Source organism: Bidens hawaiensis, unplaced genomic scaffold (assembly GCF_021521415.1).
Source record: "Bidens hawaiensis isolate Kalapana, Puna unplaced genomic scaffold, B.hawaiensis_p1.1 tig00005587_1, whole genome shotgun sequence".
NCBI lineage: Eukaryota > Viridiplantae > Streptophyta > Magnoliopsida > Asterales > Asteraceae > Bidens > Bidens hawaiensis.
Genome location: NW_027491361.1, coordinates 922,266 through 994,354, shown reverse-complemented (window position 1 = coordinate 994,354; position 72,089 = coordinate 922,266). Strand labels below are relative to the sequence as shown.

The following is a 72,089-nucleotide window of genomic DNA, read 5'->3' as shown; positions in this document are numbered from 1 at the left end:
CAACCTTTGGAAGGGTTGTGTCACAAGCCAGCATTGATATATTTGACTCTATGGGAAGCGGACTGGAATGACGTTAGGTGAGACGTCGAGTGTTAAAGAAGAGAAATGATAAAGGTATAGTGCAAGATAGGCTTTTGAATAAGTAGGTATGTCCTACAACCCAGAATTATACTAAGACTAGTTCTGGTGTGAAAACATGAACCGCATGAAGGGTCCTTCCCTAAATGTGGAAAATATGGTTATCGGCAGGAAGAAGAATGTCGAGTGATAGTAGGCCACATGTGTGGTAAAGATGGACTTAATGCCCCAATTGTAGAACCAATTGAAGCCATGTTAACCGGCAACCTCAACCCATTCGTGTACAACCACTCCGAACCCAACAGCTTCAATAACAATCCATCCAAAGAAATCAAATTATGCCAAACAGTTGTACTTGCTATGAATGTGGCAGTACAGAACGTTTCAAGAGAAATTGCCCAAAGTTGAACCAAGGTGTCGTTGGAAGACGAACCTCATGACAAGCATCAACCTCTGACCAAGAAAGGAGCCGTGCTTTTGTGAGTAATTCGAATAAAGCACGTCATGATCCAAAGGTGGTATTAAGTATGTTGTAGTTTTAAATCAATAGGCTTCAGTGATATTTTTACGATCGTCGATAGAAGTTAGTTCCTGTTAACCTCCTATCATTTGGAAAGATACCGATTAGTGAAACTATAGAACCCTATACTGTAGAATCGCTAACGGTAAACCCCTAATGGTTAACTAAATTGTTCGGAATTGTCCTATTATTCTGAACGATTAACCTTTCCTTATTGACCTACGACCAGTAAAGTTAAGAAGTTTTGACGTAATAGTTAACATGGATTGGCTAACTCGACATGAAGCTGAAATCGAATATGAAAAGAAGATGATTAGAAGCTCTCTTTCGGACGATGAAGCGATTAGATACAGAGAAAAGTGTACGGTATTATGTTACCACTCTAATCTCATCTTGAGATGTTATAATATTTACGTCAAGAAGACGTGGTGTATTTAACAAACGTGATTGCCACAGATTTAAAAGAAAACATATAGAAGATGTTCCGGTGATACGTAAATATCCAGAAGTTTTTCCCAAGTTGAAATTCGTATCGATCTAATACCAGGAGCATATCCTATTGGCAAAGTATATTACCGACTTGCACCAACTGAAATGCAAGAATTATTGGATAAGGTTTTATACGACCTAGTTAGTCACCATGGGGTGCACCAGTGTTATTTGGGAAATGAAGGACGGAAGTGTTAGGATATGTATTGATTAGGGAGAATTGAATAAAGTGACGATCAAGAATAGGTATTCACTTCTTCGAAGTAAATGATCTGTTTAACCAACTGCAAGGGGCGATTTATTTTTAGAAAATTGATCTTAGATATAGTTATCACCAAATGAAAGATCCAAGAGGAGGACGTTGCAACAACCGCATTCCGGACTCGATACGGCCATTATGAATTCTTATTTATGCCGTTCGGGCTAACAAATGCGCAGGCAGTGTTCATGGAACTCATGAGCCGAGTCTGTAAACTTTATTTTGACAAACTTGTCATAGCATTCATTGATGATATTTTGATATATTTGCAACGTAAAGAAGAGCACGAACGACGGTTAAGGAAAATTATGGAAGTGTTAAAGCAAGAGGAGTTGTACGCGAAGTTTTCAAAATGTGATTTTGAATACAGAAAGCATAATCCCTTGGTCATGTTGTAAAGCAACAAGGATTTCACATAGATCCAAATAAAATAGAAACCATTAAAATTGGCAGTCACCCAAGGCGCCAAAGGAAATGCGCCAATTTTTAGGACTAGCCGGAGACTATCAGCGGTTTATTGAAGAATTTTTTAGCATTACCCAACTCATAATCCTTTGTACGACGCAAATGTACAAATTTTATAGATGATAAGAGACCGCAGGCTCATATTCAACGAAGATGGGTCGAGTTGTTAAGCGATTATGACTGTGACATCCGTTATCACCCCGGCAAGGCTAACGTCGTAGCCGATGCCTTGAGTAGGAAGATCGGGTTAAGCCATTGCGAGTGCGAGCGCTGGGGATGATAGTCCAGTCGAACCTTTCGGACCTGATTCGAGTCGCTCAACGTGAGGCGTTGAAAGAGGAACAATTGGAAAAGGAGGGACTTTACGGCAATGAGAAGAATTTTGAACAGCGCGTGGACGAAATTCTCTACTTCAAAAATCGGGTTTGGATCCCGACCCTCCATGACCTTCGTGAATTAATCATGGACGAAGCGCATAGATCGAAATATTCCATACATCCGGGATCGGATTAGACTATTGATGATACGAATATCTGAAAGGATTTTATTAATGGACGAGTTTGGAGAAAGATATGGTTACGTATGTTGGTGAATATTTAAGTTATGCAAGAGATAAGGCTGCACACCGAAAACCCTAGGGAACGCCACAACGACAGAAAATTCGCCAATGATAGTGGGAATAAATTACAATGGATTTCGGGACGCAAATTCCCAAGATATATCAAAGGCATGATGTAAATTGGGTAATCGCGGATCGATTAACCAATCCTCGCATTTCATCCCAATCCATGACGATTACCACAATGAATTCTCGCCCAAATTCATGATGGTGAACTGGTATTTCGTCGTGGAGTACCATTTTCAATCATCTCAGATCGAAATAGTCATCCTACTTCCATTATCGGAAGGCGGGGAATGAAGCATCGAGAGCTTGAAGCTTTCTATGGGTGAAGTAATTATCACCAATTTGTTAAATTGAAAATGGGCGTCAATCAAGCCATAGGATTTGAATCGATTCGAGAAACAACCAATCGGATTTATAATATTTAAGATAAGTTGAAAGCAGCGCGAGATTGGCAAAGGATTTATGCCAACATTCAAAGGAAACCATTGTCACCGGAAAGAAGTGACAAGGCCTTTTTAAGGCATCACCTTCGAGAGGTGATATAAGGTTTGGCAAAACCGAAAATAGCTCCTTAATATATTGGACCTTACGAGACTATCTCCATGATTGGTCATTTAGTTTATCGATTAAAGTACTCCAGCGGCTAAGTACTATACATGATGTTTTGCCATGAATACGGATTGAAAAGTACCTAAGCGATGAGGCAACGAAAGTACTAGTAATGGAAATACTCATAGAAGACATACTTGATATCATAAATAATCCCGTAGAGATAGTAGACGGGAAAACTAAACAGTTTGGACATACCAAACTTTATTATTTAAGACTAAGTGGAATTCACAGCGAGGACCAGATTATACCTGGTAACGCGATGGTGAATTCTGAAGGAAAAACCCCCACTTTCACTCGGAAGGGGATAGCGGGCGTGTAAAATTTCGAGGACGAAATTTTTTAACGGGGGGAGAATGTAACGATTCCGACGAAACCAGGTATACCCTAACCGGTAGACAATAGTTACGTTATATTTAATGTCGGGTACATGAATTACTATAGTAATTATACGAGAATACATGGTTCACTGTATTGAGTGTACGTGAATATATAACTCATCGTATTGAATATGCGATTAATCGATAGATAGTTATTGAAACCCGAACGAATCGAGGGTTCAATTATAGACGATATCTATAATATTTAGAGATTTTACGAAGCATTAATGCTTCGGGATAAGTAAAGTACGGCACAGAAAAAGAATTTCGATTTAATGGTACGTCGGTGCGTTAAACGAAACCTTTAATACCAAACCGAGCAAGAGACGATCGATCAAGCCGAAAAAGATGCGCAATTATTAATAATATGATGTTTTAAGTTAATAAATGTCGTGCTTTAAGTTTTTAAAGTTTTTAAATCGGTTTTAAATAAATTTCTTTTTTTTAGCCGAAAACGACCATTTTAGCCTCGTTTTAAGCTAAATTCAACATTTAACCGAAAAACGAACTGAACCAGATTATCCAAAACATTATCCGGATTTCAGAAATCTAAACATGTGGCTAGAAATGGAAAGGTGGGCCCCACCCCACCCCTCCCTCTATTCCGATCGGACCCAAAAGGGGTTTACCCCATTCATTTGTTATTTTTTTTAACACAAACATATCAACATTCTTCATCTCCTCTCCATTTTATGATCCAAAATCCAGAAATTTAGCAAGAAAACCGAGGTAAAAACCGAGTTATTTACGTGTTCATCTTCGTTTCTTGAGTTTATTTGCAAGAATATGAGGTTTCAAGTGATAAAGGGTGAAAACCCGATATGAAAACCGATTCTTGCATGATCAAGTGATGTATACGGGTTATACAAGGGATCTTGGTCCAAAAAAGGAGTTAAACGAACCAAAAACGAATTTTTACGGTTTAAACTTTAGTTTTGAAACAATAACCGAAACTATAGTGTAAGAGGCTTGATCGTGAGTGTAACTTGCTTGGTATTGTGGTATGTTGGTTGTAGGTTCTGTATTTAGTGGTAGATAAGGCGGAAAGACGAGTTTGTAGCTTGTAGTGGCGGAAAACAAAAGGTATATTCGGTTTATGTTCGGTTATGGATTTTTGGACAGATTGTGGATGGTTTAGATTTAGGTCATGAAATTTTACAGAGGTGTTAAATACATGAAAATATGAGTTCTGTGAAAATTTGGTAATTTTTGGATAAAGGATGAATATTTGGTGAATTTAATGCTCGGTTTTGGCTAAAAATGGTGAAAAATACTTAAATATCATGAAAAATTCTAAAAAATTCCAGATAAACTTTTTATAACATTTAAAAGTCACACACAAAATTTTAGGTCAGTTGGAGAAGTCTAAGTAGGCTTTTCGGTTAAACGAGTTTTAGGGTTTTCTAGCTCGGTTTTAGTGAAAATGTCATGTAAAAAGAGATTCTGGTTCTGGAAAAATTACAGGGGACTATGGGGATGGCAGGGGTCATCCAGGAAAAAATTGGGATTTTTGTAAGGTCGTTTGGTATTTACGACATATTTAGTGTTTAAATGGTGTTTAAAAATAGATAAATAAATTTTAAATATAAAAATTAATTCTGGAAATATTTTTATAAAATTCCCCACTGTCAAAAAGTGATTTGTACAAAATTTCAAGATCCGAGATTAAACGGATAATTATTTGTGCAAAAACAAACTTTAAGGTTTAAAACGCGTAAACCGGTAAAGTTCGCCTAAACGAGCTGACCGGTGTATAAAAACCCTAAAAATGAACTATTTTCATATAACTGAGTTAAACAAGTAAAAATAAATCATCCAAAAATAATTCGGATGATTTGGGTAATTTTATCCGATAAAACAGTTTCCGGTGCACCAAAGACGGAAACGGGTCACGCGGCCAATCGGGGCGTCTAAACCGAGCTCTAATTTCACAACTTTAATTAAATTATCAGTCAACAACTATTTTCGGGTCGTGTGTGACCAAACTCATTTTTTTGAAATGTAAAAACGGATAACCGTGCTAGGCACGCAAAACGGGGAAAACGAATTAATAGTAATTTTAACTATTGAACTCTAAACGATATCACAATCTGAGTCCGGAGAAGTGTTTCTGGGTTAACATTGCCCCCGGAATGGGTATAGTACTGGGTTAACAGTGCCCCCAGATGTCCCTAGAAGTGTTTCTGGGTTAACATTGCCCCCGGAATGGGTACAGTACTGGGTTAACACTGTCCCCAGATGTCCCTAGAAGTGTTCCTGGGTTAACATTGCCCCCGGAACGGGTACAGTACTGGGTTAACAGTGTCCCCAGATATACCGGTTAACACAGTTAAAGTTATATTAATAGTGATTGTATAGTAACGATCGTAGGGATCATATTACAGATTGAACGTGTTAACTGATAATGACTGTTGTTACCTGCTTGCATGTGCTAAGGTGAGTTTCACGAGCCCCTTTTTCTGAATTGTTTTTAAATATTTTCCCGGGGCGGAAGCATGTTACTACTGAAATGTTTAAGTACATACTGAACGCATGGATTTGCGTGTATTTATATATATTTTATTGTACGGGAATCGTACGGAAATGTACTAAGATGGTAATTGTCTGAGTTGCTAACATTGTAAGGCCCCGCAACCCGAGTGATTAACTGAAAGCCGGTAGAGTGTGAATAGTACTATTGGTCTGACAAACCCAACTGGTCCGACATGGATTTGCTGATGTTTCCCAGCCAGTTGCACATGTCTATTTTGTTGTTATATATATTTTGCTATGTAATGTTAGGCATAGCGGTTTGGGGCAGGTCCGTGGGCGGAGTATGCCACGGGGTTGTGTGTGGATAGTCAGAGGTTTCACTTGTGGGCTCAGCATAATTACATCGATAATATTATATTTTGATATTGATTTATCATGGTTTACTCGAATTGTGAAACTCACCAACTATTCGTAGTTGACCCGTTTTCTCACATGCTTTTCAGGTACGATTAAGATGAAGTGATTGCTTACATGCTAAGTGCTTGTTGTGTGTAAGATTGCGTGCGGGATGTTATGATACATTATATTAGATAGAATTATGTATCGTATTGTATGATGTGTGTATCACCTAGACGGTAATGAAATATGAAATAATGTAATTTGAAGTATAATAATGTACTCAGTTTTCTTTATAAACAATGTGGTTGATATCAGAGGTGTCTGTGGCGCCCCGGTTACGTTTCCGCTGCGGTTACGGGGTGTTACAACCCCAAACCAAAGACATTATACATCAAGGGCATCCACTGTAAGTGTCCTTATTCCAAGCAACAGGTCAAGGCTGCAGAGAGAACAAAGCCTACCTTAAAATCTGGAACTACCAAAGAACCTATATTTTGATTCAAGGACAAAAACTCTCAAAGTTATTATGTCTAGTGGTGAATAAAGATAATTGTGTTCAAAGATGATTTTCAAAACTACAACAGAGAACAACTGGAGGAGTTCGATAGACTTCACTTGTATGATTACCAGGAGAGAAACAGACTTGCAGGACAACAAAGGAATGAACTTTCTAAGTTCTTGAAAGAACAATCTAGGAAGAGATTTCCTTTACTTAACAAGAAAAGGAAGTTGGAATACACAGAAGCTGAAAGAACAAAACGGCAGAGGAGGATGAGTGGCATGTGGATGATTGAATTATCCTACAAACAATCAAGAAAAACCTCTAATCCTCTGGCCACAATGAAGGAGTGTATCAGCATGAAGTAACAAGTGATAAGGCCAATATGTGATGTTCAGAAGAATGGAAGAATTTCTAAGATAATTTATGAACAACAGACTCAATCGTTTATCTTGAGTAATTCAGAAAAACTGGCCTTAGGGATTATTGAACGCGATACTGATCTCGAGTATCTCCATGTGGAAGACCTCAATGACATTATAAGATGGAATCTTTCATCTCAACATTATCACCATAGGGAGATCTCATTATTTCAACAGAAGGCAGCTGCAATCAAATTTGATAGAAGACATGAAGCTGGAAGCTCAAGAAGATAAAAGCTTTTTATTTTCATTTTTGTTTGAATTTGATATGTAATGCCCATGTGACAGCCTTTTGGATATGTAAAGTTTCTTTAAGTAATGCAATTTATTGCTTTTAGAATTTGATGTGTAATTCTGTTAATTGTATGTAACCTACAGGTGTTTTGGTGCATCTGAGTTTGTTCCAATCTAGGGGAGATTGTTGGGATCAAGATTTGACAAGGAAAGATTGGAATTTTCTCAACCTCCTCAAAAAAATGTCTAAGTATGGAAATCAAGTAAACTTGACACTTCGAGCAAGCCTAGAACTTATTCAAGCAAGGTATTTTACTTTCGAGCAAAGTTATCTTCTAGAATTCTTCTAAGTGTAATTTCGAGAAAACTACACTTCATTAAGCAAGGTTGTTCTTCAAGTTGAGCAAGGTTTGTTTCAGAGCAAACCCTTGACTTAACCAAGATGAAAACCAAGTACTTTGGTGGAACGAGCAAGGTTTAATAATAAACAGTGGTCCAAGTACACTTGAAGAAATTATTCTAAGGACTTCCAACGAGCAAGGTTCAACCCCGACCAAGCTGCAGTGTCACCAACACACTTAACTTGTTCAAATAAGTTTAAGACAAAAGGTTGAAGGGATCAATGAAGAACAAGTTTGCTCGTAGGATTTTATCAAGGAAAGTTTGATATTATCATTAAGATTGAAGTCTGCTTGAAAAATATTTTCTTAGGAAAATATTCTAATTAAAGCTTGCTCGGAGAACTATTCCAAGCATACTAATGGTTACTAGGTCTGCTCGGGCAAAGATGAAAGCTTACTCCAAGACTTCTTTACACTTGTAATATTATTGAATACGTTTGAATATATGTTTTGTAACAATCTTTAGGGTTTCTAGAAGATGTCAGGTGTGCCTATTTAAGGAAAGTTTAGGGCACATTTATGACAATGGACACTGAGTGAATATTGAGTGATTTGATGGTTGATAGCTTTCTCGTAAAAGTAATATTTCGTACGGAAAGTTGCCGTACACTAAACATTCCACCTAGAAACCCTAATAGATCTTCATTTTATTCTTGATAATATTAATGGAAATCTTTTGATTTACTTGAGTGTGTTTCTTTTATTTATGTTCGTCTAGCAATATTTTGAATATCATTGATTCCACATTTGATGTTCATTGGATCTTCACAGGAGCAGACCTCGTAACCGTCTTGTCAACACATTGTTGGTTACGAGACTGATTTTGTGGTTGTTAGATCGGTTATGACAAATGGAAATCCGGGTAGACCTATTATATGATGCGTTGATAGTTTTTCAAAAGCTCAAGTTTCGTAAGTAGTTTTCCAATCTCGAGCTCGACTTTGGCTTGGCTCGTTAATGATTTGTTAACAATTATTATTATTATTTTACTATTTGTTAACATAGTATATAACGTTATAATATTAATTAACAATTATTATAATTTTTATTAAGTTGAATGGGAAAGGGATAAAATGGGTAATTCAACAGAATTATGAATTGACAAAAAAAACAAGAAAGAAAATAATATTGAGAATCAAGTCTCTAAGAAAAGAAAATAAAGAATCATCCGAGTCCATTGAATTTTGAAACACCTTTAGAATTCGAGATAGCAAATGATAAGAGGAATATAACGAAAGAAAATATATTGCTTCTCAACCATAAAATAAGTAGCTGAATTGGAAGTCGTGTAAAAAACTAAAAAGTTCCAATCCCAATCTGAAGTTTTCACAACAATACTATGTGAAAAATCCGAGCGTTGGAGAGGAAGTGTGTAAAACGGTGATAGACGAGCTCAAATCTAGGATTGAAGAAACACTAATCGACCCCGGGCAGATTACGGATAATCTGGGGGTTAAATAGATGTTTCCCACGAGGGGTTAGACCCGGCAAAGATGGTTCTTCTGATAACCTGCAAAACAGATACCGTGAGCTCGTCACTGAGAAGAGGGGGGTACCTCCTTGTGACCACCCTCCGGCGTGAGAATCAGACTAGATTGCTCTTGAATATAAGTGTATATTAAGAGATTGCTAGAGCAGATATCAGGTATAAGATGTAAGATACCAGATAAGATGAGATGATCATACCATTTGGGGTATTTATAGCCGAAGGTAGGTTTCCAAGAAGGTATAGCCGGCTGAATAGTATTCCTGTTCTACCAACTGTGGCCTACGCATGTGCCATGCTGGTAGTTGGTGGGTAGGCAGCGGCTGACAGTGACCAGGCCTGCTGTGTACTATTCCTTTTCCACCAACTGCCGGCTATGCACGTGGTATGACAGGAGTTGGTGAGTAGGCAGCGGCTAATAGTGACATACAGTACAAGAGTATGCTGCTCGCCATACTGTTGTCAAAGAGCTGTCGTATCTCTGGTCAGATCTTTTGCCCATACCTCGTCAGGTACAGTACAAAAGATCCTCCAGTATCGTACGGACTGGCTTATTTGGGCGGGAGTATTCCCCCTCCCGCCTTTGTGCGGGATTGTTCCCGGCTTTGCTCATTCCTTCAGGTGACTACTGAATTATTGAGAGCTAAGTGCCTTGTGCGTGTAGCCTTGCTGCGCGGGTGGCCTTCCTTGATGGCTTGTATCCGCAGCTGCGGGAACAGGCAGAGTACTTTACCAATGGGAGGCATTTCCTGCGGGAACAGCTTGCGTACTGCGCGTAAGGACGTCACGTCTCTGAGCATGGTGGGTCCTGCGGATCCAGTTGGTTTCTGCGCAGACGTCTCTCTTCAAGGTGAGTCCTGCGGGTCCAACTGGGCTCTGCTGGGACCTACCTCTTCAAGTCCCCCCAGTCCAATGTTCTTCTCATGAATGTTTAATAAAGTGAGGTGAACTTTTGGACTTAAGCAAAGGGTTTTGAAAAGGGTTTAGTTTTAAGGTTTTCCATGGGGATTCTTCCCGCGGAAGTCCTAATGTCACTTGCAGAAATTCCCGACTTTCCTGCTTGATCTTTGGGTATGATGCGGGTAGGTCTGTAACCTCCTCGCAAGTCAGGAGCGTTGAGTCCCACTTGTGTGGATTCTCCATGAGGTTTTGGTAGTTTTGAACATAGTGATCAATTATGTTAAAACCACCAATTCCATCTTGGAGCTTCAAACAATGTAGTTCTCGACGTTCCCGCTATGCGGGGATGTTATTCCCGTTTCCGCAAGCATTGCCCAGAAGATCCTTCTTGGTTTCAATTCCCTGCGGAGCGCTTGGTATGTGAAGGGTTTTGCCTTAACACTGTACCCGCACTCGTCTTTCGGTTACTTTACTTCCAAGGTATTCCTGGCGTCAATTCCCTGCGGGTGCTAAGTATGTGAAGGGTTTTGCCTTGACACTGTACCCGCACCCGTCTTACAGTTACTTGGTCGCCGAGGTATTCTTGGCTTCAATTCCCTGCAGGTGCTAAGTATGTGAAGGGTTTTGCCTTAACACTGTACTCGCACCTGTCTTACAGTTACTTGGTTGCCAAGGTAAGGGGTATTTTCCCGCTTACTTTTGAATCTTTTTGAAATTTTGAAATTCGAAGAGTTGGTGAAAGGATAAGAACAGTCCAAACTGTTGAAACGTCGTCCGACGGTTTCTTCTGACTGTGTCAGGACGTGCAGGAAGTTATGGTGACGTGACAGTACATGGTCATTCCAGACGCTTTTTCAGGCGCGTGGGCGTGATTTTTCGGGCGCGTGGCCGCGAAATTAATGGCACGCGTCCTTTCAACAGCTGTTGCCAGCTTGCTTTTTGCCACGTGTCATAGTTTCATTGCACCTGCGATTTCTCTCTCTTCCGCATTAAATTCATCGCATTGATTGCGATTAGTATATAAAGGGGGAGAGGGTCCTTTGTAATCCACACTTTCACTTTTCTCTTCATCTTCAAAACGATTTCCGGCGAATACTCACCTTTTCAGTCGAGCATTCTCTTGAAATCGTTCTCTTCTTTCATACCTGCAAGATGTCTTCTGCTCACGATCTTGAGGCTACAGATAATAGGTTGAAGTTTTGCTTCCTCCTTCGTGATTGTGCGGGTAGGACCGTCACTTGCACTTATTAGGATGGCTAAACTTTACCTATATCTGACCTGCGTGGAGGTTTTCCTCATCTTTTTAGAAATTTCTAAGTGTTTAGAATAAGTTAACCTTTGAACGTGGTAGATAATAGGTTGAAGTTTTGCTTCCTCTTTCGTGATTGTGCGGGTAGGACTGTCACTTGCACTTAGTAGGATGGCTAAACTTTACCTACATCTAACCTGCGTGGAGGTTTTCCTCATCCTTCTGTTAGAAATTTTCTAAAGTATTTTGAATAAGTTAAACGTTCGACGCGCGGTTGTCAATAGGTTCGGTTTCCTCTCATGATTTGTGCGGTTAGGACCGGCACTTTCATTTAGTTGGATGACCAAAGTTTATCTATGACTGACCTGCGTGAAGGTTTGCCGTTTTTTGGGTTTATGCGGGTTTTGCCGCCTTCCCCATGCAACGACTTTCCACGTAATTATGCGGTGAAAACCGGCATATCAGTGTTGAATAAATTAACCGTTCGACGCGCGGTTGTTAATAGGTTAGTGTTCAGTTTCCTCTATCATGATTTGTGCGGATAGACCGGCACTTTCATTTAGTGGGATGACTGAACTTTACCCTTAACTGACCTGCGTGAAGGTTTCCGTTTTTTGGGTTTATGCGGGTTTTGCCGCCTTTTCCAACTCAATGACTTTCCACGTAATTATGCGGTGAAAACCGGCATAACAGTGTTGAATAAATTAACCGTTCGACGCGCGGTTGTTAATAGGTTAGTGTTCAGTTTCCTCTATCATGATTTGTGCGGATAGACCGGCACTTTCATTTAGTGGGATGACTGAACTTTACCCTTAACTGACCTGCGTGAAGGTTTCCGTTTTTTGGGTTTATGCGGGTTTTGCCGCCTTCCCCACGCACGACTTCTTTGACACTTATGTATGCGGTGAAGACCGGCATATCCGTGTGGAAAGTTCATAAAGTATAAATGTAAAATCATCAGCGTTGATGTTCTAAGGAGAATCATTTCCATTAGAAGTGGCTCTGGGCCTTTTCTTTACAAATTTGGAATTGATCTACATGCAAACTGTGTAATTGAGCTCCCTTCCATGTTGTTGGGATGGGAGTGCCATCGAGCCGATATGCACCTGGTTCGGGATCTCGTTGTTTACGCAGTATGTAGTCTCCGGCATTGAAGCTGCAATTTTATTCGTGTTTTCCCCAACTGGGGTTCTACACGCATCAGCCTGCTCAGCGTTCATTGCGCCACGAGGTGCGCGAGCGTCCCATCTCTGACAAATGCTTCGACCATGTCCTTTACGTCTGTGCATTCTTCAGTGTTATGGCCTTTTGTCCTGTGAAAGTCACAGTATTTGCTCCGATCAGCATTGTGACGATGTCGGATTATTGGAGCCTTTGGCCATGGGAGCTCCTCAGTGGCGAATATCTCGGTGACGCTTTTGGTGAGTGGCGTCCATCTGGAGTTCTGGTTCGACTGTACGTTATCCCTTCCGCTTAACCGATGTTGCAAGCCGGATGAGGTGTCAAAGTTTACCCTTGACTGCCAAATGCCTAGCTTCCGCTTTTTGTTTAGTCGGGCGGTAAGGACGTTGTCTTCTTTTGTTTTCTGGGTGTAGAGGTTTGTGCTCTGGGGGAGATCTCTACCCAGTTGCTTCTCCGTTTCCGCAAAGCGTTTAGCTGCTGTCATGATGGCATCCCATGTGGATGGCATGCCATCTTTACCCGTTAAGGTGCGGATGAGCTCTGGGTCGTTCGCGCCCTGGATAAAGGCAGCGCGAACAAGATCTTCGCTGATATTACCCAGACTTAGCTTCTTTGAGTTGAAGCGAGTGATGAAGTCTGGCAAAGATTCATCTTTTTCTCGAATGCAATTGAGGATTGTCCATTGCTCCTCGGTATACTTTCTTTGTTGGCTGAAGTGTTGGCTAAACTTCTGCTGGAAGTCTGCCCAGTCGTAGATGTGGTTGACCGGTAGACGATCGAACCACGCTCTAGCTGGCCCAACAAGCGTCATTTGGAACATGTAACACCACGTAGGTTCCGTCCAACTACTGACGGTTGCCCCCGCTATGAACCTGTTCAAATGATCGTCTGGATCAGATATACCATCGTAAGTGCCGATGTTGGACATCTGTTTGGCACTTTTCGGGACGATTGCTTCCGCAATGTCCCTTGCAAATTTGGACGTTCCCGCCTTTGCAGCAGTTGGTGTAAATGTTTTGGAGAAGTCACGTGGGTTTCCACCCGCGTTTTTTGGTTTGAAGGTTTCTCCAAAATGCCTTCTCGGTTGGGAGTCCGTTTCCTTACGCTTCCCTTTCGCCCTATGACGAGGGTTTGCGTCACTATCGGATTCCTCCGAATCATCGTCAAAGTATACGAATTCATCAGCCTGTTGGAGTAAACGTAAGCGTTCATCCAACTCAGCTTGGAATTCTTTTTGACGTGCTTCCGCCCACGCTTTAACTTCATCGAGTGTTTGGCGGGGGAGCCTCGTTCGTTGTCTCTCTAACTGGGTATCGGTGAATCCCAGTGAGCGATTATTTACTGCACTTGCCCCAGCTTGGGTAACTGGGGTAGTGTTCGTAAAATTTACTGCACTTGCCCCGGCCTGGGTAACCGGGGTAGTGTTCGTAAAAACTGTGTAGTCGCCGGTATTCCCCCCAGTAGCTGGGGTTGTGGTTACCGGAGTTTCTTTAACCATCTTTCCAAAAGTTTGAAAAAACTGAAAAGAAATGAAGTTCTAGCTTTTATGCACGGATGGCGCCAATGAAGAAACACTAATCGACCCCGGGCAGATTACGGATAATCTGGGGGTTAAATAGATGTTTCCCACGAGGGGTTAGACCCGGCAAAGATGGTTCTTCTGATAACCTGCAAAACAGATACCGTGAGCTCGTCACTGAGAAGGGGGGGTACCTCCTTGTGACCACCCTCCGGCGTGAGAATCAGACTAGATTGCTCTTGAATATAAGTGTATATTAAGAGATTGCTAGAGCAGATATCAGGTATAAGATGTAAGATACCAGATAAGATGAGATGATCATACCATTTGGGGTATTTATAGCCGAAGGTAGGTTTCCAAGAAGGTATAGCCGGCTGAATAGTATTCCTGTTCTACCAACTGTGGCCTACGCATGTGCCATGCTGGTAGTTGGTGGGTAGGCAGCGGCTGACAGTGACCAGGCCTGCTGTGTACTATTCCTTTTCCACCAACTGCCGGCTATGCACGTGGTATGACAGGAGTTGGTGAGTAGGCAGCGGCTAATAGTGACATACAGTACAAGAGCATGCTGCTCGCCATACTGTTGTCAAAGAGCTGTCGTATCTCTGGTCAGATCTTTTGCCCATACCTCGTCAGGTACAGTACAAAAGATCCTCCAGTATCGTACGGACTGGCTTATTTGGGCGGGAGTATTCCCCCTCCCGCCTTTGTGCGGGATTATTCCCGGCTTTACTCATTCCTTCAGGTGACTACTGAATTATTGAGAGCTAAGTGCCTTGTGCGTGTAGCCTTGCTGCGCGGGTGGCCTTCCCTGATGGCTTGTATCCGCAGCTGCGGGAACAGGCAGAGTACTTTACCATTGGGAGGCATTTCCTGCGGGAACAGCTTGCGTACTGCGCGTAAGGACGTCACGTCTCTGAGCATGGTGGGTCCTGCGGATCCAGTTGGTTTCTGCGCAGACGTCTCTCTTCAAGGTGAGTCCTGCGGGTCCAACTGGGCTCTGCTGGGACCTACCTCTTCAAGGATCGATTTACATTTATTCACTCTTAAAAGATATAGACGAATGTGGAAAGTTTGATTCAATCACATTTAATAATAGGATGAACACTTGCAATTGAAACACAAGATAAATCATGATGTAGTAGTATAATTCATAACCGAATGACACACACACAGACACACACACGTTTAAGCATGCCACCCCGGGACACACATATCTCACACACATAAACTAATACAAATGACCTTACCATCTATTTATACTAGGTTCTGATTCGCACCTAGGCGCTGAATAATCGGCCGCATAGACCCAGTTTTCAACATTGTCATTAATGTAAAAACTTAAAAAAACTAAAAGATGTCAATGTATAAATTATGCCAGACACTAAATCGTACGTATTTATATTTATATTTATATTAACATAAATTATGTCATTATATAAATTTATTATCTATAATAAGTAGTATAATGATGGGTATAATATAAAAAGAAATTACATAAATATGGAAGATTCTTCAAAACGGGCTTCAAAACCAGTTGATGTTTATGCTTGAACACATTTGTTATAACATCCTAAGCCTGTTAAAATAGATTAAATCAAGGGAATTCTGATTAGTTGACAGAGTCAGTCAATGAACTAGATGAGTTCACGACACGTTTATTAATAAAATAATATAGAAAGTTATGTGTATTTTATTTTTAGCACATTATTTTGATCCGACATGTTTGAGCTAAAACACAACCTGACCCAAATCATATCATTCATAAATAAATTGGTTAAAATTACACCTTGAATAAATAGGAATACCTTTTGAAGAAATTGGTATTCGAAGAAATTTAAACCTTATACTCTTCGACATGAATCCATTTTGTAGATGACCATTTGTTTCCCTTAATAACAAGACAACCACCTTTAAATCAAGAACAAATATTATTATCACTCTAAGTCTATAACAATATACCTTTTGGAATCATATTTAACACATCAATATATACAAAAAGATTCAAAAATTTGTTTTCTGGTCAACCAACAATTTATGCTTCAATCTAAGCCGTGTTTGACTCGTTACCTAGCCTGTCTATTTTTTAAGTTCTTTAAATTACTATAATAATTATAATTTTTTAAAATCACATTTAACACATCAATATTAAGAAAAAGATTTAAATATAAAATGAATCAGAAAAGTGTTTTCTTTTCCTTTTTTTTCAGACAGACTTTGTCAAACACTTAAAAGTTATCATTTTTTATCCGTTACCCAAACTGCGAGACTTGTCTATTCATTACAATATTTAAACTATTAACATTATAATGATAAACTTTTTTAATCATATTTAATGCATCAATTTGTAACAAAAGACCCCAAAAAATGTTTTTAGTTAACCAGCACTTATAGTTACCGTGTCAACCAAACCATTTTTACCCGTTACTCAATCTCCGAGACTTGTCTATTTATTAAAATATTTAGATTACTACCGTTGTGATCATACACTTTTTTTGTAATCATATTTAAAGCGTTAATTATTTATAAAAAGATTCAAAATTGTATTTGGTCAACCCGTTTCTTTCAAACAACACAAAAAATTAGCATTTCAACTTAAGTCATTTTTGACCCGTTACCCAACCAATCGTATCTATTAATTAGAAAAAAAAAAGAAAATTTACTTACTATCATTAAAAAATTTGTTGGGATCAAGAATTGATTCAGGATAATTGGAATCTTCTCAATCTTCTCAAGAAAATGGCTAAGTATGGAAAACGAGTAAACTAGACACTTCGAGCAAGACTAATACTTGTTCAAGCATGATATCTTACATCCAGCATGGTTAACTTCTAGAATTCTTCTAAGTGTTTAGTTTGAGCAAACTACACTTCATCAAGCAAGGTTGTTCTTCAGTCGAGCTAGGTTTGTTCCAGAGCAAACCCTCGACTTAACCTGCCTTAAACCAAGTAATTTGTTGGGTCGAGCAAGGTTACAATAAGAGTGATCTAAAGCACACTTGTAGGAAGTTGATGGAATTATACTAAGGGCTTCTACGAGCAAGGTTCAATCTCACCGCCAGCACACTTAGTTTATGAATAACTTTAAGACAAAAGGTTGAAGAGATTAAGAAGAACAAGTTTGCTCGTAGCATATTATCGGCCAAAGTTTGATATTATCATAAAGATTGATATCTGCTTGAAGAATATTTTCTAAGGAAACTATTCTAAGTAAAAGCTTGCTCGGGAAACTATTCCAGTACACTAATGGATTACCAGGTTTGCTCGACAAAGAAAAAAACTTCCACGAAGACCTGTTTACACTTGTAATAATTTTAAATACGCTTGAATATGTTTTCCAATGATTAGGGTTTCTAGAAGGTGTCAGGTGTGCCTATTTAAGGAAAGTTTAGGTCAGATTTACGGTGTGTGCATGAACGATGATTATGGCTGATTAGATTTCATAGCCAACAGAATATCCATGTACGCCTCACCTGACATTCCACTCTAGAAACCCTAAAGATTTTTCCTTGGCATTAAAGATTAATATCAATAGAAATCTTTTGAGTGTCTTGTGTGTTTGTCATGTTTATGTTATTTGAGCAACATCTTGATTAATATTGATTTCGCCGTTAGTATTCATAGGGTTTTTACATTAGCATATTCGTAACCGTTTGCCAACATTAAGTTGTTGGTTACGAGGTTGATATTGTGAACAATCGATCCTGACAAGTGGTATCAAAGCTTCGTTTTGCTCTTGTGAAGACCTATGTGTTGCTGTGTAGATTGATTGTGAAGCTTTTACTGAATATTATTTGATTTTGAAGAAGAAACTGATGATGTCAGCTGAGCACTGTTTCATTGAGTTGTGACGTCAGCTATTATGTTCTTCATTTTTCATATCTACAATCATTTAAGGCTTAAAAGTTTTCTAGTCTAAGATTCACTTTAGTTGTTATCTGTTTTGAGTCCAGGGTTTGGTTGAATCCGTCTGTTTTCATCAGATACAAGGTTTTTATCCTTAGATCTAAGTATTTTTCAAAGTCTGTTAAAAAAATTTTGAAGTAATTTTTGTTTCAAAAAGCTTATTCAAAATACCAAAAATATTTTCCAACAAATAGATGACCAAGAAGTGTCTACTATGTTAGGTCAAGAAAATTATATCAAGTGAACAGTTTTGTTTTAGGCTGTTGTTTGCTACAATGACACTGAAATGCGGAACTCCATCAAGAATAATCCTTATGTTCCAACTGAACGTGCAAACAACAACCAAGCTGTTGAAAGAAAAAAAAATGAAGAAAAAGGATGAAAAGACCATTTCTATGTTAAAACTGGGTCTATCATGGTAAATATTGACAAGTGTGAATCATCACACTTCTGCAAAAACTATGTATGATGTTGTGGTTGAAATGTTTTAAGGAAACACTGAACTAAAGGACATCAAGAAAGACATGCTGAAGCAGCAACTTGACAGATTCAATTTTAAAGAAGGAGAAAGACTGAAATCAGTTTTGCAAAGATTTGTGGCAATTATCAATGAAATCAGAACAACTGCTTTCTTCCTAATCTGGTGAATGGTACACAACTAGCCAGTTTTATCAAAAAGAAGGAAAACTTTCCAAATTGCAAGCATGATGATGTGATATGTTTTCTGCAAGCAGCTGAGCATGAAATGATTGAGAATCATATGATCAGAGAAGAAAAGCCAAGTTTTCAGGATGCAAATGCTTTAATAGCTCTAATGGTAAATTTGTCAACCAAGAATCAACAACAAATTCCTATTATTGAAGAGCCTAGTGATTTCAATTTTGAGACTCCAAGATTTTATGTGGCAAGCCAATCTGGGCAGCATAGATTTAATGTCCAAATGATAGATGATGGTGATACATCTTCTACAGCAAGTGGTCATGCTCCATATATTCCTAGTAACACAAGCCAAGGAAATGAATATTAGTCTTTGTTTTAATGTTTACTGAATCTTATAATGCCTTTGTGGCCAAAAACCTGATTCATACAAGTGTGGTACAAGAGGATCTTGAAAATACGGATGCAGATGATCTGGAAGATATGGATCTGGGCAAGCTGCAGTGTTAGCTGTTAGAAGTAAAAGATTGTATAACAGGACTGGAAGGTCTACATTCTCTGGTCAAAATGACAGACTTGGATTTGATAAATCCAAGGAAATTTTCTACAATTATCAACAACCTGGTCACTTTGCTAAAGAATGCAGCCAACCAAGACAATTCCAGAATGGCAATAATAATCTTCAAAGAAATCATTTTTAGGGTCAGAATCAAGGTCAAAGTCAACAATAAAGACAATTCTATAACAAAAACTTTCAGCAACAAAATCAATAGAAAATTATTCCTCAACAACAGTCTCTTCACAGAAATCAACAAATCCCTCCTCAAGGTCCTATAAATCAGAATAGAAACAATGCAACTCAGCCAAGAAATCAAGGAAATGTTGTTGTAGCCCAACAACCACAAAATGGTTTGTTTGACTGGAGTAACCATGCAAAAGAGATTGAGAAGGCAAGTATTGCTTTCATGGCTAAAATCAATGATCAAGCCGAATCTACAACATCTCAGGTACATTCAAATCTTTCAACCTCAGAATTAGTTAATATGAATGATTTATTGAGAAAATAGGTGGGTCATTTAAAAGTTGAGTTTTTCAAGAAGGAGATCATAATTAATGTGTATGAAATGAGTGAAATCACTTATGGAAATCAAATCAAAGGTCAAGAGCAAGACAGTATGGACAGTTATGAAATACAATCAATACATACCACTGAAGTAGAAGGACTGAAAAAGATGTATTTGGAATAAAAGATAAAGAATACCCAACTTCAAGTTGAGGTTGAATTTTTGAAGAATCTTGTCTCAACTGGTAACATTTGTGGGAAACTGAAAAAGATTAAAGAAGAAGAGAAGTATAAAGTTGTTCCACCACCATTTGATGACAATTATTCATTAAAAGTTGACAAGGAGAAAAGAGAGGCATACCTTGAACAGTTAAAAAACGTTTTTGAAGAAAAAGAAGAATTTGTTGAAAACTATAAGATGGTTGGTGTTGATGAAAAAGGAGAGTTTGTGTTAAAGAATGATAAAACAAAAGAAAAGGAAATTAGAAAATCTGTTGAAGTTAAAGTTTCTATGAAAGATCAAGAGTCAAGTGAGTCATATGAAGATAACTCAAGTATGTCAAGTGTTATATGCTCAAGTTGTGGAAGTATAAAGGGTAAAGACAAGAAAAGAGTAAATTCAGAGAAAAAGTTTCCAAGACTACCCAAAATTACACCAAAAATGAAAAAGGTCTATGAACAAATGAGAAGAAATCACAAGCCTTTTGACATTTGTGGATGGACTGAAGGTAAGAAAAACAAAAATGACCTTCAGACAAGCAAAGGTTCTTCTAAGAAATCTAGTATCAAAGCAAGAAGAATGATGAAGTCTTCAAAAGTAATTATCATTTTCTACCAGTCTATCCAGTGTTCTCCAATCATAAATTGTTTGACATTGGATATGTAGAAACATGGAAGATTATGCTAGGAGATAGTCATGACCAAGGAAAGAAGTTAATTTGAGTGAAAGTTCAATAAAATTGGAAAAGTTAAACTTTGTGAAGAGTTTAGTAGAAAGAAGAGATGAAAGTATTGAACAATTCTTACCATTCTCAATTAACTTTGATGGTCAAATTACTCATCAAAAGACCACTAGAATTGATCCCCAATACCAAGTGAAAGATTTAAAAGGGGAAACTCAAGTTCAAGTTACAAAGGACATGTATGCTGTAAAATATGTGATGTGTATGGTCATCACACTGATTCTTGTCAAGAAAGGTTCTCTCATGAACCATTTCATGTTCCAAATTGTACCATGTTTGGACAAGATTTTGCACTCTACAAGAAGAAATGCATTGAGTGCTTGAATAAGGGAAAGAAGAAGGTTAATGATGAAGCACAAAATTTTGAAGCAATTGAGAAGAAATAGAGTGTGACTACCAAGAAACTTAAAAAGTCCATCTATTAAGTCTCAAAAATCTGAGTGAAGAATTAGTAACCAGTGAAAGGAAAAGTAAGTTGAAGAAGAAAATCTTCAAAAGAAAGCAAGGAAAAGAACTTACTGGTGATGAAAAATTCCTTATGAAACATGGTTATGAACCACAAGGGTTATTGTGGAAGCCAAAAGATGAAGCTCCAAAGATAATTATCAAAAGGGAGACTATAATTGAAAAATGCATAATCATAATTCCCCACTTTGGAAACTCATTTGAAACTTGTTATGAGACTGATGAGTCTTGTGAATTGGTTTATGAAGACCCAAAACCAAATGCAACTACTGTGATAGCTTGTGATTCATCACTTAACTAATTATTTTCTTTTTCAATTGTGCGGGAACAATCCACGGAAGTCAATGATGTATGGTATATAGATAGTAGATGTTCCATACACATGACCTGTGATAAGAGATCACATGTAAACTATGACGAAAAGTTTAAAGGCCCAGTTGCTTTTGGTAGTGACGAAAATGGAGGGAAAATTGTGGGCAAAAGCATTCTCGCAAATGGGAAAGTTTCTTTTGATAATGTTTTTCATGTTGAAGGTCTCAATATAACCTTTTAAGCATTTCACCAATGTGTGATAAAGGTTATAAACTTGGATTTGATGAATCTCACTGTTTCATTTTGAAACCTAAGTTTCTGATTCCACCTTATATGATAAAGATTATGGCACCTAGAAATGGAAATTTATATGAACTGAGAATGAAAGATGCCATTTTTAAAGGTGGAACATGCTTTATCTCTAAAGCATCTGAAAATGAATCCAAACAATGACATAAAAAGTTATGTCATGTAAATCTAAAGAACATGAACAAACTTGTTAGAGGTGAACATGTTATTGGTTTGTTTATCAACAAGAGAGTTCAAGCTGGATGACAAATGTGTGTCATGCCAAAAGGGAAAACAACATAAATCATCTCACAAAACAAAACTTATAAACTCCATTGAACAACTGCTTGAAATGCTTCATATGGATCTCTTTGGTCCTGTAAGTGTTCCAAGTATTGGTAAAAAGAGGTATTGTTTGGTGATAATAGATGATTACTCAAGATTCACATGGGTATATTTTCTAGCTTCAAAAGATGAAGCTGCAAAACTTATCAAAAGCTGTGTAATGAAGGTTGAAAATCAACTGGATGCAAGGGTTAAGGTAATGAGAAGTGACAATGGTTCTGAGTTCAAGAATGGGACCATGACTGAATTTTGTCAAGCAAATGGAATATTTCAGCAATTCAGTGCCCCCAGAACTCCTAAACAAAATGGTGTTGCAGAAAGAAGATATATAACATTAATAGAGGTTGCAAGGACAATGCTTGCAGATGCCTATTTGTCTGTAACATTTTGGGCAAATACAATCAACACTGCATGTTATGTTCAAAACAGAGTCCTTCTCAACAAAAGACAAAACAAAACTCCTTATGAGATTTTGTACAAAAGAAAGCCCTACATCAAGTTTCTCAATCCCTTTGGATGCAAATGCTCTCTTTTAAACACCAACTACTTGAACAAGTTTCAATCAAATTCATTAGACTGGTTCTATGTTGGATATACTTCACACTCAAAGGCATATAGAGTATATGTAAAAGATCTTCTGAGTGTGATTGAATCACCTGATATCATTTTAAATGATAATAAGTTCAAAACTGTTGATGGAGCAACTTGGTTGTTTGATCTAAAGAAGTTGGTCAAGTCCTTCAAAATCTATCCTGAAGATATTTATGAAGATTTTTATTGAACAAGTATTCTTGAACCAACTTCTAAAAAAATTGACTTAGATGTCTACAAGAAGAAGGAATTGACTTTGAAGAAGTATTTGCTCCTGTAGAACGGCTAGAAGCAATTAGAAGCTTCTTCGCCTATGCTGCATCTAAGAATATAAGAGTGTTTCAGTTGGATGTTAAATCTGCTTTATTGAATCAAAAAATAGAAGAGGAGGTGTATGTAACTCAACCTCCAGGTTTTGAGGATCCTGATATTCCAAATAGAGTATACAGACTGAACAAGGCTCGATATGGATTACATCAAGCTCCAATAGCTTAGTATGATGAGTTATCTAAACATCTGCTTGCAAATGGTATTCAAAGGGGAGCCATTTACAAGACCCCGTTCTATAATAAAAGAGGAAGAAATTTACTCCTTTTTCAAGTCTATGTTGATGATATCATCTTTGGATAAAAAAATGAACATATATGTTTAGAGTTTGAAGAGGTCATGAAGTCCAAATACATTGTGTTCTATGGGAGAGATGAATTTCTTATTTAGATTGCAAGTACAACACAAAATGATGGAATATTCATTTGTCAATCCAAGTATGTAAAAGACATCTTACCCAAGTTCAAATTCCAAGATTTGAAGACTGCTTCCACTCCAATGGTCACACATGAAAATATTGCAAGTACAACGGAAAATAGAAGTAATATTCATTTGTCAATCCAAGTATGTAAAATACATATTACCCAAGTTCAAATGCCAATATTTGAAGACTTCTTCCACTCCAACGGACACACATGAAAAGATGATAGCTGATGAAAAGGGGGAGCATGTAGATCAACATGAATACAGAGCTAAGATTGGATCACTCATGTATCTGACTGCTTCAAGACCAGATATCATGTTTGTTGTTTGCGTATGTGCAAGATTCCAAGCAAATCCTAAAGTCTCACAAATGATGGATGTCAAGAGAATCTTCATATACTTAAAAGAAAAGCCAGACTTGGGAATTTGGTATCCAAAGAACAATGCGTTGATCTTCTTGCCTACACTGACAGTGACTATAATGGATGCAATATGAGCAGGAAGTTAACATATGGTGGTTGTCAATTCTTAGGAGATAGGCTAGTCTCATGGCAATGCAAGAAGCAAACAACTGTGTCAATTTCAACTGCTGAAGATGAATACATTGTTGCATCTGCTTGGTGTGCTCAAGTCCTCTGGATTCAAAATCAGCTGCTTGATTATAGTCTGAATTTCTTAAACACTCCAATTTTAATTGATAATAATGCTGCTTTATTCATAGTGAAAGATCCAGTTCAACATTCAAAGGCCAAGAATATTAAAATCAGACACCATTTCATCAGATATTGTAACGAGAAATGACTCATAAAAATGGAAATAGTTAACACTAATAACAACTTGGCTGCTTTTTTCACCAAGCCACTTGATATAGACTAGATTCAAATTTCTATTAAAAGCTTTAGGCATGATCAACTCTGATGAAGTCTACTTAATGATATATGCTTGAATGTTCTAACTGATTATCTAATTCAAGGTCTTGAATGTGTTACAAACGATTTAACTGTAACCATGTGCGCTTTTGTGATATTTGTTGTAATCAAATTGTGATAAAATGAATATGCATGACTTAGGTATCTATGATGCTTAAGTATGAATTTGATTATGTTTCATGATAATTTGATGAGTATGATTGAATCTGACTTGAAATTTCTTATCTGCATACTTATCTGAAACTTTGTCATGATTACTGTTTTGAAGTGACTATGCATTATGTGATGAGGACAAGTTAGACTATGCATGTTTTATCTTGATTAAAACTTCATGTCAACATACTTGTGTTTATGCGTGTTTTGATGATTATGTGAACTGTTTGTCTTTGTTAAAATCACTTTTTGCTGAAACTTATGTGATTGAATGAATTATCAATAAAGTTTTTCAAAAGTTAAATGTTTTTGATAGAAGAGTAAACTAATGGTGTGAGACATGATAAGATTATCCAGTTCAAACTTTAAAGAAGCTTAAAGTGTTTTTCAATGGACATTGATCCAACCTTATGGGATATAATAGAAGATTGATTATTAACACTAATCTTATGGATTTAATAGGCTAAAAAAAACTATTGGTGCAGTCATTGATAAGTATGGTATCTTTCCATGAAGTGGAAAAACTGAGGTGATATAAACTAAATGAATATGTTAAACTTATTGTTGAGATACATTGTTTAAATACGCATGTTTCAAGATAAATCTCTCCAAATGATAGGCAGAAAAGTTACTACCCAGACATACACAAGCCTGTTGGTATTTGGTCACTCAAAATGAATCATTTTACATATGATAAAGAACAAAACTAATCAAAAAGGATTATACATCAACCAAAAGTTGATAAAATAACAAACATGAGGGTTTAAACTAGAAGTACAGAGGTTGGCCATCATTATAATACCTAAACACCTTGAATGTAAGGCATGTAAGTCCGTATTACATGGCATATAAATCCAGCGTTCAACCTCAAAGTTTGAAAAGTTTTGAAAAGATAAATTTGTTTAATAAAGTTTATACATGTTCTGTCATAAAAGAAATTTTGACCAAATATCAGGGGGTTGAAGTCAATCTGGGGCGATCTGGAGAAAGCCAAGTAAGCCTTGAGAAGAGATATGAGACATCATAGAGCAACAAGTATTATCCATTTTTGTAATATGCAACAAATTGAATCTTAATCATATCACCGAAGTAATGAAATTCACGGTAAGTAAATACCTGCCTAATGTGTCATGAAAATGCTTAGAATGAAGTATTGAAAGGTGACTTAATCAATATGATCCCATGTTGAGATCTTTCATAAAAGAGAAAAGTATTTGAAATGGTATACTGAAATTTTATCTCAAAATGCACCATTTGCTCTTAAACTTTCAACAAAAAGGAAATATTGTTTAAAGTCAGGTTTAAGTCAAAAAGTGTTGCATTTTTTTACAATGAATATGTGCTTTCGAGTACACTTTAATGATTATGTACTTTCGAGTACACTTGAATGATTATGTACTTTCGAGTAAACTAAATTGTTTACATGGAATTTAACTCATTCTAGCATACTTGATAAATGTTTAATATGAATATGTGTTCTCAAGTATACTTAAATATTTATTTGAAGTTTAACTCTTTCGAGTAAAATTGGAGTATTTCGAGTAAAGTTGATGAATTGTTGATATAATTATGTTTTGAATTTGTCTAATTACTTTGTTCTACAGTACAAGTGTTTTCGGATAAACTTTGTATATCGAGCACAGTTTATGCTTCAATCACACTTTTATATTAAAAATTTAATACTTCAAGTGTCTTCAAGCATACCTGCAATTTTCAAGTGTTTTTCGAGTATACTTCATTTCTCGAGCTCACTTTATGCTTCTAGCATACTTCTATGTTAATCTTTAACATTACAAGTGTCCTCCAGCATGCTTTAACTTTTTGAAGTATTTTCGAGTAAACTTCGTTCCTCGAGCATACTTGATAGTTTATATGTGAACAAATTTTACTCTTTGCTTGATTAAGTTCCTTCGAGTAACCTTTTTCTTGTTAGGTTATTTGAGTAAGGTTTGACATTTAGGATTATTTCTAAGTTAATCAGTTGAGATCTTAATTGATTTCGAGCAAAGTTGTCTATTTGAACAAATATACTTAATTATTTGGCTTGTGATTAATTTCTCGAGCAATCCTGTATATTCGAGTAAACTTCTTTCATTTTCTTACTTAGAGTATTTCTATTAACATAAAAAATCAAGCAAACTTTATGTTCGAGCAAGCTTTATTGGCCAAGCAAGCTTTGTGCTTATAAATTTGAAAATGAGATTTTTGGCAGTATTCTGAAACTAAACGACAAAAATCATTTAAAACCCACTTTCAAATGCACAATGGTATAGTATAAAAGAGAGACTTAGAAAAATTTTCATTTCATCTTTTTCCATCTCTCTCTCTCTCTCTCTCTCTCTCTCTTCTATTATACCATGTGTCCTTGCAACCTAAGTAATCGATCTGTTGCTCACTAAATCTCTTTAAAAATTATCATACATCCTAATTTGACTTGGTAAGCTTTAATTAAATGATTTTCAACACTCATTATCTGGGTTTAGGTCTTTAATTTTTAGTTTTACTAACATCTCTGTTTATATTGTCGAAGAACACGTTCATTAAGATTATCCTTTTATACTTTCTTCTTCATTATATATACATGCATGTTCAATTGATATTCAGATTGACCAACTTATGCTTTGAATGTGTATTTTATTTGTGTTTGTGCATATATAACTTATAAATTTGAGCAAAAGAACAACATGTGCGTGTTTATCCAAATTACATACGAGAATCGACCCTTGGAGCTGATGATTAAAGGCTAATACACTCCAACTTGCCGTTTGCTTTGACCGAGAACCCCATTATCTATAGAAATCATCATTTGGATTTTTGGAGAATTGCATAATATATTGATGATATAAATGGGAGAAGAATAGAAGCCATTGTACTTGGAAGGGAGGTCGAAGTCACTGAACAACTTATACGCGCATGCCTCCAATTGAATGATAATTTTGAAGTACAATTATCCTACTCCCAGTAGATGCTGTTAAAATTTTTCAAGAGACATTGTGATATCAAGGCAACATCAATGAGGGACAATTTCAGAAGGGGATGTTTCCTTTGATCTATCGGTTCCTAATACATCACATAATTCAGAGCATGCCACCAAGAAGAAGAACATGGACTATAATGAGTAGAGTAATTGCTACCGCCACTGTAGCTGTCCTCTTTGATCAACCATTCAATTTTTTCAGGATGATATTTGAAGGGATGGTTACAAATACAAGGAAGAGGGAGGAAGACAAGTTCTTGATGTATCCAAGATTTCTCCAAATCATCTTTAACAGGCTGTATCCTGACTTACCAACTGTCGGGACAACACATGTATTACAAGATCCAAATGTTTACAGGAGGATCAGCGGGTTGGGGGCAACCAGTCAGTTTGATCCAAAAGTGGAGTTGGATATACTCCCTTGGTTGATAAATAATGACTTTGAGATTATAGAGGTTCCTAATTCACTTGCGGTGAGCAGTGAAGAAGATAGTGATGAAGAAGATGATGATGAAAGTGAGTCTGATGATAGTGATGATGATCATGATGTTGGAGGAGATGATGATGTTGTTGATTAGAATGTGGTTGATGATATAGCACATGTTGAGGGGGAGGCATCTCATGATGAAGTTATTTCTAATGTTATGCAACATATTTCAACCATTACACCACATGTATCACCACCACCACAATCACCACCTCAGCCACAAATACATGAGTCATACATCCCTTCACCACCACACTCACTATAAACCTTTGTGTCATACATACCATTACCACCACCTTCACTACAACCTCAAACTCAAACCCAAACCCAAAACTACCATACTGAACCTGAACCTTACACACCAGAATTTATTCCATCCCACCTTATTAACCAACCAGACACACTATACCAGTCACCAACACCTTCAATAGACATTAGCCAACCCGAGATTCCTTTATCACCTCCCACCCAAAGCCATATACCTTTAAATCAAACCAAAAACCCTTTACCACACACAAGTTCCCAAATTCTTCAAAGCCCAGCCCACCAAACTCAACCAACCTAATCATCTGAACCTGAACAAATTTCTCCAATCAACTCATCATCCCCTAATGCTAGAATGATATTGTTACAATGAAACTTTGATATACTGATTGAAAACTGTGACTTAAAGACAGAAATTCGGAGCTGGAGGAGAGGAGATTTGGAAACTCAGCTACAACATGCTTTAAAACGAATTCAAACCCTAGTGTCTAAGGTTGAGAAGACCTCAAATACACTAAAATATGGGGAGAATATCCCTATAGCTTTTGATGGAAATTCTCTAAAACTAATTGGAATGATATATGATGTCATTGATGATGAAGAGATGAATGATGTTGTGGGAGAAAGGGATGTTGCTGATGATGTGGTTGCAGGTGATGAGAAAATGACTGATGTTGAGGATGATGATGATTGAACAATTGTCCTAGATGAAGACACAGATTAGGATGAGACTGAAATAATTTATAGAGAAATTGTTGTCTTGTCTGGTAAAACTTAGGAACTTGACACTGTAAATGATAAAAATGATGAAGTAAGTTCCAAATGTGTGAAATAAAAAGTTGTAGATGAAGAGCTTGAGGACTTGTTTAAGGAGATAGATGAGATGTCACCTAAAATTATTAGAGAGGTTGGACCATCTAGGCTTTCAGATGACGAAGAGGAGAGGAGAGGAGAAAAGAGAAGGCAAAGGCAATAGCTGACGATGAAAGTCAACTCCAGCTACTAAAGAAAAAGATCAATGACTCAAATGATCACATTTTATATATTGATGATTCTTCGGTGAAAGCCAAAGCTATACATGATCAGATTCTTAAAGATATGTTTGAAATGGAATTGTTGAACTTTATGTTAGCAGAAAAGGAATTGGATGAGCAAAAGCTTCTGTTGGATCAATTTGAATTAAAGAAATAACTAAGAGAGGATGAAGAAGAACTGGACTAGGAGATCCTTGAAGGACTCTTGAAATTACAACAAGCTGAGGATGCTGAAAGGGCTCTAGCTTTGACTATTATAAAATCCAGGAAGAAGAGACTGTAAGATAGTACCAACTGAAGAACCTGTCACTGAAAATCTTTACAAACAGCTGGTAACTGATCTTTATGCAAAGAGAATACAGGATGATATGGTCAAGAAATCATCAAAGAGAGTGTTTCAACAATTAATTGAAGAAATCCAAAACAATCAAAGAGAATGGACAGCGGAAATGTTGAAATATATGAGGAGAAGGAAAAGGTTTGGAAAGAATAACATACCTGAAGAATAAATGCCTAAAAAGAAAAAGGTCGTGAAAGAGAGGGTACAGGAAGATAAGAAAGATATGGAAAGGGAAAAACCATCTGAAGAGCCTATACATGATATTCCTCTCCAAACAGTGAAACCAGAAGAGTATGAGCAAGAAAGAAATATGGAATCTAATGAACCTCAAATTGGGGCATTGGAGGACATATCTGATCTGGAAGATGATGAAGAAGGAGAAGAAAATAAAGACAAAGACGATGAACCAGATTCACCTCAAATCAACTTATTTGATGTCCATATTAAAAATATTGAATCAAGGTTGGAAGAATTAAAGAGACAGGACCCAAGAATTGCTAGCTTGATGGGTCATGGGTTTACATATGAAGAAATCAATAAATTTTCTAACAAAGACCTTGATTATCTATTTGAAAAGAAGATAGATTAGGTGAAAGAAAATATAGCATAAAATAAAGAAACTAAGTCAATATATTTCTCATTTGAAAAGTAAAAAATATTCTGATGAATAACTAAGCAATATGAGCTTTTAAGACATGGAAGATCTAATCAAGGCTTTGAAAGCAAAAGAAGAGAAAGAAGAAAGGAAAAGAAATGAATAGAGAGCCATTGATGAACTTAAAAGAAAAGCCAGTGTTCTCAGAAAGTATGGAGGAAAGACTGGATTCTTGGTATAACATGGCTATGGCTTTGATATTGTAGAATCCATGAGCAGGAAAGAAGTATAACAAAAATTCAGAAGGTTGACAAAGAAGATCAAAGATGAAGAAAGAATCACTTCCGAACATGCAAAACAAAGAAGATTGAAAGAATTGAGGGAGAAAGAAGAAGTAGAAAAGAAAAGAAAGATACTTGCTGACAGGGATAGAGCTAGAATAGAAGAAGAAAAGAAAGCTGACATATCCAAAGACCAAGAGCAGCTCCTTGACAGAATTATGGAAACAAGAGGTGTGTTAGGTTATTTGAACAAGCTAACTGCTACTCAAAAGACAAAGTTATATGAGTTAGACTTGGCTAAATACAAGGAGGAGTTGAAGAGCAAGAGCAAAAATGAAGAACCAGTTGCAACTCCCTCCTTGAAATGAAGACCGAGCTAAAGCCCTGGGAAGACAATGAGAAGATTGACATATTAAGACAAGTAATGTTAAAGAAGGGTATGCCAGCTAGGGTATTTGGCAATTTGGGTCAGTCACAGTTGAAGGAGTTGTTTGATGAAGATAAAATATACTTTGATGAAGTAGAAGATGAACACAAGAGGATTATGTCATTACAATCAAGTCCCAAGAGAAAGGCTGCTAAAATATCAAGATCTCCACCAAATGAACAAATGGACAAAGAGACCATTGAAATGATAAATATTTTGTCCAAGGAAGGTATTGACTATCTTTCAAAGATCATGATGAGCAAAGGGAAAATCATTCAACTTTTTGAACCAAGAGGAAATGTGAGAAGGCCCCAACCTCAAAGACATTAATCATCAAGGTCTTCCACATCAAGAGCTTCCATCCCTACCACATGGTCCAGCTATCAGAGAGAACATAGACCATTAACAAATGTGGATCTACCAAAGAATCTTTACTATGATACTAGGACCAAGACACTGAAAGTAATCATGAAAAGTGGCATGCTCAAAATGATTATATTCAGGAATGATTTTAGGGAGTTCAACACAGAGCAGCTGGAAGAGCTAGCAGATCTAATACTCTTTGATTATCAGCAAAGAGATGGAGTTGTTGGAAAACATAGGAATGATCTTTCAAAATACTTGAGGCTGAAAAGGATTTTCTTTGTTGAACAAGAAAAGAAAACTGGAATACACTTAAGCTGAAAAGACTAAACGGCAAAGGATATTGAGTGACATAAGAATGACAAAACTATCATTTGGCAAGTCCAAGAAAGTTACTAATCCCTATGCTACCATGAAAGAATGTATAAGTATGATAAGACAAATGAACAAGCCCAACTCATAGGTGCAAAGAAATGGAAGAATATCTCAGATACACCTTGAAAAGAAGACTAATTCTTTTATCTTGAGAAACTCTGAGGGTGTTGCTCTGGGTTTAATTGAAGAAGACTCTACTTTGGACTATCTCCACATGGATGACCTTCATGACATCATGAGATGGAATCTTCTTGATGAACATCCATTTCATGAGGAGATATCAATTTTTCAACAGAAAGTTGATGCTGTTAAACTTGATAGAAGAATTGAAGAAAGAAGAAGCTCAAGGAGCTAGTAATTTTTTTTTATGAATTTTGATTTGTAATGTCCTAGTGACAGAATTTGAATATGTAACATTTCTTTTAAGTAATGTAATTTACTGCTTTTAAGAATTTGATGTGTATTTCAGACAAGTGAATGTAATATACATGTTTTTGGTGCATCTGAGTTTGTTTCAATCTAGAGGGAGATTGTTGGGATCAATAACTGATCAAGGAATATTGGAATCTTCTCAACCTCCTCAAGAAAATGGCTATGTATGGAATACGAGCAAACTAAGCACTTCGAGCAACCCTAATACTTGTTCAAGCATGATATCTTACATCGAGCAAGGTTAACTTCTGGAATTCTTCTAAGTGTTTAGTTCGAGCAAACTACACTTCATCAAGCAAGGTTGTTCTTCAGTTGAGCAGAGTTTGCTCCAGATTAAACTCTTGACATAGCCAAGCTTAAACCAAGTAATTTGGTGGATCGAGCAAGGTTTCAATAACAAAGATCTCAAGCACACTTGTAAGAAATCAGATGGAATTATACTAAGGACTTCTACGAGCAAGGTTCAACCTCGAGCAAACTACAGTACCACCAGCACACTTAGTTTATGAATAAGTTTAAGAAAAAAGGTTGAAGAGATCAAGAAGAACAAGTTTGCTCGTTGTATATTATCAAGAAAATTTTGATATTATCATGAAGATTGAAGTCTGTTTGAAGATTAGTTTTTAAGGAAAATATTCTTAGTAAAAGCTTGCTCGAGAAACTGTTCCAGCACACTAATGGATTACCAAGTTTGCTCGACAAAGAAAAAAAACTTACTTAAAGACATGTCTACACTTGTATTAATTTTAAATACGTTTGAATATGTTTTCCAATGATTAGGGTTCTAGATGGTATCAGGTGTGCCTATTTAAGAAAATTTTAGGTCACATTTATGGTGTGTGCGTGAATGGTGATTACGCCTTATTAGACTTTCTTATCAAACAGAATATCCTTGTACGCCTCATCTGACATTCCACTATAGAAACCCTAAAGATTATTCCTTAGTATTAAAGATTAATATCAATAGAAATATTTTGAGTGTCTTGTGTGTTTGTCATGTTTATGTTATTTGAGCAACATCTTGATTACTATTGATTCCGCCATTAGTATTCATAGGGTTTTTACATTAGCATATCGTAATTGTCTTGTCAAAATTAAGTTGTTGGTTATGAGGTTGATAATGTGAACAATCGATCCTGACAAAATTTACTTACTATCATTTTTGACATGATACCCTCAGTCACCCACACCCACCCGCCTTACCTTCATCACCCACCCGCCGGCACCGCACCTATGTCGCTATCCATGCAGACCCTAACACCTTCCTCCGTTCCTCCGTCACCCACCCACTAGCACCGCACCTCCGTCACTATCTTTGTCGTCCCCAACACCACCCTCCATTCCTCTGACATCCTCCGCACCTCCGTATTTTTCATGTTCAAACCCTAACCCTATTTTATGGCATCTTTATTATCTATTATTTACTATTTCAGTTTCAGATTTTCGTACCAATCTGGGTTTCATGATTCTTGATTTCTTAGTCAACACATTGGTGAATTCTTGAAGCTTTGGCCAAATATGGATATGGGTTTGCGGTAGATTGGTCTATTAGCTAAAAGATTCTTGGTGGGTGTTGGGGTTTAATTAATGATTGGGGAATTGGAGTTCAATTTTGGAGTTTTTTAGCTCTTAGGGGTTGGGAAACCAACTACATTTCCAATCAAGTACTAAAGGATCCTTTTTGTGGTTGGTTGTTGGTTCAACATCATTTCTCGTGGTGGATTATTTGATGAAGGTGCTATGTCTAAGACCCTAGAAAATAGTGGGGGTTCCTCACTAGATGTGGTCGGTCGGTCTTCGGGGGGTGTTTGGTTATCTCTTTTTAGGGGTTTCCATTGTTGCTCTAATGGACGGGCGGGGTCCAAGGGGATCTCTCGGTTGATGACGCATACCAAACGACTTCATTTGTCGTTTGATGAACGAAAAGGGGCCCGACAGGACGTTGTCTCCACGGATTGTGAGTTATTTATTTCGGTTGGGGAGGCTTTAAGGGTCTCAGACTAGTGGATATGTTGGGTGTGTATGCGTGTGAATGCTCTTAAACGTGTGTGTCATCATGTTGATGGGGTATCCAAGTTCAAAGAGGGTGCGGGAACTATGAGGAGTTTATTGTGGGGATTGATAAACTGCATGTTTTGAGGGATGTTGCTCCCTTGGGAGGGATAGTGGCGGATGAGGTTCTCCTTGACTGCGTCTTCTCTCTTCCTATCAAGACTATTATGAGCATCCCTCATAGTTGTTGTATGCCATTTTTCTCAGGCCTTAATTGCGACTCAGGTTAAGGTGGTTGCTATGCCAGAGTCTGTTGAGACGTGGGTGAAACTTTTGCTGTTACCATGGTGCAAGCTGCGAGTTTTCGGACCTTCTAAACGTCAGGAGCACAGGTTCGGTAATAAAAAGTCTTTGCAATGTCACGATATTTAATGTGCACTAATAGCTTGGGGTGCTAAGGATAGTTTTATCCTTTTTTCCCAACCTTTCGGGGTGGACTGGAGTCATGATGAGCCTCTCGCTAAGAGCAATGGCGTTACGGCGTGTACCAATGCGAAACAATGTTTACGAAAAGTGGTCCCCATAAACTTTCTTACGGATCCTCTTGAAGGAAGATCTACTTTACAACCGACCGATATTCTTGTTTTTGGGTGGGTAGGGGGAAACACGCTTGTGTGGACCTCACAGGAGTTTCCTCTCTTGTTGGGCTTAGGGAAAATGGGTTTGTAGCAGGTCAGGCAACTTTGAAGGCAACATTGGGCAAGGCTGCTAAACACGAGAAAGCATGTTTGGAGAATTAACACATGTTTATCTCCTTTGGCTTTGACACATATGGTTTCTTAGATCCGGATGTCTTGGACCTTTTGAACAGAGTTCAGAAAGTCGTGCATAGTAATGTATCGGCCCATAAGAACCGAAACCTTGTTTTAGTAGGATTGAGTTTGCTATCCGAAAGCGGTTGCGACGCAGCTTGTTGCATATATATATATATATATAATAAAAATAACCAAAAAGTATTTTATTGCCAACCCGCCTTTTTTAACCGACCTATAAGTTATTATTATTCAACCACAACCATTTTTACCCGTTACCCTTAAAATATTTAGATTATCTATTTAACATCAATATAATAATAATAATAATAATAATATTTTTGAAATCATATATAACACATCAATCAATCTTTATTAAAAAACTCAAAAAAATAAAAAAAAATAGTCGTTTAAGAGATATTTTTCATCCAGCACTAAAAATTATCCATTTTAATCATTTTTTCCTATTACCTAACCCGCTAAACCCGTCTATTGTACCGCCACTAATACAAAAAAAAAAGAAAAACAACTAACCATGCAAACTTGAAGAATCCAGAGACGCATCTGGTTTAATGCTCCAAAAAGGCAACGCGTCTCCCATTTTGGGTTTAACCGATAACCCGTCTTTCCCACATTCTAACAATTCGTTCCACCAAGGCACCACACTAATATTACCCTTAGCTGAAGGAAAAACCGTCTCACCCCATTCTTCAACATTTGTGCTAAAAAACCGAACCCAAACAAGAAATCGTTGGTTTGGTTTCAGATTTACATGTATTTAAAACAAAAAAAACGAACAAAATTTATTTCATTTTGAATATTAAGTAATTTATACGAACTTAAACATTAGTGTAACTCGAAAATTTAATGCCAGAAATATCATAATAATTTTTTTATTAACTAACAAAAAGATTTAGTCCCAAGTTCATTATTTTGGGCCAAACTTATTTTGACCCAAAAATTTCAAACCCAATTGACAATAACTCGAATGGATTTCAATAACTTGATAACTAAAATTTTGGTTTTTGGTTCGGTTTGAGTAGAAAACGGACCTAGAACGACTCAGACACATCGCTACTTATAGATACATGTTCGTTGTTTCGATAAAAAAAAAAAGTAAAACTTACAGGTACATGAGAACCGTGGCCATTCGTTGACCACCATTCTTCGCGTTAAACGGGTCAAGGAAATAGTCAAAATGAGGTTCATATAGTTGTCCGACTTCATAATGTAGAACCTGTAGTCCTTCCCCATTTTCTGTACACAAAGTTCATCATTGTATGTAAAATGAGTTATGGTTTATGTAAAAATTCGGGTTTTATTATTTATTACTTTGTAACTGTTACCCGACCCATTGATATGTTCGGGTTATTCTATCAATAAAACAGCGCAACTATCGAGTTATCTTTATTGTTATAATATTATTGTTTAATATATTTACTAATTATCATAATAACTTTTGTTTATATGCATTTTTAACCCTTATCAACACTTTAAACCAGCTAACCCGTTAACCCATTAACCACACCCGTATCCATTACCCATATCGCAACTCGTGACCCAACTATTATTCTTGGACCACTATCTTTGTCGTAAACATGGAAATTGAATCGTGCTTTTTGTTATTCATGCCATAATCTGCCTCACCGACACTCATAATTAAGAAATAACAATCGTTTTGATACGACTTGATTTTATTAACAAACCGACTTAACTCGTTTAACATTATACCATATAGCGATAATCATAACTCAATTAAACCTACCTACACCATCCTATAGCATCGCCAACGAAACCCCTTTAGTTAATTTTTTTTATCAACATCTGCTAGTACCAGTTTTTGATTCACGTTGTGCCGGTTTCTATAAAAACTAATTAACCATCGATATAACAATGTTTAAGTTAATTGATTGTATGTTTCAAATCGTCATGAACTCAATTTCCTTAACCCCATAATCAATCGGTCAAACATGCAACGCTTTTGCCAGTGATTGTTCCAGGGTTCATATAATATTCTGGTCTGCGACTATGTGTTTAAAATTAATCAGTTTCATGTTATAACCAATTAACACCCTAGCCTAGATGGCTAGGGTGGTTGCGTTAAGGCTCATGGTGGCTGGGGGCGCGGGTTCGAGCCACCCCTAGCCCGTTTTACCCTTTTTATTTTTGAAAATTGGTTTTAAGTATTATATTTAATTATCTAATTAATTAAATAATATTATAAATATAATAGAGATTCATAATTAATATATATCTTATTAAAACCGACAAATTAACATGTTATTCCAAGTCCTTGTTAAAAGTATCAATATATATATATATATATATATATATGGGAGGGTTATTTTGAAAACCATGGTGAGTTTTAAGAACTTTAAGAACTCAATTATGAACCACACATTTAATTAAATGATATGAAATATGTGGCTGAGATTAAATTTAATTAAAAAATGAAGCAGGAGAGAGAATAAGTATTTTTGATAATTATACAAGTTTAAACGTTAGTTACACATGTGTAAAAAGTCGATTCGGTGTGTAAAAAAATACCGTAATTTTTTGTACATCACTTACACTTACGTATTACACATGTGTAAAAAAAATTCGAAAAAAAATTTTGTTACGTTGAGTTCTTTCGAGTTCTTAAAACTCAAAGTGGTTCTTAAAAGAAATCAATCCTATATATATATATATATAGGATCAGGATCATGAGAGAACTTTTTTGAAATTGAGAACTATGAGAATCGTTTTGGACCACAAAAAATCCAAAAAAAAATCATAAAATAAAAAAAAACACAAAAATGAAAAAAGTAAAAAAACCAAAATTCTTATTTTAACATCCCGGTTTCATTAAAAAAACTCGGTTTAGCTAAATTATATACACATATGTATAATATATGTATATATGTACATTTACATGTTTTTTTGTACACATGTGTATAATTTCAGATAAATGACACTGTACATATGTGTATATTACGTAACTAAATATTATATAAAATTATACATATGTGTATAATACGACATTTTTTTTGTTTTTTTATTTTATTTATTTATTTTTTTAATGAAACCGGAATGAAATATAAGAATTTTGGTTTTTTTACTTTTTAAAAATTTTTACTATTTTTTGTTTTATGATTTTTTTAAATATTTTTTAAAGGTGTTTTTAGTGGTCAAAAATGGTTCTCAAAATTCTTAATATGCAAAGGGTTCTCTCAAAAGGATTGATTTCTTTTGAGAACCACTTTGAGTTTTAAGAACTCAAAAGAACTCAACATAACAACTTTTTTTTTGAATTTTTTTACACATGTGTAATACATAAGTGAAGTAATGTACAAAAAATTAACGTAATTTTTACACATCGAATCAACTTTTTACACATGTGTAACTAAAGTTTAAACTTGTGTAATAAACAAAAAATTTTATTCTCTGTCCTGATTCATTATTTAATCAAATTTAATCTCAGCCACATATTCTAACTCAATTAGTTAAATGTGTGATTCAAAATTGAGTTCTTAAAGTTCTTACAACTCATCAAGTTCTCAAAATATCTCTCCCCTATATATATATATATATATATATATATATATATATGTGTCTATATATATATACATATATGTAAAATATGATATAAATATTTAAAACAAATCTCTTCGTATATCTATCAAAAATTATAAATATTTTTTAATAAAGTATTTTATTTATAACTGTAATTTTATATAATTAAAACATACTATTTATTATAAACTTGATAAATAAAAGTAATGATACAAAATAATAAAGTTAATAATAAATTTTTATGTAATAAATAACTTTGTTGGTACATTTATGTCTTTAGTTTTTCGTCTTGTTAGTGGTCCGTTGGATGGTAGTGTTAACAAATAATAAAACGGGTCAGCGGATAAGTCAAAATACTAATGGCATATATTTTCAAAGTATAAGTAACATATACGTGGCTACTGGTGGGTTATACGAAGTGGCGGAACCAGAAGTTCTAACCTAGAGGGTCGTAATAGAAATGTTTCACATTTGTCGATGTACATCAATTACTAATTTACACAAGGTTGGGTCACCGATAGTTTTATCATCTAATATTTTAAACTCTTTTTGACTTATTTAATTTATGTTGTACGCCAAACTTACTACTTATAAATTATGCCATTTGTTTTTTTGCTTGATTTATTTATTACTTGTGTTTTTTGGTATTCAAGATTTCATTAAGTCTTAATGTAATATTTGGACTTTTTCTTATTTTTCAAGTATCGATCTTTTAAAAATTTGTGTATCAAAATAATTAAATTTTGTGACATGCATTTATATAAATAATAGAAATTGAAATAAACAATATATAATAATTTGTTCAATTAAGTTAATAATATAAAATCACATAATTATCAAATAAACTAATGATATTGATACTTATCAAATAAGATAATATATAATACAAAGGATAATATTTAGGGAGCTTGAGGATTTCAATAAAGACTCAAGTTTAATCCCTACTTACAATATTTTAGGTAGATATAGGTGGCTCAATAAAGTAAGACTGATCTTTGTGATCTACGGTTCGATCCTGAGGGCATTCGGGTTTTATCGGACGAGTGGGTTTTTCCCGAAACTGGAGATAACTTGAAGGCGTTTAAAGGTTCTGTACGACTAGGTTGGGCCAGCTAACTGTGGCCTTTTTCCATTAGACCGTCATCATATATGAAGTACCTAGGTATTTTATATTATTTGACCGTTAAAAAAGAAAGAAATAATGAACTTAAATTAAAATAATAATGATTTTATTTAATAAATAGAATAAGTATAGACTCTAGAGGGGATTGAAAACGTTGGTGAAAGAAAACAAAATAGATAGATTGTTATTACTTTGGGTATTGCACATATTAAATGAATTTGGGTTCTACAAAGAAAGCCTACGTACAAGACCTGAAGTTATAGAAAGTATTAAAATATTTAGAATTAACTTTAACCACATCTTCATGTTCTTCGTTCTCCTTTGTATTTCAAACTCGCCGGAGCACAACGTCAACGATAGCTTTGCGGAAAAAATTCGAATAATGCAACCTCACTCTTCTCTTTCAACCTTTAAATACTACAGGGAGACAATCTAGAGGGTCACAAACACTCAAAATACATCAAAATCTTATCCGGTCGAGTACACCGATTAACACATATTTTGGCCGGCCGGAGGGTCAACTGACCCTCTTGACCCTCCTGTAGTTCCGCCCCTGGTTATACGGCTGCTGCATGGACGTATATGTGCTTTGATCTTATGCGTTGATGATGATGTCTACTGTTCACTTATACGGCTTCTATTTTCCACGTATATTGACATACATGGCTACTGTTTGCATGGTTACAAGGTTTATATGTTGATATGTATGTAGAATATATGCGGCTGCTGGTTCACGTTGACTTATGTGCAAATTGATTGATACATTGATTGCATGGTCATGATTAAATAATTGAATATACATACTGACTTATGCGGAAATTGGAAACGTATACGCTGATCAATGTTTGGTTTTATACGCCGGCTACTAGTGGACACATACGCTAGCTGCTGTTCATCTATAAATAGGTTGTTAGATTTTTATTTTCGTTAAGCTTCCGGATCAGTTTTCTCTTAATGTAATATTTTCGGATCCAGTCAAGCTAGTACGCTTACTTGTAATATCTTTTTTATCAATAAAACTTTGGTTTAAACGAGATATTTATCGTGTTTTTCATTTTGTACCGATTTCCACTCAGTACATTAAAGAGTAGAATCAGTTCGTTAACATCGTAACGTGATTTTGACCCGTCTCATGAATTTTTAAACTTTCGCAAGAACACACCCGATCATCAAATTCCCGAATCTCTATCGAGTTATAGATCCGTTATTCAGTTTATATTTATTTCTGCAATTATTTTTAATTAAGATTTCTCGTCGGTAATTCCAGAAGAGTGTGATCTATCCTTTTCTTATCAAATCGTTCCCGCTTTGCTTATCTGATAAGGTGAGTACCCAGTCCCCTTTTTACTTATTTTCAACTTTTTGGGGACATATGCGTATCGTATCATATTTATGTACAATCTATTATTCACTTAGTGAATTGTTTAATCTTGTGTACATATCAACTAAATGCCTAATATGTTACATGTTTAGTTTTTTGTTGATCGCATTCGGAAAGGACCATCATAATCACATTAATAGTATGATCATACGACCGTCGTAGTAGCCAAAGCCCATTTTGCAAGGCAATGGTTTTACCGACTCCCTTAATTGCTCAATGGCTTTATTGTTTGTCTCACAAGGATAGTTTTGCACTTTTGTATTGTATTATATTTAAACTAACTGGTGTTTACTCACTCAACCTTGTGTTGACAAACTTATTTTATTTTATAAGCATATGCAGGTTATCGTTTGAACTGATATCAATATTGGTGAAGAATTTAGAGTTATTATGGTTAGAAGAATAAATCAAGACTTAGTTTTAAATTTGGAATTTTGAATTTTGAATTAGCTTGTTTCCTTTATTTTTAATTTATGTACTTTGTTTGGATTTATTTGGATATTTAATATATATTAATAAATATGGTTACTTTAAATTATTGCATGATAGTACCTTGAGAGCTGTGAACAATCAGTTCACTCCCCGACATTTTCGCCTTAAGTTGGGGTGTGACAGATTGGTATCAAAACCGAAAGTTTAAGATAAGTCGTCATAGGTGCCTTAGTAACATGCTTAGGAGCCCCATACGTGCTTACTTGCTTGCCTTATGTGTTCTACTTAATTGTTTACCGCTTTCTTAGTTAATAATTTATTTTTGTTTATTATATTATTTTCATCCGCACACACACAACTCTGAGGCTATTCCTTAACCTCAAAATTATTTTTTATTTAATTTAAATCAATTAGATTGACTTCATTTTGGGAAATTCGTTAAGAAATCCCTAGTGTTGTTTTTACTCTTACACCTTAGGGCTAGGTTGTGAAGCAAGTCCTGTAACAACTGGAATGGGAGAGAACTGTGAGTCGGGCCTTGACAAACCGGTTCCGAGAACCCAAGGTAACACATTATTCCTTACCTAGAGGATAACCTGACCACATTACTCGATCTTATAGGCCAAAGTGGGACACAACTGTCATATGACCGACACCCTAGGTTGTCAACGTAACCACATTAGTGGTTGGAATCATTTTTAAACCGAATTCACGGTGACTCGTGGCTAAATTCGGTAATTTCTCTTCTAATTATTGTGTTATGTTATTTTAACCGGTTACTTGGGTACTCCCACTATCCATCTCTCAATTTGATTTTAAACATTGTGTTTTTGTTGGAGTAATCATACTTGGTGATTCACATGATACTCCGACTACTCATACTTTTATTACGTTAGTTCGGTATTTAGTTGGTATAGTTAAAATGTCATGGAACGCTCATGGGCCGTCTAACTCTCTTACATTGATAATTCATTAATTAGTTGGTACAATTAAAATGTCATGTAATGCTCATGGGCCGTCCAACTCACTTATTTAAATCGTTATTTAGTTGGTACAGTAAAAATTCCATGTAACGCTCATGGGTCGTCCAACTCCATTACTTTTGTTTATTAGTTTAGTTGGGTCATTCAAATTGCCATGGAAAGCTCATTGGAGGCCAACACAGTAAACATGTTTTGTTACTTTATTGAAAAGTTAACTTAATGAACTAAAATTTTAACTTTTAAACTAACCCCATCTCCTTATCTAGTTACCTCACGTTAACCTCATTAGTTGCGTCATCTCATATATATTTACATAAGCTACCCCTAATCTTACAATTATTTATTTTCATTTCTCAAAGAATGTCTTCACTAAGAAACCACCGTCATCACCAACGTTCATCTGGTTCTCACGATCGTCTTCTGGCTGCTAGAATCACCAAAGAGTTTGTTGTTGCTATGCCCACCATCATAACTCAAATCCAGAGCCTCAACTCTAATGGATCTGCTACTTCGGCTGCTCCGAACAACTATGACTTTAGAAAATTTTTGAGTACCAAACCTACTTCTTTTCGTGGTGAGGAGAATGCCACCAACCTGCGGCAACGGTTCGAGAAGATAGAGAATGTGTTCATCCACTGTGAATGTCCGAACTCCAAACGGAATAATTTCTCCTCGAGTGTTTTCTAGGACTGAGCTATAACTTGGTGGAATGCGTTGAAAGCAGACCACGAAGCTGATTTGGTTGTAGCCATGCCTTGGGAGGATCTCAAGGAGGCAAGAGAAGGAGTTATGCCCTGGTCATGAACTGCAAAGCCTTGAGTCAGAGTTTTGGGAGCTCAAGCAAATTGGTGGGGATAACTCCACCTATTCCAACTATTTCCGTGATCTTAGCCAGATCGTATCTCACCTTATAACCCCCGTGAACCGTGACATTCAGAAATACAATTGTGGGTTGCCAACCATTTTTCGTGATGATGTGGTGAGTCGTGACCCCTTAACCATCGGTGAGGCTATGGACCTAGCTGCTTCCCTCACCGACAGTCATGTTAGGAATGGAACCTTGTCCCGAAAGGATTCCATGCCTACTCCCGACAAGACCAAAACCGACTCATCCACCGATGCCAAAGTTGAACCCAAACCTGCTTATAACAACAATAACCACTTCAACAAGTACCACAACAACAAGAACAACAAGCGTAAGGCAAACCACCAAAACTATGCCATTAACCAACCCAATAACCAACCTCCACCTAACCCAAATGCCCCCAAAAAAAGAGCCTACACCGGTCCTCATCCCCTTTGTGCCAAATGTAACTGTCACCACCGTGCTCAATTCCCTTGCCGAATGTGCACCCAATGCAATCGTTACGGTCATCTTGCTAACGTTTTTCGTGCACCGCCTGGTTCGCAAGCCGTTCAAACATGGTATGCACCGCCTATTTCTAGACCTGCTACTAACCCTGATCAACCTGATGTTCCTAACAACCGTGCTTGCTACCATTGTGGAGACCCTAACCATCCCCGCAACACTTTCCCATTGCTTGTCCATGCTCAACAATCCCATGTCATGCATGCACCCCATTATGCCACCCATGCACCACAAGCCTAAGTTTACCCCGCACCATACTATACTGCTCAAGCCTACACAGTGCAAACCTATCAACCCCAAGTTTCTCCAGTTTATTCACCGCAAACCTATGCTCCTCCAATGCCTCAGCTTATGGCTCCTCCATCTGCATCAACTCAAGACCCTTCTATCCAAGCTCCACCACTTAACCAAATTGCTCAAACCCCTCAAGGGTCTAATGGACATGCCTTCATGATGAATGTGAATCAAGCTCAAAGCTCTAGAGACGTGGTGAATGGTATGTTTCTCATTGATAATAATTATGATTTGGTATTATTTAATACGGGTGCTGATAAGAGTTTAATTTCTTTGGATTTTGCGTATATTATTGATAAGCCTCGGGATGAGCTATCTAAGCCTTTTTCCGTAGAAGTAGCTGATGGGAATTATATTATTATTGATTCGGTAATTCGGGATTGCGTCATAATTCTTAATAAGGTCAAGTTCTGTATTGACCACATTCCTATGCAAATGGGTAGTTTCGATATTATTGTAGGGATGGATTGGTTAACTCTTAATCGTGCTGAAGTTATATGTTTTGAGAAATTCCTCTGTATACCTCTCATGAATGGTCGCGTTCTTAATATTTTCGGTGATACGCCTACATTTAAGCTTAATCTTATGTCGTGCTTTCAAGCTCAATGTTATTTGCGTAAAAAAAGTATGTTGCATTCGTAGCCCTCGTGGTGGAGAAAGAGCGTAAAGAGAAGAAGATATCCGAAATTCCGATTGTGCGTAATTTCCCCAATGTCTTTCCCGATGATGTCTCCGGACTTCGTCCTGTTCGCCAAGTCAAAATCCGGATTGACCTATACCCGGAGCTAACCCCTAACTAAAGCCCCTTACCATCTTGCACCCTCCGAAATTAAATAACTTTCGAGCCAACTACAAGAACTCTCGGACAAGGGTTTTATTCGCTCGAGTTCTTCTCCTTGGGGCGCACCTGTTTTTTTTGTCAAGAAGAAAGATGGTTTATTCCGCATGTCCACCGTTTACCGTGAACTCAATAAGCTTACCGTCAAGAACCGTTATTCGCTTCCTCACATCGATGATCTTTTCGATTAACTTCAAGGAGCCGCATGCTTCTCGAAGATCGATATCTGTTCGAGTTATCATCAACTTCGCGTTAATGAATATGACATCCCGAGACTGCTTTCCATACTCGATATGGGTATTACGAATTTCGTGTTATGCCTTTTGGGCTAACCAATGCACCCGCGGTTTTCATGGGCCTCATGAACCGTGTGTGTAAACCCTACATGGATAACTTCGTAATTGTTTTCATCGATGATATCTTGATCTATTAGAAATCCGAGAACGACCACAAAGAGCAACTTCATGCCATTCTCGACCTCCTTTGGAAGAAACAAATGTACGCCTAGTTTTCTAAGTGCGATTTTTGGCTTAAAGAAGTTCAGTTCTTGGGCCATATTGTCAATGACAAGGTTATTCATGTCGACCCTGCAAAGATTGAAGCCGTTAAAAATGGTAAGCCACCGATTTCTCCCACCGAAGTCCGATCTTTATTCGAAACTTTTCTAAGATGTGTTTCCCTCACCGCTTTAACACACAAGAGTAAACCTTATGTGAGGGGGTCAAAGAAAGAACTCTTTCAAACCCTTATTGACATACTTTGCAATGCTCCTATTATTGCTCTTCCCGAAGGTAATGAAGATTTCATCGTTTTCTGTGACGCTTCTAACCAACGTCTTGGTTGTGTTCTCATGCAACGAGACAAGGTTATCGCTTACGCTTAGAGACAACTCAAGGTTCACGAGAAAAATTATATGACGCATGATCTCGAGCTTGGTGTTGTTGTATTTGCATTGAAAATTTGGACACTACCTCTATGGTACGAAATGTGTGGTGTATAAAGATCATAAGAGTCTTCAACACATTTTCGATAAAAAGAACTCAATATGAGCCAACATCGATGGGCTGAGTTGCTTAGCAACTAAAAATGCGAGATTGGTTATCATCCCTGTAAAACGAATGTCGTGGCCGACGCTCTCAGTCGTAAGAAACAAGTCAAATCCATACTTCTAACTTGTATTCTAGTCCAAAATGATCTTTAAAGCGCATTCTCGATGCCCAACACGAATCCGTCACCGAAGGCAACATGTATGATGAGATGTCGTGTGGTACTGAAACCCAGTTGGAAACCAAACCCAATGGTCTACTTTACTTTCTTAACCACTTATAGATTCCCGATCGTGATGATCTTCGCACATTTATTATGAATGAAACTCATAAGTCACGATATTCCATACATCCCGGTGCGGATAAGATGTACGCCGAAATTCGTTCCATCTATTGGTGGCCCGGAATGAAGAAATACATTTCTCTCTATGTTTCTAAATGTCTCACGTGTAACATCATGAAATTATCGGGTCAAAAATACCAAGTTCCAAAGTCCAAGGACCAAAAGTGTAAAATTTTGTTTTCCTGAACCATCGCGATACGCTACGGATCAGAGGACAAGCCCATCGCGAAGGGCATGTTTCAAAACCCAAGAAATGGGTGACATTGTGATACGCGACGGCCTAAACTCCAACGTCATCGCGTATAACGATGACGTGGTATGACAGGTGTGACATGTGCCCCGCCACGTGTCCACACGTGGCACATCATCCGCCACATGTCACCACGTGGCAACGCGACTGCCACGTGTCGCCACGTGGCAAGCCTACAAGGCAAATCATCACCCTACGTCGCGATATGCGACGGGTGTCCATGGGACCATCGCGTATCGCGATGGATCCCCGAATTCAGCTTATAAATAGGGGCTCCAGCCCTCATTCTCAACACACCAAATCTCATACATCACTCTCTCTCTAGAAATTTCCTCATAAAAGTGTACCATCAATTCCCTCGTAAACTGTGTCATTAAACCGACATTTTCTTGATTTCCGTGCCACTCATCGATGACGTTATTTTGAAGAGCGTGCCATCCCAAGACGAGCCAACGCCCGTCTTGAAGTGCGTGCCAAGCAAGATTGAAGAAACGACGTGCCTTGATAAACGTGTCGAAGAAGGTGTTGATCAAGGAAGCTCAAGAAATGAAAAGACGTCGAAGTGCTCCTCAAGTTCTTAGGGTTATTATAAGCAAAGAAAGGTAGGCATAATGCCCAAATAAAGTAATAATAAAATATTAAAAAGGCTTAAAACCCTAAGTCGAGGATATACTCGATACCTCGAAAATAACCAAAGAAAACATAACGAAGATAAAGAAAGAGATATGGATATAAATGCTAAGTGATTCTTTGTTCTAATATTTTTTAAGTTATTTTTACGTTTCTTAAATAAATAAAGAAAGAGAGTATACGTTTCTTCGAGAAGAAGAAACGTAGTATTTAAAGAAAGTAAAACAAGTAAAACTAGAGGTTTAACTAGTAAAAGAAAAGAAAGTATCTTTTAAACTAAAGGTTTAAATAAAGAAAAGTATTTGAAGTAAAGGTTCATAAAAGAAAATATAATCGAGGTAAAGATTATACAAACAAGACTAAAGGTCTAAAGCCGAATTAAATATCTGGTATTAATAAAAGGTAATACTCGTATTATAGGTGCGAGATAGCAAAGAAAGGAAAGATGTCACACCCTCAAGATCCACTAACGGAGTTTTACCGTCAGAGGGTGGGAACTAACAGGATCGGAATCATTAGTTATAATCAAACCATAAAACAAAGTTTCAAAACCATGAAAACGTTTACGAGAAATTAAATGCGGAAGCGTAAAAACCTTTAACCAAAAAGTTGCGTCACGCAGGACGACTTAAAACCAATGATAACTGTTAAAAATAAGTTTGCATAACAAAAGCGTTTTCAAGCAATGCATGTTCCTAAACCGCGCGCCCGCCTCGGCTACCTGAGAATAACATACTAAAAGTGTCAACACAAGGTTGGTGAGTTCACAAGTTTATATAAAAATAAATGTTTAGCGTTTGCGTTCAGCGTTTTGCGTTAAGCGTTTTGCGTTACAGCGTTTTGCGTTACAGCGTTTTGCGTTACCAGATAGTGTTATGTCAATTATATATCTATAGGTAGCTAGCCTATAAAACAAGTATCACTAAGTGTTCGACACCGAAGCTGACTGTTTATCAATTTGCCTTGCCACCAGGTCGTCCAGACCATGGTATGTGTTTAGCCAAGATTACACCCGCTCGACATCCAGTCGAGTTTTGCGTTGGGTGGGGTTTGTCAAACCCAGTAGTACTACTCAACAGTGACTCGCTATTATCCAAATATTAACCGGTTCGATGTTATGAAGGACTTTAGTTTACGCGTTTGCCACTTAGTCTTTACAAGTGATATATAATCTATATTAACAAAATCTAAAATGCGTTCGGAGTATGTTATCTCCCCCAAGAGAAAAGCGTTTAAAGAGTTTAAAAGGGGAAAGTGAAACTCACTGTTTGCGAAGAAATTCCCAAATTAAATCACCAAGATGCGCGTCACAGAAAAACTCTCTCTAGCGTTCTAAAACAACAAAGAGATTTTTCTAAGTGTCGGAATATTATCGAGTCTCTAGACCCGGCACATAATACCTATGCACGTAACATGTTTCGTGTTTCGTTTGTGAATCGTGTGTGACTTTAACAAGTGTATTTGTGACACATTACATGTGTAAGCAATCATATACGTGTCATGTATTCATAAAGTACATCACTAGCTATTACTCCCCGTAAGGGCATTTTGGTCAAATCATGACAATTAACTAGCCATTATTCCCCACAAGGGCAATTTGGTCAAATTATGACAATCAATTAGCAATTATTCCCCGCAAAGGTAATTTGGTCAAAACATAACAATTATATAGCAAGTATCATGTTTCATGCGTTTTCACAAAACTCAGCAGCTAGTTTCACCGAGACAGAAATTCTACTTGAAAGATTGTACTATTCCACCGATCATAGCATCTCAATTAATTTACCAAATATCATCACAGAAGCATATATGTCTTAGGTTTCCAGAACATATTTTATTATATTTTTATTCCACATAGTTTTCTCACAATCATCAAATCATTACAGAAAACTCATAACAGTCAAATTCATGCGCAACAGAATGTTATTTGCAATTCCTGTTAAACGAAATATCCAATAAATGCAAGACCACTTGGGTTAGGTTCCTAACTCAATGAGTCAACTTCCAGAAGTGGAACCAACCCAATTGGTCTCGTAGTTCATGAGATATAACATTTACAAAACAACCTAACAGCAGGTCTAACAACTCAGCTTTGCACAACGTTTTTGTAAAATCATAAAAGTTAACTTCTACTTGTCCAAAAATTACAAGTTTATATTCTTCAGAAACTAGACTCAACCTAGTTTACTGTAGTATCAATAATCTCAACCAATTTTCACATTTACACTTCGTTACAGTCACTTAAACATCAATAACACATTCTGTCCAGAAACTGTTTGCATCCAAACTCAACATATTAACAATCTATGAACTATCATGCATTCACATAACACTCTAGACTCCATAAACACCATCCATGCACATCAATTACACATTACATACATGATTAGGGTTTTTGTTTGAACTCAAATCAAAGACACAACAATTAACGTGTAACAATATCAATACTAGTTATCAAATCATTACCCAATCAACAACAATCATATTAACTATACACACACACAAAATCGGCTCATTAGGGTTTTCAATTAACCCATTAAACATCAAAATCAAGTAATAAGGATGTATAGAATAATCGATTATACCTTCCTAGCACCTAATTCTTCAATCAAGGGCTTGATTTGATGGTTGTATGTGTGTGTATAGTCGACGGCAGCCGTGAGGGGGAGGGGAGAAAGCTCCGATCGGGATGTGGTGTGGGGGAAAGAAAATAAGTTAGGGTTTGGTTAATGATGTATTTATAAACATAACATGTTACATTCAAGTCCCTCCACTTCTAAGTATTACTTTGCTAGCCTAACTAACTTGTTTACATCTTGAGTTAACGTTTATAACCATGTTATCACACAACACATAAGTCTAACACATAATTATCACATAATTACTGTTTTGACGTTTTTCGTTTATTCATCAATCGTTTGCGTCAACTCGTTTGCGTTTCGGTGCAAATCTCGAAAGACTACACATGTAGTAAGTGTTAAGCGTCATTTAAACCCTAGTTTAAATGTAATGAAGTGTGCGTTAGAGATTCAGTGATCTTAAGTTTGAATTGACGGAGTTGAGTTAACGGAGTTAACCTGAAATTGACGATTGTCACAAAAGAACCGGTCAATGTATTGAAGCTGATCATTTCAAGAAAAGGTGAATACGCCCAACTTTATAAACTTGTATTAATCGAGTCAAACAAATAAATGATTACATGAGATTACGTATCTCTAAAACATTATAAACGAAAGTAATCGTTAGCCCTCAGGCTGTTGTGTACGTTTGTTTGGATCCTTACATATGTGATAAATAGTTGGTGGGCACACCGCGCCACACCTGGTCATGAGCCTCTGCCACGATGGGTCGGACCTAAGTTACGTTCGAGTGAGGGTGATCATGTGTATACGTATGATACCTAAGTAATGTTGAACACTGAAGTGTTTTCTAGGGTGTCTTGTGTATGACTTTAGTTATAATTGTGTTTTGTTTTATAACTTGATTATTCCTAAGCCATGATGGGCCGGACCTAAATTATGTCTCGAGGGGTAATCAAGTAAAGAAAATATTTTTATGCGTCAGATTATTCACCAGCATGCGTTGCTGACGTATTTTCTAAATATTTTGCAGGTAATCAAGATTAGGAGCTTGGAATGCTCGAAGTGCTTTGTTATTCGATGGCTCGGATCATTTTGTTAATATAAAAATGTAAATGGTGGTTTTGTATAAACAAGTAACTTTTATAAACACTAAACTGGGTATTTTATAATCACGTGTTTTGTTATGTGAATATAATATTTTAAATCCACGTAAATATATTTCCGCTTTAACACGTTAACTCTGATTTATTTACAAATGTGGTACCAATATATGTGTCATACGCCTAGGTCGTAGTTTAGGGTGTGACATCACGTGCTCCAAAGTAAAATCCGAACATCATCGACCTTTTGGCTTACTCGAGAAACCTCCCGTTCCTGAGTGGAAGTGAGAAGATATTGCTATGGATTTCATTACTAAGCTTCCTCCTACTCGTAAGCAACATGATTGTATTTGGGTAATTATCGATCGTCTGACCAGGTCTACTCATTTCATACCCATCAAAGAAAAGTATTATGTTGATCATTTGGCACGAATTTATGTGGAGAAGATTGTTTGTCATCATAAACCCCATTAACTATTATTTCTGATCGAGATGGTCGTTTTACTTATCGCTTTAGGAAGTCTCTCCAATTTAGTTTGGGAATTCGTTTGGATCTCAGTACTGCCTATCACCCGTAATCCGATGGTCAATCTGAGGGTACGATTCAAACTCTAGAAGACATGATCCGCTCTTGGGTCCTCGATTTTGGGGGCAAGTGGGATACTCATCTACCGCTCATCGAGTTTTTATATAATAATAGTTTTCATTCTAGCATCGGTATGGCGCCTTTTCAAGCCCTCTATGGTCGTAAAAGTCGATCCCCAATTTATTGGAATGAAGTTGGGGATCTCAAATCCCCGATCCGGAATTAGTGCAGGAAACAACCGATCGTATTGGTCAAATTCGTCAAAACCTTTTTGCCGCTCATAGACGTCAAAAGAGTTATGCTGATAAGAGACGGCCTTGAATTCAGTGTTGGTGATAGTGTTCTACTCAAAGCATCCCCTAAGGGAGTTGTTCATTTTGGAAAGAAAGGAAAGCTAGCTCCTCGAATCGTTGGTCATTTTGAAATGCTCGATATAGTTGGCCCTTTTGCTTACCAACTCAAGCTTCCTCTTGAACTCTCAAATGTTCACCCATTGTTTCATGTTTTGAATCTCAAAAAGTGTCTTGCTAAGGGTAATCTCCATATACCCCTCGATGAAGTTCGTATTGATGAGACTATGCATTTCGTTGAACAACCCGTTGAAATCATGAAACACAAGGACAAAGTAACCAAACAAAGCCGCATACCCATGGTAAAGGTCCGTTGGAATTCTAAACAAGGCGCAGAGTTTACTTGGGAGCATGAAGATCAGATGAAACTCAAATATCCTTATCTCTTTGTTACCGCTAATTCTCTAATTTTTGGACGAAATTCCCAAAAGTATGGGATACTGTAACAATTTGGGTTTTCTCATTTATTACTTTGTAACCTACCCGACCCATTGCTATTTTCGGGTTATTCTATCAATAAAATACCGTAACTATCGAGTTATCTTTATTATTTTAATATTATTGTTTAATATATTTACTAATTTTCATAATAACTTTTGTTTATATGCATTTTTAACCCTTATCAACACTTTAACCTCATTTCGTACCTACCCTATAGTACAAGGCCTATATTGCCATTTTTGCTAACTATAAACCAGCTGACCCGTTAGCCCATCAACCACACCCGTATTTGTGACCCATATCGTAACCCATGACTCAACTATTATTCTTGGACCACAATATTCGTCGTAAACATGGAAATTTAATCGTGCATTGTGTTATACATGCCATAACCGACCTCACCAACACTCACAATTAAGAAATAACAATCGTTTTGATACGATTTGATTTTATTAACAACCTGACTTAATGCGTTTAACATTATACCATATAGCAATCATCATAACTCAATTAAACCTACCTACACCATCCTTATAGCATCGCCAACGAAACCCCTTTAGTTAATTTTTTTTATCATCTCCTGCTAGTACCAGTTTTTGATTCGCGTTGTGTCGGCTGCTGTTCTTACTAATTTACCATCGATATAACAACGTTTAAGGTAATTGATTGTATATTTTAAATCGTCATGGACTCAATTTCATTAACCTCATAATCAATCGGCCAAACATGCACGAATAGGCCGATTGATTATTCTAGGGTTCATATAATATTCTGGTATGCGTTTGTGTGTTTAAAATTAATCGGTTTCAAGTTAAATTCAATGAACACCCTAGCCTAGATGGCTAGGGTGGTTGCATTAAGGCTCTTAGTGGTTGGGGGCGCGGGTTCGAGCCACCCCAAGTCCGTTTTACCCATCTTATTTTTGGAAATTGGTTTCAAGTGTTATATTTAATTATTTAATCAATAATTAATTGATATTTTATTAAACCCGACAAATTAACATGTTGCTTTTCCGCGTCCTTGTTTAAAGTTTACGTATGTACATATATGTGTGTGTGTGTATGATATAAATTGATAAAAGTTTTAAATAATAAAGATTTTAAACAAATATTTATATATATATATATAAATAAATTAAATGCATTTTTAATTCAAAATATATATTTAAAACAAATCTCTTTATATAATCTATCAAAAATTATAAATATCTAGTTATTTAAGTATTTTATTTATAATTATAATTTTATATAACTAAAACATACTATTTATCAAAAACTTGATAAATAAAAGTAATGATACAATATAAAGTTAACAATAATATTAAGTAATAAATAACTTTTGCAAGAACACACCCGATCATCAAATTCCCGAATCTCTATCGAGTTATAGATCCATTATTCAATTCATATTTATTTCTGCAATTATTTTTAATTAGAATTTCTCGTCGGTAATTCTCGAAGAGTGTGATCTATCCTTATATTATCAAATCGTTCCCGCTTTGTTTATTTTATAAGGTGAGTATTCACTACCCTTTTTACTTATTTTCGACTTTTTGGGACATATAAGTATCGTTTCATATTTACGTATCATCTATTATTCACTTAGAAAATTGTTTAATCTCGTGTGCATATCAATTAAATGTCTAATTTGCTACAGTTTAATTGTTCAAGGCAATGGTTTTACCGACTCCTTAATTGCTCAATGGTTTTAATGTTTGTCTCACGAATGACGGTTTTTCACTTTTGTATTATATTATATTTAAACTAACTGGTGTTTTACTCACTCAACCTTGTGATGACAAAACTATTTTATTTTATACGCATATGCAGGTTATCGTTTGAACTGATATCAAGATTGAATTTAGAGTTATTATGGTTAGAAGAATAAATCAAGACTTAGTTTTAAATTTGGAATTTTGAATTATCTTGTTGCCTTTATTTTTAATTTATGTACTTTGTTTGTTTGGATTTATTTAAATATTTAATATAAATTAATAGATATTGCCACTTTAAATTATTGCAGGATAGTACCTTGAGAGCTGTGAACAATTAGTTCGCGCTGCAGAATTTCCGCCTTAGGTTGGAGTGTGAAAATTAAACAGGTCAATTTTTGTATGTCAAAATGGGTTAGTCATGTTGACCTGTACGCACATTTTTGTTCATTTGAAACGTTTTATAAATATTTACATTAGAATATGTAGGTTTCAACCCAGTCTATGGTTTAGCCGATTAAGAGGATGCGTAAGAGAGGGTTTGTCCGTCCCTAGTCTTTTCGGGCCAATTGGTGTTCATGTTGCTTAAGTTTATCAAGAATTTATGTTTTCCAATTTATATCTCATTATATGTGAATATAATCTGACATCACTCAACTAACATAAAAACGCTAGTTGTTTTCGTCAGCGTAGGTCATCCAGAACGAACAGGGCCGAATGGGGCATGGGGCAACCCGAACAACCGGCCGGGACATTTAATTGTAATATAAAAAGGTTGTGTAACTAATATTTTATGTGTAGTATATCTTACGTTATGTGTAGGTTGTGTAGTATATGTTATGTGTACTATATCTCACGTTATGTGTAGGCCGTGTAGTTTATGTTACATTATGTGTAGGTAGAGTTGTGTAGTGTATATATATATATGCATATATAATTGTTATGTGTAGGTGTTTATTCGTCAATTGTCTATTACATGTATATATCTTCAAATTGAGTATATATCTAATTATGTGTAGGTTGTGTAGGTGTTAAGTTGAATAATATTATGTTAAGACGTATAGGTTTTGTAGGGATCTGCAAATCATTATTGCATTTTAACAAAATGGAAATTGCCACTTTAAATTTTTTTTCTAAAAGAACCATTAAAACACATACGCGGCTAGAATCTGAATACCTACACCTAGATTTAAACATGCTACACAATCTCAGAGAATACACAGTTATAACAAAAAAAAATCATGGTAAATGTTGACAGATTTTAAGAATTATTATTGGGGATAAATGACTAAAAAATAAAATTAATGCTATGACAATTTTAAAGTGTGCACAAATGAACCGAATGAAAAATTGATTTAGTTGGTATATGTAAAAAAGTAATATACAAATTTCCCTAAATAATAATTACTTTTCAAAAATATGAATTTAAGTCTTACTAATATACCCCTTGTAATAAAATAAATAAAAAGGAAAAAAGAAAAATTGTGATTGGTTAGAATGATTTCTCACACTTCTCGCAATATCTTGATTTCTTTCCTGAACTTAAACACACACACACACACACACACACACACACACACACACACATATATATAGGGGAAGGTTAGCGTACAAATGAAATTAACGTGCTAAACGTGAGACTCAAGTAGAGTAATTATGTATACAAGTAGAGTAATTATCATAGAGTAATACATAATTACTCTATGATAATTACTCTACTTGTATACATAATTACTCTACTTGATTCTCACGTTTAGCACGTTAATTTCATTTGTATTTGATCCAAACCCTATATCTATATTCCTAATTTTTTTATAAGATATGTTTATATCTTAATCTTCCGGCTCAATATTTTTACCCATATTTGAGGTATTGGCCGGGGCCAAACTAAACAACTGTTTACCCATAATCCATTTGAGGTATAGGGCCCAACAACAATAGCAGAAGCAGCAGCAGAAACAACAACAACAACTGTGAAGACGTGATCAAACAGTTTGCTATCAAGAATGTTAGGAGAGCTTCACGAGTTATTGGTTAGAAGTTAATGTCGTTTAAAAAAATTAGCTCGTATTATTTCGTTACTCGTTAAGGCCTACAGACCTTTTTATTGCGGCCCGTCCAAGGCACATAAATTCTCTAGGACAGCCCTGAGATCGAACCACGTAAATCTCCCGTGTTCTACTTTTCGTTTATTGCTTTCTTTTGTGTTTATTCGTGTGATTTGATTCCCAACTGTCACACCCTAAAAATCCACTAACGGAGTTTTACCGTCCGAGGGTGTGAACTAACAGGATCGGAATCATTAGTTATAATCAAACACCATAAATAAAGTTTTCAAACTACGAAACATTTAAGTTTAAATAAGTGCGGAAGCATAAATTCATAAACCAAGTGTTGCGTCATGCAGGACGACTTAAAACCCAATTAATGACAGTTTAAAAACAAGTTTGCAAAAACGATAGAGTTCAATGAAATGCATGTTCCTATACTGCGCGCCCGCCTCGGCTACCTGAGAATAACATACTAAAAGTGTTAACACAGGGTTGGTGAGTTCACATATATAAATAAAGAAAATTTTTGCGTTTAAGTGTTTGCGTTTGCGTTACCAGATATTATGTCAATTATATATCGATAGGTAGCTAGCCTATAAAACAAGTATTACTAAGTGTTCGACACCGAAGCTGACTGTTTATCAATTGCCTTGCCACCATGTCTACCACGACCATGGAAAATGTGTTAGCCAAGATTACACCCACTCGACCTGCCGTCGAGTTTAGAGTTGGGTGGGGTTTGTCAAACCCAGTAGTACTATTCAACAGTGATTCGCTATTATACAAATACTAAACGGTTCGATATTATGAAGAACTTTAGTTGGTTCGTTTGCCACTTAGCCTTACAAGTGTAAATAACTAATAACAAAATCTAAAGTGTTTTGGAGTATGTTATCTCCCCCAAATAAAAAGCGTTTAAAAGAGTAAAAGGGGAACGTGAAACTCACTGTTTGCGAAGAATTCTAAAACAAATCTGAGAGATGCGCGTCACAAAAAATCCTCACTAGTGCTCTAAAACAGAAATGAGATTTTCTAAGTATTTAAACTATTATTGAGTCTCTAGACTCGGCACATAATACCTATGCATGAGATACGTTTCGTGTTTCGTTTGTGATTTATGCGTGACTCGACAAACACATTGGTGACACGTTACATGTGTAAACAACTACTTAAGTATCAAGTACTAACATTGTACATTACTAGAAATCATTCCCCACAATGGCAATTTAGTCAAAAACATAGCAATTATCTAACAACAAGCACGTTTCATGTATTTTCACATAGTTCAGCAGCTAGTTTTATCAAGACATATTTCTACTTGAAAGATTACTCTATCCAAAAGATCATAACATATCAATTAATTCACCAAAAATCGTCACAAAAGCACACATGAGTTAGGTTTCCAGAACTATTTTTATTGTATTTTTATTCCACATAGTTTTCTCACAAATACCAAAACATTACAGTAAACTCACAGCAGTCAAAATCATGCGCAACAGAATGATATTTATTATTCCCGTTAAATAGTAAATTCAATTAATGCAAGACCAATTGGGTTAGTTTCTTAACTCAATATTTTAACTTCCAAAAGTAGAACTAACCCATTTGGTCTTGTAGTTTATGAGATATGATAATTACAAAAAAGCCTAATAGCAAACCTCACAATTCAGACTTACACTTCAGTTTTGTAAAATAATAAAAGTTAACTTTTACACGTCCAAAATTTACAAACTTGGACTTTTTAGAAACTAGACTCAACCTAGTACACTGTAGTGTTAATAATTTCGACCAATTACCACATTAACATTCAGTTACACCTGAAATTGTCGAGTGTCACACCAACAAATCTAATGCATTAATTATGATTATTGAAAGAATATATATGCAATAATAATCATAAAATTTTAATATATACTGTTTAGGAGGTTGCATGTATTCAGAATAGATAGTTGGATCGGTTCGGTAAAAGTTCGAATCAAGTTGAGCTTAAATGGGCGTGCCTAAAAGTAATCTCAGCTTCACTTATGAAACTCAATCGGGCTCGGGAGCTAAAAACGAGCCTATTATTTATATTGTTTTATTTTTTATTATTAAATATACATTTATATAATAGTTATTATAAAAAATTATGAAAAAATAACTAGATATAAAAATAAATTTATAAATATATATAATTTAATTAATATATGATAAAGTAGTCAAGGTCGATCTTGAAAAACTACTTACAGATAGAAGTCGAGGTTTAGAAAAAGAGCTTAAAACGAAAGCTCGAGTTATCGGAAGGTAAATGAACCGAGCTTGAGCCTAGTCAAGTTTACGCTTGGCTGGTTCGTTTACCCCTTACATTTGACACTTTGGCCATTCCCTTATTAGTAGGCTGAGCACGGTTCAGTTCAGTTATTAGGCGAAACCCAAACCGAAACTGAAGTAATTCGTTTTTTGAATATACAAACTGTTAGGTTTTGGTTTTCCTGTTTTCGGTTTTCCTGTTATTTTCGGTTTTTGGTTCGTTTATTTTCGGTTTTTTTTCAATTGCATGTAGGCATTGCGAAAAAAAATTAAATTAATGAAAATGCATATATTAAGATTGTATAAGAACACATTAAAATACCACATATATATTGAATTCAAAAAACAAAAATAGGCACGTGTTACGTGAAACTATATGAATACAAAGTTGCTAAATAAAGTTTAAAATTCAATAAAGTTCTTTAATAAAAAGCATTATAAATTTTGTCCCAATCTTCATTCATCATCTTATTTATCTTCAAAGTTTATTCTATTCCTCATCATCTTGATAATCTTTATCACCATCAATTGGTCTGTTCGGTTTTTTGTCGGTTTTTTAAGAATTGATAACTGAATCGAAACCGAAAATTCATATTTCCAAAAAAACAAATAATTAACCTTCGATTAATGCTTTGGTTCGGTTTTTTCGGTGCGGTTATTTCAGTTAATTCGGTTTCAGTTTAGTTAATTCGGTTTTTTGCTCACCCATACTTTTTAGCTAGTTATTTATATAATTTGGCCGGTTGAGATAAACCACAACCCAATGCATATGTGTAGGTGTTTATAATATTTAATTAGAGTAAAAATAACTTACCTACAGGTAAGAAGGTGAAATCTGCAATCCTCTTTTCAATGGTTCTGATCGTTTCATCATACCCTCGTGCCAGAAATGCTCCCAAACTCGTACGCACCCTAAATGCGAGAAATGAAATGACGAAAAACTCAACATGTTTTGAATACGCTGAACATTGGCAATAGTTTACAATTATCATTATTAGTGCTTTTGTATGGTTGTTTGCTCTGACTCTCTTAGCAATATTTTCTATCCTGATTACTATGTGTAAAAAAACTAAAGAAAATAGTTTGGAGTCAGCAAAAGCAGAGAGGGGTGTGCACGAAAGCGAAAAAACCAAACAAAAAACAAACAAACCGAACTAATTGCACCCAACAAAAACTGATGTTCGGTTAATGTTTTTATAAAATTTGACTTTTAGGTTTGATTTTGGATTTGCACGTAATAAAAACTGAATTAACCAAACCAAACTTAACGAATGAATTTTAACTTTAATTTTTATTTTATTTTAAATGTTAAATACTTTATAATAGTTTAACCGTAATAATTTATCACAAATGTATAACAATAAATTATTCAATAATTAACAAAAAGATTTAGGACAAAAATCATTATTTTAGTCTATTTTTTTCGGCCTAAAGATTTCACGTGTAAATAATAAAACAAAAACCAACTCTTCAATATCATTCTAATACTATACTAATAGCTTTGATATAAGTGAGATTATATCCCGCACGTTTGTTTATTTATTTGAAGATCAATAAAAATTATAATGATATCCTTAATGTTAGTAAAAAGGCAGAAGAGGTTAACTGAAGTACATAAATCTTAAAAGGTAAAGAGAGAGAAAAAGCACACCTACTATCTTTGCTCTTGCCAGTTTCATTGTCAACAACCGTTGACTTTTCCATATGCGGTTTAGCAAGATTTATCAGATGCTCACATTCATGCTCGGACTGTCATTGAAATTAAACCAGATAAAAACTCAACAATTAACTACTTTTGTGTTGGAATATCCTTATGGCAGTCAGAATCTCTTTGTGAAATATATGCAATAACAATAGAAATGCATAGCTATTGTTATGCTTGCAGAAGTTGCTAGGACCGTTAGGTCAGTCGTTTAGAGAGTTGTGAGTACTCGGTCTAAGCAGAGAGCAGCAGGGCCGGCTCGTGTGCCAGCGAAACCAAGTAAGGGCCGGCCCACTGGCCTCCAAATCCAAAAAAAATCATTAAATATAGATGTATTATAATGGGCAGATTAAACACAAAATTATGTATTGGTCTGGTGATAAACTTGTGTGTTGCTTAGCTCTAGGTCATGAGTTTGAGACTTGTTTACAGGTTTTTATTTTTTTTCCACAATTGTCATTAAAAGGATACAAAATTTCAATTCGATTTAAGTCTTCAAAATCATTTAGCCGGTCCTAATGAGCAAGGGTGGGCCTATTCAAATAGAATGAATTTGATGGGTTGGAGGGGGGGGGCAACTTTCCTCCATAAAAAGACATCGGGAAATTATATATATGTCGAATATCATAAGTTTATTAATATTTATAAACAAAATATGTGAATATCAATATTAATAAAACGGACACACGTTCAAAATCGCTTAAATTGAGTAATCGCCAAGTAGTTCCGAGTTGACCACCAAGTAGATCCGGGTAACCGCCGATTAAACCGTGTGATCGTTGACTAGCTCCGAGTTGACAACCTGGATATGAGTCCGAGTAATATACGCCGAGTTGTAGAAAAGCGTCTTGAAAGGATGCCAAGTACTCTTTCGAGCTGACCGAGTTTTACAACACTTACTATACTTTTTAGTTTTTATTATGCATTAAGAATCATATTGGATATAGTGGGGTTTTGTTGGTACGTTTATAAAGTCACCAAGTTTTATCGTTGTGTCGATCTTGTGAATATTTTTATAAATATTAATTAATTTTGAAATTAAGTGACTTAAATAGAACATATATGAATCTTGTTTATTTTTTGAGGGGTGAGATCCGGTACAAATAAAATTAACCTGCTAAACATACAAATAACTAGTGTAATTACAGTTTAGAACTAAAATACTGATGCTATAAAAAATAAAGTAGTGTAATAATAATTACTTTGGTTCTAAAATTATAGAGTAATAATAACATTCTATTGAATAACTCAACCCTTGTTAACACTCTAGTTTTTTTTTACATTTCTAATGTTGAAAGTTATTTGTATATGATTCATATCATAATTAATTTTTTTAAAGTTAACTTGAAGTAGGAAGCAATATAAAAATTGTAAAAATCATATACGGAATATAGAAACGCACAATTTCTAATCATAAAAAAAAAATAGTCCCAAATTCAACTAAATCACTTATAAATTTTTGTAAAAAAGTAACATTTACAAGAATGAAAAACTTAAAAGTTGGTTACTATTTAGTGATTATACAAAAAAAATCAATCTTGGTTACTATTTAGTTATTATATTTAAAATATAGGTGAAAGTAGGAGGTAATAATGAAAATTCTCTAAATAAAAATTAACATTTGATAATTGTTTAATTAATTTTTTTTTCTTTTTTCGAAGGCAAAAAAAACTTTTTCAAAACCGTAACACTGTGCATTTAGTTATTTGAAAATTTGGATTCAGTTAATGATGAATTACTTAATTAGTGTCACGAATCTCTTAATTTCAAGTTTTATATCATAAAGCTAACATCAAAACCTCCAAAACATAAACTCGTAGAACTCACCAAGAAATTATGGTAAACTACCGCTCTAGGCTCCCATGAAATCACCTCAACCCACTGATCATCCTTCCTACAATATTCAAATCCATCAAAATCCAAATCACAACAAATTCAAACACACCTGTTACTTTTAACAGTACGGTGAACGATGGAGTTGACTTCACGAGCCTTAGGCGAACCAGACGAGTCGTTGGGAATCGAGTATATTACGAAGGCAAGAAGGATTAATATGACGAATGAACATGTGATTAGTACTGAAGAGATGAGTTTGAAGATGCCGATTCACGGAGAGAAGATCTACGGACTTTGGATGCCATTATTGGTTTGAGATCGAAACCTGGTGGAAATGAATGAAAAATTAAAGTATGTTCTATTATTATTATTATTATTATTATTATTATTATTATGGATTGATTGATTGATTCTGTTTATTTGAAAAACGAGACGTCAACGGTAGGAGTTGGCTAACACGTGCATGGTTAACTGTTTCCATTTTTGGTTAATCGTGTTTTTGGTCCCCCCAAGTTTGGTTGTTTGGTATGATATAAATATAAGAAAAATTGTGTGTTTCTATATAGTGTATATTTTTGTTATAAAAAATAATGTTGTAAAAGTCGATAGACGGGCTTTATTCGGTTAATTGGGGGAGTTGGGTGTACTCGTAGTACTCGGATACTGTAAATATGAAGAAAATTAATTTTTGAATATTATGTATATGTTAAATATCATAATCTTTACTATATATAAAATTTTAAAAGGCACAATCACTAATGCAGAATTTTTTGAAAATTTGAGGGCAATATAGTCTTTTTGACATCATGTACGGTTAAGAATGTTTACTTTATAAAATAGTTACAAAAATAATCATTCAACTTCAATACAACTTTGTTAATTTGTAAACTAGTCACACATAAATCATTTATCTTTACCCATTTAATTGACAAACTTATTTGAATTTTTTAGTTTATCAATATCTTTAATTATATAGTGTTTTAAATAAAAACGAACTTACAATTGCAATATGCTTATTTTTGTTGACGCTTCAATGTAAGTTTTGTTTTATTTTGAGGTATTGATTATAATGTACAAGTCAATTAGGCATAAGAGTACAACTCAAATATGCAGTTGTGAATCTAAAATATAATTACAAATTTGACCATTCAACTATACTCAACTTTTGTAAATTTAATTAATAATTACTCTTAAATCCCTTTAAATTTACCCATATAATCATCTATATTCTTTTTCTTTGTTTTTTATTTATGTCTTTGAATATTATACGTTTTAATAAATTTCAAACATACAATCACGACGTGTTTATTTTTGTCGACGTTCCAATGTAAGAATATTGGTGCGCATATTATAAACTTATAACCAAAATGATATTGTGCCAATTTAAAAAAAAAATCAATTTTGGTTTAAGTCAAAATGCCATCAAAATGAGTTTTGATCATTTTCTTTGAAATTAGATTATTGTTTTGGGTCAACGATTGAGGACGTTGACAAGTCAAAACGCCTTCGAGTTATAATTGGATGTAAGCCAAATGAGTTTAGGTCATTATAAAAAAAAAGTTTAAAATCTTGTTTAGGCCAAAACTTGCATCAAGTAAAATGAGTTTGAGTTATTTAAGAAAAAAAAAAGTTGGTAATTTTGGTTATGGTGAAAACATGTTATAAGCATAATTAGTTTGAGTCATCTTTAAATAAAAAGTTTGGTTTGCATCAAAACAATTATATGCAAAATGAATCCAAGTCATTTAATTTTTTTTTAATCAATTTTGGCTCTGAGTGGATATTAAATCTTTGGTAATTTATGAATGTTTCAAAAAACACACAAATAACCGTGACTAACATAGTAGATTTGGTTCAGGTCAAAATGCCCAGCAAAATGAGTTTCGGTCATTTTTTTTAATATTTTTATTTTTTCTGGTTAAAGATCGAGGACTTTGATGGGTTAAAATGCGTTCGAGTTATAATGAGATGTAAGCCAAATGGGTTTATGTCATTTTTTAAAAAAATTAAAGTTTTGTTCAGATTAAGATTAAGATGAGTAATAAATAAAAGAGTTTGGGACATTAAAAAACACTGTCAACTTTGATTCTAGTTAAAACATGTTATAAGTATAATGAGTTCGTTTCATCTTTAAAAAAAATAGGTTTTGGTTTGCATCACAATAATTATATGCAAAACGAACTTGGGTCATTTAAAGAAAATATCAATTTTGCCTATGGGTGAACATTAAATCTTTGGTCGTGCATGAAAATTTCAAAAGACTTCCTAGATAACCGTGACTACCATAATAAATTTGGTTCAGGTCTGAGTTTCAACCATTTTTTTTAAACTGCCAAGCCATGAGTATAAAACTTTTTTTTATGATTCGTATAGTAATTGTAACGTACAAAAAACAACATTAGTTTTTTGAAAAAACCGTATTGTGCCATATGTTTTAAAGGTTGTAACTGCTAAAAATCTGTTTAAATATATTGTCGTCACCGCAGCATCGCGCGGGTATACTACTAGTTTACTAATATTTATAACAAAATAAGTGAATATCAATATAAATAAAAGAAATATATTTTTAAATAATAAATTATTCTAAAAATTGCAAATCACTAATTAAAAAACTGATATTTGTCCATTAATAATTAATACGAATTATGTTTTATTTTTTAAAGTAAAAATCGATTCAAGTTTACAGGCTATATGTGATTCTGGCTAAGGTTTACCATCTTTGATCGATTCTTAGTAACTAGGCGGAGTTAAAGAAACTCGTCTCGACGACATACCTTATAGCGAGTAGTCGGACTTCTAAACATATTTTTACAACTTTAATAAAAAAAATAAGAAAATGTTTAAAATACTAAAAAAATAATACGGGTATTAAAATACTATATTTTATTGTTGTTATCCTTAATGTAGTACACAGGTTTTAGAAAAAAAAACATATAAACAATTAAAATTAATAAACAATGATTAACATAAATATAATATAATAAACAATAAAATAATCATATATTATTAATAACTATCAATTATGGGAAAATTCTAAAAAATAAGCGTTTATGAAAACGTTTTTCAGGTTTTAAGTGTCATTTGCAAAATATTTCCTAAATAGGTATTATAATCTAGTCGTGACGAATAGGTTGTATAACCAATTAAAACTTGACACATGTCTTTAAACTAACCGTAACGAGCAGTTTATTAACCATTTACTCGTCACGACTAAATAAGTTTTATGCCTCGTAATCAACGCTCACGAGTAATTCATAAGTTCTTTAGTCGCGACGAGTAGATTGTACGGTTAAACTAGTCGTGGCGAGTTAACTAAAACTAAACTACTCGTGTGGGGAATGTAAACCAGATAAACTAGTCGTCGCGACTAAATAACCTACGAATTACTCGTGGACGTTGATTACGAGGCATGAAACTTATTTAGTCGTGACGAGCAAATGATTATTAAACATGCTCGTGACGGTTAGTTTAAGGGCACACGGCAAGTTTTAACTGGTTCTACAAACTACTCGTGTGTAATCATAAACTACTCGTCATGACTAATTTATAATACCTATTTTGAGAATTTATTGCAAATGACAACTAAAACCTGAAAAACGTTTTCAAAACGCTTATTTTGGGAATTTCAATTATTATATATATTACAATTTTATAGTTTCTTAGCATTACCAGTTTGTACCTTCTGCTGTGTTTCTTGTATCTGGTTTGTTTTGATGATAAATCTTGTTGGGATAATTTTTATTTTAAATCTCACCGTCTGACTTTACACGCGGCGTTATTAGGTTGTGACTCATCCTCGGTTCTCTCCTTTTCTTTTCATCATTGATCCATCTGTCGTCTTCGGATGTAGGTAAGATCGACCTTACGACTGTGTTGTTACTTTTTTTGCCCTAATTTGTTATCATCTTTGTTTGGACGAGGGTTCTGTGTGTTCAGAATCATTCTAATTTATTGATATGTGGATGGGTTGTTTAATCCACCCTTGCTGTTTCCAATTTTTTTTTTCAGCTCATTGTGTTGCTTGGTTGTTGTAACTTGTAATCCATCTCTGGATTTGGTGATGCATTAGTCATGTGCCAAAATAAGTTTTGTGCATTTAGTTTTTCAATGATTTGGTGGATGATATTTACTGAATTAATCGGTCTCAGGTTTTAATAAGTTTGTGCATTTTCTTTTCTATGGTGGATGATCTAGAGCTAAATTAATGGTTATTTGAGGCATTATTAAAATAATAATCCAACTTAATTTAATAGAATATCAATTAGTTTTTCGTCTCTGTATGCATTGTTGTGATACATTTCAAAGTTTTTTTATTTGGTTTTCCTTGCTACAAACTGATGTATCTTTATGTTTTAACTTCATGTTTGAGTGTTTTCAGATGCTGCTGCCTCAAGCCCTTAACCCCAGCAAAACGACAACTACAATTTAACAACCCATGCAAACAGGTTGAATCACCCAAGGAGGACAACCACCCCCGAAGCGGATACGCAGAAAGCTACGCAACAATTTTGGACAACTTAACAGCCTGCAAGAATCACCTTATATGTGATACAAGCTCTTACTATGTAAATGCATAACACAAGTAGTTCATAAATAATTGATGTAACTAAACTATCAGCAACAAAGTTTTATTGGTACCATGCTTATATCAACTCTACTACAGTGTTACACACACACACTACTACGTGGTTACAAACACACAGGCACACAGACCTACCACCCCGCTCAAAGCACGGGTTAAATACCTAGTTATTAAATAAATCATAGTTAGTGATTTAGGGATTTAGTTTGTTTTAAATTTTCAAAATTATTATGAAACTGAAGATAATATTGGTTATTTGTCCCATTAAGTAATTAATTTCTCCCCTTAACTAGATAAATTTTCAAATCTCTCCCTCCTTTTTTTCAAATTAATTAAGATATTAATAAATGTAGCTATAAATGTTTTTTTATTAAATTGTGTACTTTTATAAACAAACAACATCGAAAAAAACACCAAACACCCCCACGCACTACCTCCACAACCCGGAGAGCAACGTTACAAACCGAAGCATGAAATTACATGAAAACCAAATTACACCAATTTAACCAATGTACTGATATATATTTAGACATATTTTTGAAACCAAAAAAAAAAACAAGGGCCTTAATATCTCATGTAATCTCTTCAATTTTTACTTCCTTTACTTCAAACACTTTTTCATATCTTGCTTTCCAAATCTTCAACAAGCAATAATAAATTTTCCATACAACGACTCTTTCTCGACACCTCCGAGCTTGCTTATCTTATGGAGATCTAAGATATGTCAAACCGAAAACCTATATATAGGAGAGATTTTACACCAATGGCTAATATGATCCCAAGCCACTACCGTCATCAAACCTCCTGTGGTGATGAGATTAGCCGTCTCCATCCCCAACTCGCAAAGAGCACATTCGTTTGTTTGAACCACTATATTTCTTCTTTCGAGTGCACCTCTCGTTAGGATTTTATTCATCCCGGCCCTCCAAAAATAAATGTTATACTTCCCCGAGACCCACTTATTCCATCTCATAAAATACGAATTCTTATATCTTTATTTTTTACTATCTTCTTGACTGAGCTCACCGATAACTCACCTCCCTTATATCCCAACGACTCCCAAACGTCCGGACCTCCCATCCAGGGGCGGATCTAGTGTAGAAGATGCGGGTTCACGGGAACCCACTGAGTTTCGAATTTTTAGTAAAACATCTATATAAAATATTTGATTGAACCCACATATAAAATACTAAGTATCCTTATATATAATGTAAACTATGGCATAGTGGTAAAGATTCCTCCTCCCTACATGGACATCCCGTGCTCGAATCCCCTTGCAAGCATAATCTTATTTTAAATTTTTTTTTTGCACAGTTAGTCATGATAGATCCTTATGGAAGGGTTAAAATTGTAAGCTTCTTTGTGGTTAAAAACAGGTCGAAGGATAGCATCATAGCATTGTGTCAGTTTTTTTCTTTTTTCCTTTTTTTTTGCTGTCACCATAAAGGTCCTACTCTTACAGTGTTCTCTTTGTGATCTGCTGGTCCTCTGGAGCTATTCTAATAAAGTGTTATGTTTGTCTTTCAATAAAAAAAAAGTTGGGTTACATTGTTAGTTTGTTAGTCAAATTGTTAATTTGTATTAACTTGATATAGATTTTAATTCGTTGAAACTTGAAGTCTTGAACCTTACATAACTTGAACTGTCGAATCATATTTATATTATATGTTTTTGAATTTCTAAAGGTTGTTTTCTTGTTATTGTATCGTATATCAATTATGTGATGAACCTTACCCGACCCAACACCGTCGAATCGACCCGAAATTTTTATGTTCGGCTGTATATGTCACACCCTCAAATCCACTAACGGAGTTTTACCGTCAGAGGGTGTGAACTAACAGGATCGGAATCATTAGTTATAATCAAACCATAAATAAAGTTTTCAAACCACGAAAACGTTTAAGTGTAAATAAGTGCGGAAGCGTAAAACCATAAGCCAAGCGTTGCGTCACGCAGGACGACTTAAAGCCCAATAACAATAGTTTGAAACAAGTTTGCATAAACAGTAACGTTCAAATTAATGCATGATCCTATACCGCGCGCCCGCCTCGGCTACCTGATAATAACATACTAAAAGTGTCAACACGAGGTTGGTGAGTTCACAAGTTTATATAAAATAAAGCGTTTAGCGTTTTGCTTTTTGCGTTTAGCGTTTTGCGTTTAGCGTTTTGCGTTACCAGATAGTGTTAAATCAATTATATATCTATAGGTAGCTAGCCTATAAAGCAGGTATTACTAAGTGTTCGACACCGAAGCTAACTGTTTATTATGTGCCTTGCCACCTGGTCTATCCCGACCATGGTAATGTGTTTAGCCAAGATTACACCCACTCGACCTCCAGTCGAGCTTAGCGTTGGGTGGGGTTTGTCAAACCCAGTAGTACTACTCAACAATGACTCGCTATTTTCCAATACTAAACGGTTCGATGTGTGAAGGACTTCAATTGTTTCGTTTGCCACTTAAAGACAAGTGATATATAATTTCATAACAAAATCTAAAAGCGTTTCGGAGTATGTTATCTCCCCCAAGTGAAAAGCGTTTAAAAAGTTTAAAAGAGGAAAGTGAAACTCACTGTTTGCGAAGAATTCCAAAAACAAGTCACCCAAGTGATGCGCGTCACAGAAAACTCTCACTAGCGTTCTAAAACAACAATGAGATTTTCTAAGTGTCGGAACTTTTATCGAGTCTCTAGACTTGGCACATAATACCAATGCACAAGATACGTTTCGTGTTTCGTTTGTGAATCGTGTGTGTCTCAACAAGCACATTAGTGATACGTTACGTGTGTGAACAACTATCTACGTGTCCAGTGTTAATGGTGTACATTACTAGCAATTATTCCCCGCAAGGGCAATTTGGTCAAAACATAACAATTATCTAGCAATTAGCACCTTTCATGTATTTTCACAAAGTTTAGCAGCTAGTTTCATCAAGACAGAATTCTACTTGAAAGATTATTCTATCCAACAGATCATAGCATCTCAATTAATTTACCAAAAATCGTCACAAAAGCATACATGAGTTAGGTTTCCAGAACATATTTTATTGTATTTTTATTCTACATAGTTCACTCATAATGATCAAAACATTACAACAAACTCACAGCAGTCAAATTCATGCGCAACAGAATGTTATTTGTTATCCCCGTTAAATGAAAAATCCAATTAATGCAAGACTAACTGGGTTAGGTTCTTAACTCAATAAGTTAACTTCCAGAAGTAGAACCAACCCATTTGGTCTTGTAGTTCATGAGATATGCTAATTACAAAACAACTTAACAGCAGGTCTCACAACTCAGATTTGCACTTCAGTTTTGTAAAATCATAAAAATTAACTTTTACTCGTCCAAAAATTACAAACTTAGACTTTATTGAAACTAGACTCATTATAGTACCCTGTAGTGTTAACAAACTCAGCCAATTTCCACATTAACAATTAGTTACAGTTGTCTAAACATAACTTACAATCTGTCCTGTACCAGTTTTGACCTTTAATCATATTTAAATCGTTTGAGTAACCAAAACACCTCCAAATTAGGCTTGGTTGGACTTTCTGAAAACTAGACTCAGAGTACTACCTTGTAGACTTATAATTAGCTCAGTTTGCTTATATATTCAACAAGTTACATGTCGTTCAAGTTTAACAATCACTGCTGTCAAAACTCAGCAAGCACAAACAATCATCTAACATGCATCCTAAGCATACGACATAACCCAAAACATGTAATACACATAATTAATCATAGAAATCAGTAGTAACCATCTAAGGTTTACAAACAATCAATGATTCAATAATCTTTCACCGTTCAAAATCACATATGATCATCAACATCAATGGCTAACACATAATCAATCACCCTCTAGCAACAATCAATCATAAGAACACTTATTCATAATTTTCGTGACCTAGGGTTTTAGATTAACTCATTCAAGATCAAAATTAAACATGTAAAATACATAGGATAGTTGTTTATACCTTCCTAGCACCTTGAAAAATCTTGTGTGTATGTGTGTGTAATGTTGACGGCAGCCAAGGGAGGGAGAGGAGAGAGGCCGATCGGTGTGAGGGAGGAAGAAAGAGATTAGGGTTTTGTTATTATTAAATAATAACATGTTATATCTAGGCCCCTCCACTTCTAAATATTATTTTTCTAGCTTAAATTAACTTGTTTGCATCTTGAGTTAACGTTTCATACAATGTTATCACATAACACATAAGTCTAACACATAATTATCACATAATTATTGTTTTGATGTTTTTCGTTTATTCCCCAATGGTTTGCGTCAATTCGTTTGCGTTTCGGTGCAATTCCCGAAAGACTACACATGTAGTAGTTGTCAAGCGTCATTTAAAACCTTATTTTAAATGTAATGAGATGTGCGTTATAGATCAAGTGATCTTAAGTTTGAATTGACGGAGTTTGAGTTAACGGAGTTAACCTGAAATTGACGAGTGTCACAGTATAATATTAGAGCATCTAAAAATAGTGAACCCACTGAAAAAAAAATCCTGGATCCGCCACTGCTCCGATCCAATTTGCTGAATTCATCATTTGGAAAGCTTTCTCCCACTTCAGTTTGTCCTGAATTGAGATAGGGTTAACTATAAAAAGTTAAAAGGGTAGAAATGTCAAAATTTTATTTATTTTTCTATTGGAAATTTAGGTTTCCATCATTCATAGTTGAATTAATAAACTGTTTTAATATTGATTTTATTGATACTTTAATGGTGCAATTAATAATTCTTCGATGATAGGAAGAGGCGAAGCATATTGGGAAGTTAAACTCAAGTAGCTTTAGAAATACCAGCCGTTGAGTAATATATATTAGAAGGTTTAGGCTAAACGTACCCCTCTAGTTGCTTGTCATACCCTGTTTTGGAAAAACTAACTTTCGTATTAACCCTTAAAATTATATAATTATCAAATTAGCACAACATTAAGGATTTCATCTTTTTTTTTACAAGTCACGTTTTTTTTATGATTTCGGGTTTAGGGTTTAGGGATTAGGGTTCGGGTTTAGAGTTTAGGTTTTCGGGTTTAGGGTTTAGGGTTCGGGTTTTGGGTTTAGGTTTTCGGGTTTAGGTATTCAGGTTTAGGGTTTAGGTTTTCGGGTTTAGGGTTTAGGTATTCAGGTTTAGGGTTTAGGTTTTCGGGTTTAGGGTTTAGGGTTTATTTTGTAAAAGATAAAGAGGTAAAATAAGGATATTATAAATATATATACTATTGAAATTATAGAAAAGATATTATAAATATTTACAAAATTAATACTAAAAAAATAAATTAATAGTAATAATTGATAGTTTTTAATTTGATATATATAGTGGAGATTATTAAGTGAAAAAAATGTTGTAGGGACTAATATGTATATAAATAATGTTATGGGGTAATAGTAATCAATCTAATAACTTCAAGGGGGGTGCATATTTAGTAATCTAAACGTACCCCCGTTACACCATTTTTACTAAATATACACAGAGAATAATCTATTGTGGCATAAGATATATATCGATATATCCTATTATTGTGGAGATATATTACAATTACAATAAGAATGCTCGCGCGATGCAACGGGTATTTGATCATAGAACTAGGTAATCACGAAACAGTTATGGGCATTCACGGTTCGG

General features: G+C 35.4%; 1 pseudogene across 1 annotated transcript; it reads right to left on the bottom strand.

The window, feature by feature from the left end:
- Positions 1–15,844: 15,844 nt before the first annotated feature.
- Positions 15,845–62,342, bottom strand: LOC143630160 (putative prolyl 4-hydroxylase 10; annotated as a pseudogene). Its single transcript, XR_013153111.1, has 7 exons — positions 61,989–62,342; positions 61,871–61,937; positions 59,993–60,090; positions 59,156–59,253; positions 36,115–36,244; positions 35,522–35,709; positions 15,845–16,099 (listed from the first exon to the last, which is right to left on the bottom strand). The product of XR_013153111.1 is annotated as a putative prolyl 4-hydroxylase 10 (transcript).
- Positions 62,343–72,089: the final 9,747 nt, after the last annotated feature.